The sequence below is a fragment of the Vicia villosa genome, linkage group LG6, assembly GCF_029867415.1.
Source record: "Vicia villosa cultivar HV-30 ecotype Madison, WI linkage group LG6, Vvil1.0, whole genome shotgun sequence".
Classification (NCBI taxonomy): Eukaryota; Viridiplantae; Streptophyta; class Magnoliopsida; order Fabales; family Fabaceae; genus Vicia; species Vicia villosa.
The window spans coordinates 74,362,219-74,434,307 of record NC_081185.1 but is presented as its reverse complement, the minus strand read 5'-3'; the positions used below and the strand labels follow the sequence as shown (position 1 = coordinate 74,434,307).

General features: G+C 38.0%; 1 protein-coding gene across 1 annotated transcript; it reads right to left on the bottom strand.

Annotated features, from left to right (window-relative positions):
* Positions 1-46,436: 46,436 nt before the first annotated feature.
* On the bottom strand, positions 46,437-50,771 carry LOC131609230 (oleoyl-acyl carrier protein thioesterase 1, chloroplastic-like). The gene is made up of 7 exons (XM_058880905.1): positions 50,159-50,771; positions 48,712-48,845; positions 48,525-48,638; positions 47,447-47,542; positions 47,223-47,310; positions 47,059-47,127; positions 46,437-46,925 (listed from the first exon to the last, which is right to left on the bottom strand). Exons 1-7 carry the CDS (start codon positions 50,486-50,488, stop codon positions 46,656-46,658), a joined length of 1,101 nt encoding a protein of 366 aa, XP_058736888.1. The 5' UTR covers positions 50,489-50,771; the 3' UTR covers positions 46,437-46,655.
* Between the last annotated feature and the right edge of the window lie 21,318 nt (positions 50,772-72,089).

Below are 72,089 nucleotides of genomic sequence, written 5' to 3'. Positions count from 1 at the left end.
ACAACCAAGAGTACGCAAGGTCACATAAGATCATAGTTCAAAGGTTCGACGTCACGAGCATGGAGCCATGGGTCCAACCATCCCAAAAGGTATGATCTAAGGAATTTTGTACCTGCCGATCGGGTTCTACAAAGGTTCCCAGAGTTTTCAATCTTCTATCGGATATTACCGGCACGCACAATTGCTCATGGGCGCCAATAATATGCCTAAAAAGACCTCGTCTGAGCGTAGTATCGCATGACAACAAGCTCAAATTGGTACTTGATCTTGTTTCTGCACTACATCCTAAAAAGGCTTAGATGTGTTAAAAAGGTTCTAGGCCATTCAGCTTCTACGGACACTCACTATTGAAAGTAATAGCGTTATCACGATGGTTCGTAACAACCTCTACTACCTTCCATGAGGCCTCCACTGATTGGGGTTCCACCATATGACGCTCATGGTAAGGATTGCTCCTGACATGCGACTATTGGTCTTACCACCTCCTATCTCAAGTTACTCACCAAAGTTCGGGTTAGAACTTTATCTCATCACAAAGGAACCATCGAGCACCAAAAAGAAAAAAAAAAGAAGATAAACAAACAAAGCACACAACAATATATACAGGTAAAAACACACATATAAACAAAAATAGGCTTAACACACTTAAAACTGGATCCCCAGTGAAGTCGCCATTTTTCTGTAGCGGGGAAAATCTGATATCGAAGCCATGGGATTGACTCGAATCAATATTCCGTTTTGAAATCGCCACCGCGCTTTATTTTTTCAAAGGAAAAGGGAAAAGAACGTAAAACCCAAAGTTTTGTTTTAAAAAAAACAAGAAAGAGAACTCAGGTTCGGGTGTTGGTTATATGAGGGGAAGGTTTAAAGCACCCCTCATATCCGTGGTACTCCACGGGAACCTTTTTGAAAATCTGTGTGTGTGTGCTAAAAAAAGGTTTGTTTTATTTTCAAAATAAGCTCGGCAAAGCGTTAAGCTTTGGGCCTACATACCTCCTCGGTGCAATGGAGAAGTAAGAGCTAATGTAGTTCCGCTTTTGGGAAAAAACGTTTTTAAAACGAATAAACACTTTGTTGTCGTTAGAGAGAAATACTCAGCCATTGATCTTGAGCATGAGAACAAACAAGTTCTTTGCATCGCAAATGAAAGAAGGGCTCCAACTCGGATAAAAATCAACGAGTATGCCACTAGCTCTCTCACGCGGAAAAGATCTCGTTATTATCAATCAATTTCAAAATCGTGGGGTATAACCACTCGTTTCGACAATTAACGGTGTCTAAACTTTTGAAGAAAAGCCACTAAGGGCAAAAGATATTTTTAAGAAAAAAGGTTTTGAAAAGGTTTGCAAACATAAGAATGTTTTGGAAAAAGAGAGAAGATTTTGAAAATTTAAGAATGGGAGGAGATGAAGAGGCTATCCTATTGCGTAAAATAAAAGTTAAGGAAAAGAACGGTCTAACCGAAATAAGAAGCCAACACTTGACATTGTGAGTCAAGGTAGATTTCCCTTCCTTTGGATTTATCAATACCAACACATTAACACTTGGGGATCCAGATGAACTTATTGTCTTAGCACCATTTTTCATTAAGCACACTAAGATTCTGACAAAAATTGGGCAGAGTAACGGCTGTTTTTGGGTAAAATCCTTATCTCAATGCCTTGGAATTAACCATCAAGGGCTTTCAAGGAAATACCTGCACACATAAACATACAACAGAACAATGCCAGACAGACAGAACGATCACAGGATAGCAATGGAATGAGTCCAGAGGTACTAGGTCCATAAGTCCGAATCTCCAAATTGCTAGGGATAGTAACTGATAGTCCAAAGAGAGCCTTATGTATTTTTTAGATTTTTGATTATTTATTAGTGTTTTAGCGAAAAATAAAGTATGGTCCAAGTGGACAAAGAGAAAATGACAGAAAGTAAATATGATGAAATGATAAAGTAAAGCGATAAAGCGAGAAATATAAAGAGCGGTAATATAAAGAGCGGTAATGTAAAGAGCGGTATAGTAAAGGTGCGGAAATTAAAGTTAGTTGTTAAATGTTAAAGATAACCATCTTGAAACTTGTCAAGTATGTTATCAAAGTTAGTAGGAGATCGATGGTGAGTGAATGATGTACTCGGATTTAAATTCAATGGGGTTTATCAGAAGCTTGATAAAATCATAGCGACTACACGATAAAAACCTCCACAAGTCTTAAATCAACCGCATACAATTCTCTTCCATATTTGATCTTTTTTTATTCGGGACACGAAATATTGCGCTATGTTAAGAAGATCGCCAAGTGATTTATGTAGAAATCACCCTACAACGAGGCCGGTCAAAACTTTATGTGCTAATGCATGCGAGAAGAACGATATGTAGATCGTTTTCCGAAAGCAATACCGCACGAAAAGAAAAAAAGGTGAGTGATCTAGTCTTCACCAAGAATCCATAAGAATTCTCAAGGCATTAAGACTTTCATCGACCAAAATAAAAAGAAATAAAAGATGGAACCACATTAAAGCTCCTTTCATCTATAATTTCAATCACTTAATTTTGCGGATTTGGATTCTCATCCTATCGACGCCCTAAGTCCATTGAAATTAGAGAGAAATTAGGCCTCTAACTTGTGATTCAAAGCAAATATCAAAAGAATGGAGTAGAAGATGAGTTAGAACCAAAAACAAGTCAAAAGCCACAAAAATCAGCATTCTGCTCAGTGTAAATCGATTTGCACAGAGTGTAAATCGATTTGCATAACTCTGTTTTCAAAATCTGCGCAGTTTTCAGTTATGTAAATCGATTTGCACAAGATGTAAATCGATTTGCACAACACAGTTTTCAAAAAAACAGCAAATAAAGAGAAGAAACTTTGTTTAAACATAAAACCAAACACCTTGTGATCTTGGATCAATTTGTGCACGAAAATATATCAATTAAGCAAGCAAATCTCATCAATGTAGCACCAAAGGTGCATCAAGCATAACCAACAAAGGATCACATCTTGGATCATGAAAAGGATCTAGAATTTTACCAAATCTTCACAAACTTTGAGTCTTCTTCAAGAACACACAACCACAAGCCTTGATCTCTCACAATTGATGAAGAAACTAGTGTTTATGTTGAGGTTTAGCTCTAAATTAGTGATGTTCAAGATGTGACTCACTAATTTGTGTGGAAGAGAAAGAGCTTTGAGTGATGGGTTTGGAAGAGGTGAGGAGAGAATTTGCAATAAGTTTCTTGGCTATCAAAGCTTGAAAAAATGAAGAGGGAAATGCCTCAATTTATAGGAGCTAGGCTTGGGAATTTTTGTGGCTTGGAGTTAGGATTGGAAAATAGAATTAGGCTTGGAGAAAGGTTTTGGAGCCAAAAATGAAATCCAATGGTCTTGATGCAATCACATGAGGGCTCATGATAAAATGATGTAGGAAATCCAATGTGAGAACTAAGTCATGCTTCCCATGCTTGCAAATGATGTCAACACTTTCAAAAGCTGAATTTTGCCTTCATTTTTCCAAATTCGTGCTGGTGCAATCGATTTGCACATTATGCAAATCTATTTACATGGCTGAAAAAAGGCAAAATCTGGGGCAAAAACAGTTATGCAAATCGATTGCTGTCTTATGCAAATCGATTTGCACTGATGGCAGAAGCAAATCTGGTGCAGAAACAGTTGTGTAAATCGATTTACACCTTATGCAAATCGATTTGCACAGAGAAAATGTTGAAAAATGCTCCTTTGATGGGTATTTTGACTTGGTACCTACAAAACACAAACATACAAGAGCACAAGGCAATATTTTTGGTATTTTGGTTAGTAAAACAATATACACAAACTAAAACATGGGTGCTCGATGATTCCTTTGCAGATGAATTGAGCACAACATTGCAAGTAGAGATCTAGGTTAAAACTTCTTGATTGATGATTGGTATGCAAATGATGTGTGATCTTAGGGTCAAAAATTGGGGTATGACAGATGCCCCTATTTAAGTTTCTTCGATTTGGAGATACGATGATTGGAAATCTTCGTTTTGACAAAAATCGAAGAGACTTAAATATATAAAACACAATTTTTGATCCTAAGATGCAATGCAATGTTAATGAATGCATGTAATGATAATAAAGCATGACAACACTGGGGAGTAACAGGTAATCCACTGGGGAAAACAAATATCTTGCTATAACTCCGCTGGGGAAACAAACGTCTTGCGAGTAGAAACTTCACTGGGGAAGGCAAGACTTTGTTGGAGAGACGGAACTTTGGTGGGAAAAGAAACTTCTCTGGGGAAAACACTTCGCGTCAGAGAGGTTATAGCATCACCTTTCGCGCCTCAATGGTTAACGATAGGCTACCAACTCAATAGTTGAAGGTAGAAGATAATTGAATTACCGCCTCAATGGTTGACGATAGGCTACCAACTCAATAGTTGAAGGTAGAAGAGAATTGAATTACCGCCTCAATGGTTGACGATAGGCTACCAACTCAATAGTTGAAGGTAGAAGAAAATTGAATTACCGCCTCAATGGTTGACGATAAGCTGCTAAGAACAATGAGTTGCCGCTGAGAATAGGGATCAACTTCTTCTTTAATCAAGGACATGGCTTGAGAAAAGGAACTGGATGCAAACTGTCACTTACACTGAAGCGACTTGCCATTTGCTGACTTTGCTGAGGAATCTTTAAGCAAAACGAACTGTCTTCGTGAAGAAGGCTGCCATTCGTTATCTCAAAGGGAACAAACTGTCTTCTGTTGAAAGAGACTGCCATTTGCCGACCTTGTCGAGAAATCCTTAAGCGGGACGAACTGTCTTCTGCTGAAAGAGACTGCCATTCGTTGACCCATCTTAGGAAAAAGTGAGCAAACTGTCTTCTAATGGAGGAGACTGCCATTTGCTGACTTTGCTGAGGAATCTTTAAGCAAAACGAACTGTCTTCGTGATGAAGGCTGCCATTCGTTATCTCAAAGGGAACAAACTGTCTTCTGTTGAAAGAGACTGCCATTTGCCGACCCTGTCGAGAAATCCTTAAGCGGGACGAACTGTCTTCTGTTGAAAGAGACTGCCATTCGTTGACCCATCTTAGGAAAAAGTGAGCAAACTGTCTTCTAATGGAGGAGACTGCCATTTGCTGACTTTAAAATAAGAATTCTTAAACGAACTGTCTTCATGAAGAAGACTGCCATCCGTTATCTCAAAGGGAACAAACTGTCTTCTGCTGAGAGAGACTGCCATTTGCCGACCCTGTCGAGAAATCCTTAAGCGGAACGAACTGTCTTCTGCTGAAAGAGACTGCCATCCGTTGAGCTTCTTCCATTTGGAATCAATAAGTTCATAAAGTATGAGAGATTATCACTTGATTTGAAGATAAGATTGATATGTGGAGACGCACAAACTTGCTCAAATAAAGAGGCTTCAATTTGTTGTCAACCAAAACATGATGGGATAACACAAGTTGCTCAAAGTCAAAACCTGCCCCTTGCTTTCAAGCACAAATTCCAAGGGAGTGCAATAACATCACTGCTGGAAAATAAATCTTTCAATATCTGATAGGAACATCAATCACAAACAAGTTCTCCATTATAGAGGAAAGCATAATCCTCAAGAGGTGCAAAATAAATGCCTTCTCAATCTAGGTTTCCCAGCCTAGAGAGGTTCAAAATAGTATTGTAAGAGACCAAAGTTCAACTCCAAGAACAAGCTGGATAGAAACGGTCAAACAAAGCTTTGCCCCTTGAGGAATAAACTCCACCGGGGATTAATTCCATCCTGACAAATGAGCTGAGGAGGAACACTGAAGAAAAATTCTTCCACGAAGAACAAACTCAGTGGGGATTATCAATTTCTGCGAGGAATTTACAGATCGTCTTCTTCTTATCAAAAAGATTAGACAACACATCAAGCTCTATTATGGGGAATCAGAGAAAATTTCTTTGGAGAAAATCTCCATTCTGCACTTGCAGAGGAAATAAGAAGTTAACATCAAAGCAAACAAGTTAACATGCGGGGAATTTTAGTTCAAAACTCAACACAAGGTGAGAAAGAAAAACCAACAGTCAACCGTTGTCTCAAAGCTTCTTGGTAGAGAGTGACATACTCTGGATTGGTCATGGCAACGACCTTTGTACTTCAAGCTAATGAGGTGATCAAGGTAACTTCTGATTCACAACTTGCCCCAGACTACGTGGTCTATGAAAGGAAACTATCTCAAAAAGGTTCATAGAGATCCTTGGCATCATGAGGACTTGGAATAATCTGCCCCAGATCAACAGATTTTTGGAGATTTGTCAAATCTCGACGTAGCTGCCCCAGATTGACTGAAATTGGCACATTCCTTTGTTCGACAGAGTCTTCAAACTTTGCCCCATGATGGTAATCAAACTTGCAAAAGCATTATATTGGGAAAACAACATGCCCCTGGCAATGTTTTAGTTTTCTATTGATGATCAGATGTAAACTTCCTGGATGTCAAACAAATGTTTACAAGCAGAAAAATGTTTATTCTGAGAATGATAATGAAAATGCAACAATTATGTAAGTCTTGAAGTTTCATTAAAAAGATGTCACATAACTTTGTGAATGAATCACTAGTTAAGAGATGACATTGATTTTTTTATTTTTTTTTTGTATGCATATGATACCAACACAAGTTTTCAGCATAACTGATAGGAGTCAGGAACGCTTTCTTGTTTAAGTATGCTTTCGAAATAAACCCTGCTTCAATTAGGACTTTTGAGGGTTGTAACGTGGCCTGGTTCACGGTTTTCAGAAAAAAAAGATTTTTAGGCTCAAAGTTTATTTAGCCCACCCCATCTTCGTGATGTTCTCCAGTCCTATGTTCAGTTAACTTAACACGAGTATTCATCTCTCAAAAGGATTTTGTGCCATTAATGACCTGATGAAGCTTTCTTGGAGTAGCAGTCACCCTTTTGTCTTCATTTTTGTATTCACACAGATTTGTTCATTTTTGAGGACTTTTGCTTTGTAGTCCTTTCTTTTCACTTTTCGCTTTTTTTTTTTTTTTATTTTCCCTAACTTTTGCCTGGACTAATTCTTTTGAATTGGTCGTCCAGCGGGATGCTCTAACTTTTGCCTAAGTCACTTGTTTTCAAGTTTTTGACTTAGCGAGCTTTTTTCTTCTTTCTTTTTTTCTTTCCTTTTTATTCTTTTGATTTGAACAAATCGTGTGACATTGACTTTGTCTTGACTTGTTGAGAGGGTTGTGACTGCCTCATTCTTTGAACGAATATTTATTTTAAATGATATAAATAGATGAAATTATAGATAAATAAAATAAATTAAAATTAAAATTATTTTTATATGTATTTTTTAAAAAAAAGATAAACCTTCCCCCAAACCCTAAAAAATGGCAGGTTTGCCAAACCCTAAAATGCGCCAAACCTAAACCCTGCCAAAACCTATAGGAGCATAGTAATTCACCGTTATAGTTATCCCCAGCAGAGTCGCCAGCTGTAGCAACCTGCCTAAAAATTAGACTTAGAGAGTCGCCACCTATTCTGAAGGGCGAATAGGAAACCCTACGCAGTATAGAGATCAGGGTAAGATACTATATTCAGGTCGAGGGAAGGTGTTAGGCACCCTCAACCCTTTCCTATTGGCTTTGAATCTAAGGGTCAAGTTTTTATGGCTAAAAGTTAAGGTTTTATAACTAAAGAATTGAATAAGGGGAAAATTGATATTTTAGGGAAGGGGACTCGCCTTGTTGCCAAGTGCCTACGTATCTCCTTATGGAGAATCAGAGTCAACGTAGTTCGGGGCACAGGGTTGTACGCCTTAGAATTGAATTTGATTGTATTTGAAGTTGTTTTGAAATTGTTTTGAAATGCGAAGTTCGAAGGTATTTTGAATTACCTTATCGTAGTTGTGAACATCACAGTGTTGAAAAACTGTAGTATCGTGGTTTAGTGTGTTTTAAGTGTTTGGGCGTACAACCCTGATTTTAATTTGTACTATTAATCGCGATGATCAATAGGTTTGATCACCATAATTAACAGATTAATAAAAGCATTGCTAATTATTCTAATCGATTGATTCGATTATCATCGTTAGCAAATTGATGTGTTTTAATAATTAATTATTGACTTTATCGTTATCCCTCGTAATCGATAGATTCGATTACAAATAATAACGAGTTTTAAAAGGTATGCTAATCATCGTAACCAATAGATTTGGTTAAAACCATTTAGCAAAATAAATGTTATTTTTATTTATATTTAAGAATTAAATAATTATTTGATTATTACCCACCGCGATCAATTGATTTAATCGTAGCGAATAATAAATTAAATCTTACTATTATGGCTAAAAAGGCTAATGGGATTGGACAAACCCTAATATCTATAACCTTTCTAGGGATTTTTTGTGATTTTTATTAATTAAATTTAATTAAATAAATTAAATTGATAATCGAATAATCGGGGAAAATAATCGGGACAATCCTAATGTTAATTATACTACTAATCCTAATTTTAAAACCAAGTCATATGTACATAAAATATATATTAAGTTTTAATCAAATAACCTAATCAAATAATATAAAAAAAACAATGAAAATAATAAAAAAAAAAACCCAAAAAAACCTGGGCGCATGATTATGTATGGGTGCCTCCTGAGTGAGTATGATGTGCCTCCAAATCTGATGCGTTGGATCTGCTTCGATGATGATCCAGTGGTTGATAGCGAGGGTGCATGATGGTCCTGTTTTGATCATGAGCGCTGGATCCGCGAGTAACTTAGAACCAAATGTTTGCAAAAAATTATATGTCTCTCGCAGGGATCGAACTGGCGATTTGGAGTATGTGCACGCCTTCATCTTACCAACGGAGCTGGAGTGTTTAGTTGTGTTGTAATGAATCTAAGAGTAAATATAGAAACACAAAACGAATTTTAAATTGCAAGAATTGCCACGCCCAGCACTACTCGTCTTCCCCAAGAGATCTGTTTTTTTCTTGCTACTGCGAACCTCTCCCATGGCTGTTTCCTGCAAATTCGAACCTCACACCATACATAATATAAATCCCAAAAAAATTATATGTTTCAAGTGCAAATTTCATTCTAAACATGATAGAATCTATGATTTGTCCCAATTTTATCCCTTTCGAAAATCCCCAAATCAGAACCTTGAAACCCCAGCTATGGTAATTCCTTCAAACGGTGACCAAAATTAAATTAGTTATCCAGAACCCTTTAAAACATCCATCTAAACTCAAACCTGCAATCGAAATTCATTCATGATACGTAAATTGTAAATTGTTGTTTGATATGAAATTTTGAGGTTCTATGTGAAGAGAGTTGTTGTTGGACGGTTCTGTTCTACTTTCTGCAAAAAAATACCGCTACATAAATCGTAAAAATTATATTAGTATTATCAGTATGTTCTCATATGTTAGTGAAAAGTGAAAAGGATAAGTCAAACTTCCCTTCTTTATTCAAAAATTAAAAAAAAAGAAATGTTAATAGTTGCAAAAGAAGAATTAGTTTATAATATACAGATCTTGCAAGAGGTATTCATGACAAAAAACCGTGATTGTTAAACTGTGAAAGTATGTACAAAGTATAAAACTTGTTGGATCTCTCCCGACAGAACTTGTTAGTGCCTGCAAAAAAACTTGATATCACCAAAACGTGAAAAAGAGAATATGTCCAGTTAAAAAAGTCGGCCTCCTCTTTGTTAGAAAATATCTTTCTTTTATATTGGTCGATTTAGGGTTTTTCTATACCTAATGGGCCTATTGCCCAACTAACCTAATAATTATAAAAAGATTAAAAATAATCTTGATAATACTAATATTTACATTAATACTAATGATCCTAACAATATATAATTAATAAAAATCTAAAAAAATAGTAAACCCAATTAATTGAACCTGATACTAATCATAATATTAATAAAATTAATAATGCTAAAATATTAATAATTAGTCGTGATAAAAAAATAAAAAAATAAAAAATAAAAAATAAAAAAAATGATAATAATCAAGACAAATGTTAGTAAAATCCAAAATACCCCGAACAATGATAAAACTCTTGTAACAGTCGGGCCCAATGTTCGGGTCCTAAACATCTGTTACTTACGCCCTTGTGTTTACTCAACCTGATTTATAAGAGAGCGGGTTTGACAATAGAAATGTCAAACCCCATGACTCTTAATTTTGAACCTTGATGGATTAACGGACATAGATTTGATCGAGAAAATTTTAGGGTATGACAGCTGCCCCTGTTCAATCTTCTTAAACCTGAAGAGTCGGATAGGCACGTCTGCCTATCGCGATCTAAAGGTAGAAGATGATTGGACACTGAAAATGCCCTAAAATTTGCTTCTGTCGGGAAGAAGTTCTGTGAGGGATGGGCTTATAGATGCCACCCAAGGTAGATACCATTCTTCTAAGTGTGAAGCACACGCCTTTTGGAAGGAACCAAGTGATTTTTTTTTTTTTTAGCACGGCCTGAAAAGGCAATCTGAATTTTATGCAATGGTATGATGCATGCGATGCATGATGCAGTGAGCTTCTCAAAATAAATGAGAGCGATGTATGTATATGTACTATGTACGAATGAAGTATGTTAGTTGAATGATGTTTTGGAGAGTATCACTGCCGAGGGACTAACGTGGTAAACCCAATTGAGAAATTGTTTGAAAAATCTTGTATGCTTGGAAAAGCTCCTAGAAAGGATGGAATACGTCTTGAAGAAGACTTCCTGGAAAGGTTCCTGAAAAGGAATAGCGAGGACCTTCTGTTGGTTGTGTAATTGGCTTGCTATGGTCAGCAAGCTTCCGCAGTTTGTGAACCCCCACTTACTATAGTTCTAGTAAGTTTCCGTAGTTTGTGAACCCCCACTTACTGTAGTTCTAGTAAGTTTTCGCAGTTTGTGGACCCCAATAGGATTGCTTGCTATAGTTCTAGCAATTTCACCTGTACTGACAGGGTTATCTACGAATCTCATCGCAGAATTTACCTGTACCACCAATAGGGTTATTCACGAGTGTTATCGTGAAATTTACCTATATTATCAGGGTTATCTGCGAATGCTATCGCAGAATTTACCTGTACCACCAATAGGGTTATTCACGAATGTTATCGCGAAATTTACCTATATTATCAGGGTTATCTACGAATGCTATCGCAGAATTTACCTGTACCACCAATAGGGTTATTCACGAATGTTATCGCGAAATTTACCTATATTATCAGGGTTATCTACGAATGCTATCGCAGAATTTACCTGTACCACCAATAGGGTTATTCACGAGTGTTATCGTGAAATTTACCTATATTATCAGGGTTATCTGCGAATGCTATCGCAGAATTTACCTGTACCACCAATAGGGTTATTCACGAATGTTATCGCGAAATTTACCTATATTATCAGGGTTATCTACGAATGCTATCGCAGAATTTACCTGTACCACCAATAGGGTTATTCACGAGTGTCGTCGCGAAATTTACCTATATTATCAGGGTTATCTACGAATGCTATCGCAGAATTTACCTGTACCACCAATAGGGTTATTCACGAATGTTATCGCGAAATTTACCTATATAGAATTTTGTTTTGTAAATGCGCATGCATCATGCTTATGCGTTATGTACATGCCCCTGTTGTTTGTATAATGCGTATGTGTGAATGCTTACACATGTATATGTTGTATGTATACTGATGAAACGGTCAGACGAGGACTGACTACCAGACGGGAACCGGACTTTGTAATGGTTTGGATTGCCAATAAAAATTGGGCTTTTGTGATATGTATACGCTAATGCTAATGCGTATGCATGTATGCTAATGCTGATGCAATCTCATGGTTTTATCTCCTCAAACCCTTTGAACTTGTTTATTCCATGCTTGCACTTATACCCTGACTATGCTTATGCTGGCTTTGTAATGTTTATGTATGCTTATGCATATGCGTATGCTTGGTTGACGTAATGAGTGGAACGAAGTAATGTCTTCTGTAAGATTACCCGAAAAAGGTCTTTTGAATGGATGTGAATGTTTGTCTTGAAGAAGACCACATAAAGAGTTACGGTGTAATGTATCAACCAATGTATGTAATGCGTGGTTTGTATGAATTTGTGTGATGCTCCAATGATAGGTTATTAATAACCAAAGCGCATATAGTTTGCTGGAGTTGCGGGTTTGTTTGATAAGATGGGGTGTGGTGCTAGCGCGATTCCCCAATACCTGTTTTGTTTGAGCTCGGAAGATCGTAGTTAGGAGAAAGATTTGTTCGATGTTGTAAAGTGCGAGAACGCCTTTTTCCTTTTGTTGTGTGTCTTGCGGATTTGATATCCATTGCCCCAGTATTTTCATGGAGAAAGATGCTTATGAAGGAAGTGCCCCAGGGAATAGCCTTGTCATATGCTTCGATGTTTAGATCGAAGGGTGTGCCCCTGATCTCCAGGTCATGGAAAGTTATCCATAGTGTTCTATCCTTTGAATTTGAATTCTTCCCATGTCTGACATGCCCCTGTTTGAGATTGTTTCGAGATGTGACCCAGGTCGATTGAACCTTAGGAAGAATGCCCCTAGTAAATAGGATCTTTGATTGTATGCCCCTGCGATCCTTGAAAGTTTGTCCCTATTTAGGAGAACCCCCTAGATGTGGTTCCCCCGACTCCAGGGTTTTTATTAGAAATGATCACCTTTGATTAACCCATTTCGAGATTTCCTTGATGCTAAGTGTATACTCGTAGATGGTGTTGTACCTTTTGAGAAGTAGCTCCAATGGAATGTGTATGCAAGTTTTGAAATCGAAGTCCGTTATGAATTAGGACTGAATGGTTTTGGAAAGAATGCTTGAAGAAGCACATTGGTTAGAGATAGTTTTAACAAACATAGGAGTCAGTATAACAAATCCTGCTTAACATGCTTTCATGGTTAACCTTGCCTCAATTAGGACTTTTAAATGTTGTAACTTGGCCTGGTTCATGTTTTAAGAAACAATGGATATAAGGCTCAAAATTTATTTAACCCACCCCTTTCTCCTTGATGTTCTCCAGATCCTAAAAATTCGCCTAATCCAATGGATGTGCTTTGTTTGCAAGAGAATCGTTTCAGTTTCGATGTTGAGCAGAAGCCTTAGTAGAGATCCAAGCATTGATGAAAATGTTGTGAAGATCCGAGCATTGACGTGAAGCTTTGATGATTCAGCAGTCACAAGGTTATCCCTTGTATTACTCCTTTGTTTTTATCCCCTTATTTTGCATGAACCAAATCTTTTGAATTTGATCCATCGGGATGCCCTAATTTTTTTGCCTAAGTCATTTTTCTTTTATGAAATTTTTCCATTTTGACTTAGCGGGCGTTTTTTCTCCTTTTCGAATACTCCTTTTGAGATTTAATCCTTGGATTTTGGAATGTTGTGACTGCCATGACTTTGATTTGCAAGCTTCGACTTTGATACGTCCTCGATCTTAAATGATGCATTGAGGAAGAAGATGTTGTGAATGTTATCTCCATTGCTTCCTCAATCTTTGATGAATGCGAGGAAGAAAATATGCTTGAACCTTTGCTTTGCTTGATCCTTTGCTTGGATTGAGTGATTCTCTTGACAACCAAAATACACCATTGAATTAATTGAAATCTACCCTGCCCCTGGTTGAAATCAAGGTTTATTTTAAAAAGTAGAAGAAAACTCCAACTCCTGGCTCGAGGGGGTAACGAGGGATTAACATCCTTATTTCTCCACTGTTTGGGAATGGAAACAATGCCTGTACATCCTCGGCTTGGTCTTACCTTGAAAGCATATGTTTAGCGAGACTTAGTTATTTGTATTCGTCATTCTCCCTCAAGTTTGTTAATACTCTTAGATTTGAAATTTGAAATAGAATAGAAGTGTACGAGTGAAAACTCGTAGTAGTGAGTGAATGAAGCGGATGAATTGATTTCAAAACATGCATGATTATTTTATTGAATTACTATTTGAAAGATACAATGTTTATACACGGTAACACTTAGCGATTGTAGAGTTTACAATTTTGACATGATAATCATCTATTAATCCTAGGGACAATCTCCTTTGTTGATCCATTGACCTTGTTTTATTCCTTAGTTGATGAATTTGTAGATGTGAAGGGTAACCTCGAGTGCTCCTTGGGCATGTCAAACCTGGCGGGAATAAATCGTTAGCGGTGGGTTTTCGTCGTATCGGAACTTCATGAGTTTCCTTTGACTGAACCTCTTTTGCTTTTCCTAAGGATAGTATCACCTATGACCCTTTTTTTCTTGGTGTGGGGCTGATGTCGAATTCCCTCCATCGTAGTTATGCCTCTTTGTTCAGGATATTGCCCCAGTTGGACTAATCCTTGCCCCCAGGTTATCGTAGAGCGTCCTCGAAAGTTTGATATGTTCTAAGATGAACCCCTTTATAACTAGATACATCTTGAGTGTATCTACGAGGGAACTCTTTGTTGAACTAATCCTTGCTCGATGACAACCTTCATTGTATTCATAATCCTGTTATGACAAGGCATGGACATGCGGCTGGCATGGCGAAAGGCATCTTTTTTTTTCTTTAGCAAGCCTAAGATCTTTTATTCTCCTTATTCCATAGTCTACGATCCTTTGATTGATTTTTTTTTGAGTTTCGGGAAACCGGCTAGCACGGTTGGTATGGATGCGGGCGAAGATGCAAATGTAAATGCATGAATGCATGAAAATGCAAATGTACGCGTACGCGAGAGATTCCTTATATTGTAACTCCGTGTATGCAATGCAGACGTATAACATATGATCCTAGGAATAGCCTTAGAGGCGACATTAGACCCTCTTGGAATCTTTGCAGGGTAAATGTTATGACACGCTAAGGGAAACCCCTTGGATTCGAGAGTATGCAGAAGATAGCGGCTAGTGACCGTTCAAGACAGTCACTAAATCTCATGGCCATCGAGAGGTCAATCAACGCGTACCAAAGACTTTGTCCCTCGTGGGAAGGTTCTCTATGCGGAACACAACCTATCTAAGGACGATATGGACGAAGAGAAATCCCTACAGGCTAGGGATGTGATGTGTAAATGGGGATCCAAACCCTACAAGTTAGAGGGTGCGCGGGAATAAACATGGAGTGACCGTTCAGGACAGTCACTAGATTTCATAGCCATCGAGAGGCCAACCGAACGCATGCTAATGAAGTTGTCCTTCGGGGAAGGACGCGTCGTTGTGAAAACGCACGAGTGTGAAAGAAAATCCCTATAGGCTAGGGAGTACGTAGGAGTAAGCGTGGGGTGACCGTTCAAGACAGTCACTGAATCGCATGGCCATCGAGAGGCCAATTGACGTGCGTTAATGGAAATGTCCTTCGTGGGAAGGACGCGTAGTTGTAAGAATACAAGGATATAAAAATAGAATCCCCACAGGCTAGGGGATGCATAGATGGTGATGTCTTCCGTGGGAAAGACATGGTCTTTAGAAATTTGAGTCTCTACAGGCTAGGGACCACATGGGGATACCTGCAAAATCGAAACACATGGATATTCGAAGTATATAAATTGCAAACATATGAAGAGAACAACAGCACAAAAGTCCTAGGTTCATAGGTTCGACGTAGCGGCTCTAGGGAGCCTACCCTTTTTTTTGGGAGTGTTCTAGAAGGTCTCATGGGGTCGTTCGTAGCCTCCGAGACTTTTTCGTCTCTTCGGATTTTGGAACAACTCATTTTATCCATGAGGTTCGAATTTTTGGGGTAGGTTCCCGGAGAGATCAGCTAAGTATCCAGTCCAGCCCTCCACAAAGTCAAGCTTCGTTTCGGACCTTTCCAAATACCTAACCCACTCCGAGTGGAGTTATCAGTGAGACTCGTAAGGCGATTCATGTCCCCTTTTGATCTCAAAGTTAACTCCCACACTTAGGTTTAACAACGATTTATATAAATCCCAGAAAATGCAATAGAAATAAAAATATCCACTTAAATAAATATTTAATTCAATTGCAGTAATGAAATTGCAGAGGAAAATAAATAAAATTTAAATATTTACTAACCTCGAAATCCGGCTGCTTATGATTTTAAAAAAAAATGCAATACACAGCGAAGATTTAAATAAACAGACATTATTTAAATAACGAATATTTATTTTAAATGATATAAATAGATGAAATTATAGATAAATAAAATAAATTAAAATTAAAATTATTTTTATATGTATTTTTTAAAAAAAAGATAAACCTTCCCCCAAACCCTAAAAAATGGCAGGTTTGCCAAACCCTAAAATGCGCCAAACCTAAACCCTGCCAAAACCTATAGGAGCATAGTAATTCACCGTTATAGTTATCCCCAGCAGAGTCGCCAGCTGTAGCAACCTGCCTAAAAATTAGACTTAGAGAGTCGCCACCTATTCTGAAGGGCGAATAGGAAACCCTACGCAGTATAGAGATCAGGGTAAGATACTATATTCAGGTCGAGGGAAGGTGTTAGGCACCCTCAACCCTTTCCTATTGGCTTTGAATCTAAGGGTCAAGTTTTTATGGCTAAAAGTTAAGGTTTTATAACTAAAGAATTGAATAAGGGGAAAATTGATATTTTAGGGAAGGGGACTCGCCTTGTTGCCAAGTGCCTACGTATCTCCTTATGGAGAATCAGAGTCAACGTAGTTCGGGGCACAGGGTTGTACGCCTTAGAATTGAATTTGATTGTATTTGAAGTTGTTTTGAAATTGTTTTGAAATGCGAAGTTCGAAGGTATTTTGAATTACCTTATCGTAGTTGTGAACATCACAGTGTTGAAAAACTGTAGTATCGTGGTTTAGTGTGTTTTAAGTGTTTGGGCGTACAACCCTGATTTTAATTTGTACTATTAATCGCGATGATCAATAGGTTTGATCACCATAATTAACAGATTAATAAAAGCATTGCTAATTATTCTAATCGATTGATTCGATTATCATCGTTAGCAAATTGATGTGTTTTAATAATTAATTATTGACTTTATCGTTATCCCTCGTAATCGATAGATTCGATTACAAATAATAACGAGTTTTAAAAGGTATGCTAATCATCGTAACCAATAGATTTGGTTAAAACCATTTAGCAAAATAAATGTTATTTTTATTTATATTTAAGAATTAAATAATTATTTGATTATTACCCACCGCGATCAATTGATTTAATCGTAGCGAATAATAAATTAAATCTTACTATTATGGCTAAAAAGGCTAATGGGATTGGACAAACCCTAATATCTATAACCTTTCTAGGGATTTTTTGTGATTTTTATTAATTAAATTTAATTAAATAAATTAAATTGATAATCGAATAATCGGGGAAAATAATCGGGACAATCCTAATGTTAATTATACTACTAATCCTAATTTTAAAACCAAGTCATATGTACATAAAATATATATTAAGTTTTAATCAAATAACCTAATCAAATAATATAAAAAAAACAATGAAAATAATAAAAAAAAAAACCCAAAAAAACCTGGGCGCATGATTATGTATGGGTGCCTCCTGAGTGAGTATGATGTGCCTCCAAATCTGATGCGTTGGATCTGCTTCGATGATGATCCAGTGGTTGATAGCGAGGGTGCATGATGGTCCTGTTTTGATCATGAGCGCTGGATCCGCGAGTAACTTAGAACCAAATGTTTGCAAAAAATTATATGTCTCTCGCAGGGATCGAACTGGCGATTTGGAGTATGTGCACGCCTTCATCTTACCAACGGAGCTGGAGTGTTTAGTTGTGTTGTAATGAATCTAAGAGTAAATATAGAAACACAAAACGAATTTTAAATTGCAAGAATTGCCACGCCCAGCACTACTCGTCTTCCCCAAGAGATCTGTTTTTTTCTTGCTACTGCGAACCTCTCCCATGGCTGTTTCCTGCAAATTCGAACCTCACACCATACATAATATAAATCCCAAAAAAATTATATGTTTCAAGTGCAAATTTCATTCTAAACATGATAGAATCTATGATTTGTCCCAATTTTATCCCTTTCGAAAATCCCCAAATCAGAACCTTGAAACCCCAGCTATGGTAATTCCTTCAAACGGTGACCAAAATTAAATTAGTTATCCAGAACCCTTTAAAACATCCATCTAAACTCAAACCTGCAATCGAAATTCATTCATGATACGTAAATTGTAAATTGTTGTTTGATATGAAATTTTGAGGTTCTATGTGAAGAGAGTTGTTGTTGGACGGTTCTGTTCTACTTTCTGCAAAAAAATACCGCTACATAAATCGTAAAAATTATATTAGTATTATCAGTATGTTCTCATATGTTAGTGAAAAGTGAAAAGGATAAGTCAAACTTCCCTTCTTTATTCAAAAATTAAAAAAAAAGAAATGTTAATAGTTGCAAAAGAAGAATTAGTTTATAATATACAGATCTTGCAAGAGGTATTCATGACAAAAAACCGTGATTGTTAAACTGTGAAAGTATGTACAAAGTATAAAACTTGTTGGATCTCTCCCGACAGAACTTGTTAGTGCCTGCAAAAAAACTTGATATCACCAAAACGTGAAAAAGAGAATATGTCCAGTTAAAAAAGTCGGCCTCCTCTTTGTTAGAAAATATCTTTCTTTTATATTGGTCGATTTAGGGTTTTTCTATACCTAATGGGCCTATTGCCCAACTAACCTAATAATTATAAAAAGATTAAAAATAATCTTGATAATACTAATATTTACATTAATACTAATGATCCTAACAATATATAATTAATAAAAATCTAAAAAAATAGTAAACCCAATTAATTGAACCTGATACTAATCATAATATTAATAAAATTAATAATGCTAAAATATTAATAATTAGTCGTGATAAAAAAATAAAAAAATAAAAAATAAAAAATAAAAAAAATGATAATAATCAAGACAAATGTTAGTAAAATCCAAAATACCCCGAACAATGATAAAACTCTTGTAACAGTCGGGCCCAATGTTCGGGTCCTAAACATCTGTTACTTACGCCCTTGTGTTTACTCAACCTGATTTATAAGAGAGCGGGTTTGACAATAGAAATGTCAAACCCCATGACTCTTAATTTTGAACCTTGATGGATTAACGGACATAGATTTGATCGAGAAAATTTTAGGGTATGACAGCGGGGAATAACCATTGTGGTTTTCCATGATCCAACCATTGATGTGGATATGACATGCTTGACCTTTGGATGCACAATCCTTTTTGAAATATGAACACTCGGTCAAATTAACTGAAGACTACCCTGCCCCAGGTTAAAAATTAGGGTTTTTTTTTGTTTAGAAAAGAAAACTCCTACTTCAAGGCTCAAAGGGGTTAACAAGGGATTATCTTCCTTATATCTCCGGTGTTTGGGAATTTGAAACAATGCCTGTACATCATCAGCAGGGTCTTATTCAAAAGCATATAACCAGAAATTTTGCGTTTTCAGATCATCATCCTCCCTCCAATCTTTGCATAAGCAAGAGTTTGGCAAAAGCAATTGGTATCATAATGCATAAAAACAAATAAACATGAGTGAAACGAATGGATTACTTCAAGACAAACATTATCATTGTGTTAGCATTAACATTCAAAAATAAACAAGTTTCTACATGCAAACAATGCATTGAAAAACAAGAAATATTACAAATGGAAATCAATAAGAATACTAAAAACTGAGAAAAACTCTTTCCATCTGGGCATATGCTGAACGAAACATCTTTCGAGCTTCAGGCTACCATCAATAGTGATTTAATCATGCTTTGGCAAAGAATTGGCTTGAACATCATAACCAACATCTTGGAAAGTCAAAATACCAGCATGGATTAATCTTTGAACTTCATTTTTTAGAGGCCAACAATTATCTAAGTCATGTCCAGGAGCATTCTGATGAAAAGCACAAGTGACATTAGCATTGTACCACCAATGAATCTTCTCGGGAATTGGAGGTGGTGACCTTGTCTGAACCAAATTCTTATGAACTAGAGCAGGGAAAAATTCTGCGTAAGTCATGGGGATAGGATCAAAATTCCCCTTTTGAGGTTGATTTTGCTCGTTCGGTGGAGAATCTTGTTGACGAGTGCTCTGCTGATAATCAGGGATTGCATGAACTGAATTGGATACAGGAATGACATAGGAAACATTCTGATGTTGATGATGATTGTTTCCTCCCCTGATTATCTTCTTTGAAAAGTCATTACCAAACTTCTTCACACTACCAGCTGAGTTACCTTCTTCAAACAAACATTCCTTTCGGGCATCCTTTTCTAGAAGCGCTTTCATATCCACCTCTCTGTGGAAGTCAGCAGGTGTACTGACTACTGTCCCTTTGGGAAAGAACGAGTTCAGAGTTTCAAGAAAGACCTTTGCCATCCTTTCTTCCATCATAGGAGGATTGACTTGGGCAGCAACTAGAGCCTCAACCAGAGTAGTCAGATGCTCCATACCAGCCTTCAAAGTAACCACCTCTTCACGGAGCTCAAGAATCTCTTGTTTGATGCTTTCCATTTCTTCTTAGCACGAGCGTTGTACTGATGATACCAGGAGAAAGGAAATAAGGCTCTGGAAAACTTCTTTAGAAAGTAGGACCAAATGCAGAATGATGCATGAAATGCAATGATTTGTTTTTTTGTTTTTTATTTTTGAGTTTCAAGGAAATTAAGATATTAACTTGTAAACACTCAAACATTGGACTAAAGCTTTGATTAAGTTATCATCAAAATCAATCATCCATTTTGGTGGATTAGAGTTTTCACCCCATCAACACCCAAGATCCATTGAGTTTGATGAAACTTATGATGTTTACAAGAAAAGACCTCTAAGTTCCTTGAAAATCAAAAGAAAAAGAGTTTTCATGGATGCATGAATGCATGGTTTATGCACCAACCACAACCAAGAGTACGCAAGGTCACATAAGATCATAGTTCAAAGGTTCGACGTCACGAGCATGGAGCCATGGGTCCAACCATCCCAAAAGGTATGATCTAAGGAATTTTGTACCTGCCGATCGGGTTCTACAAAGGTTCCCAGAGTTTTCAATCTTCTATCGGATATTACCGGCACGCACAATTGCTCATGGGCGCCAATAATATGCCTAAAAAGACCTCGTCTGAGCGTAGTATCGCATGACAACAAGCTCAAATTGGTACTTGATCTTGTTTCTGCACTACATCCTAAAAAGGCTTAGATGTGTTAAAAAGGTTCTAGGCCATTCAGCTTCTACGGACACTCACTATTGAAAGTAATAGCGTTATCACGATGGTTCGTAACAACCTCTACTACCTTCCATGAGGCCTCCACTGATTGGGGTTCCACCATATGACGCTCATGGTAAGGATTGCTCCTGACATGCGACTATTGGTCTTACCACCTCCTATCTCAAGTTACTCACCAAAGTTCGGGTTAGAACTTTATCTCATCACAAAGGAACCATCGAGCACCAAAAAGAAAAAAAAAAGAAGATAAACAAACAAAGCACACAACAATATATACAGGTAAAAACACACATATAAACAAAAATAGGCTTAACACACTTAAAACTGGATCCCCAGTGAAGTCGCCATTTTTCTGTAGCGGGGAAAATCTGATATCGAAGCCATGGGATTGACTCGAATCAATATTCCGTTTTGAAATCGCCACCGCGCTTTATTTTTTCAAAGGAAAAGGGAAAAGAACGTAAAACCCAAAGTTTTGTTTTAAAAAAAACAAGAAAGAGAACTCAGGTTCGGGTGTTGGTTATATGAGGGGAAGGTTTAAAGCACCCCTCATATCCGTGGTACTCCACGGGAACCTTTTTGAAAATCTGTGTGTGTGTGCTAAAAAAAGGTTTGTTTTATTTTCAAAATAAGCTCGGCAAAGCGTTAAGCTTTGGGCCTACATACCTCCTCGGTGCAATGGAGAAGTCAGAGCTAATGTAGTTCCGCTTTTGGGAAAAAACGTTTTTAAAACGAATAAACACTTTGTTGTCGTTAGAGAGAAATACTCAGCCATTGATCTTGAGCATGAGAACAAACAAGTTCTTTGCATCGCAAATGAAAGAAGGGCTCCAACTCGGATAAAAATCAACGAGTATGCCACTAGCTCTCTCACGCGGAAAAGATCTCGTTATTATCAATCAATTTCAAAATCGTGGGGTATAACCACTCGTTTCGACAATTAACGGTGTCTAAACTTTTGAAGAAAAGCCACTAAGGGCAAAAGATATTTTTAAGAAAAAAGGTTTTGAAAAGGTTTGCAAACATAAGAATGTTTTGGAAAAAGAGAGAAGATTTTGAAAATTTAAGAATGGGAGGAGATGAAGAGGCTATCCTATTGCGTAAAATAAAAGTTAAGGAAAAGAACGGTCTAACCGAAATAAGAAGCCAACACTTGACATTGTGAGTCAAGGTAGATTTCCCTTCCTTTGGATTTATCAATACCAACACATTAACACTTGGGGATCCAGATGAACTTATTGTCTTAGCACCATTTTTCATTAAGCACACTAAGATTCTGACAAAAATTGGGCAGAGTAACGGCTGTTTTTGGGTAAAATCCTTATCTCAATGCCTTGGAATTAACCATCAAGGGCTTTCAAGGAAATACCTACACACATAAACATACAACAGAACAATGCCAGACAGACAGAACGATCACAGGATAGCAATGGAATGAGTCCAGAGGTACTAGGTCCATAAGTCCGAATCTCCAAATTGCTAGGGATAGTAACTGATAGTCCAAAGAGAGCCTTATGTATTTTTTAGATTTTTGATTATTTATTAGTGTTTTAGCGAAAAATAAAGTATGGTCCAAGTGGACAAAGAGAAAATGACAGAAAGTAAATATGATGAAATGATAAAGTAAAGCGATAAAGCGAGAAATATAAAGAGCGGTAATATAAAGAGCGGTAATGTAAAGAGCGGTATAGTAAAGGTGCGGAAATTAAAGTTAGTTGTTAAATGTTAAAGATAACCATCTTGAAACTTGTCAAGTATGTTATCAAAGTTAGTAGGAGATCGATGGTGAGTGAATGATGTACTCGGATTTAAATTCAATGGGGTTTATCAGAAGCTTGATAAAATCATAGCGACTACACGATAAAAACCTCCACAAGTCTTAAATCAACCGCATACAATTCTCTTCCATATTTGATCTTTTTTTATTCGGGACACGAAATATTGCGCTATGTTAAGAAGATCGCCAAGTGATTTATGTAGAAATCACCCTACAACGAGGCCGGTCAAAACTTTATGTGCTAATGCATGCGAGAAGAACGATATGTAGATCGTTTTCCGAAAGCAATACCGCACGAAAAGAAAAAAAGGTGAGTGATCTAGTCTTCACCAAGAATCCATAAGAATTCTCAAGGCATTAAGACTTTCATCGACCAAAATAAAAAGAAATAAAAGATGGAACCACATTAAAGCTCCTTTCATCTATAATTTCAATCACTTAATTTTGCGGATTTGGATTCTCATCCTATCGACGCCCTAAGTCCATTGAAATTAGAGAGAAATTAGGCCTCTAACTTGTGATTCAAAGCAAATATCAAAAGAATGGAGTAGAAGATGAGTTAGAACCAAAAACAAGTCAAAAGCCACAAAAATCAGCATTCTGCTCAGTGTAAATCGATTTGCACAGAGTGTAAATCGATTTGCATAACTCTGTTTTCAAAATCTGCGCAGTTTTCAGTTATGTAAATCGATTTGCACAAGATGTAAATCGATTTGCACAACACAGTTTTCAAAAAAACAGCAAATAAAGAGAAGAAACTTTGTTTAAACATAAAACCAAACACCTTGTGATCTTGGATCAATTTGTGCACGAAAATATATCAATTAAGCAAGCAAATCTCATCAATGTAGCACCAAAGGTGCATCAAGCATAACCAACAAAGGATCACATCTTGGATCATGAAAAGGATCTAGAATTTTACCAAATCTTCACAAACTTTGAGTCTTCTTCAAGAACACACAACCACAAGCCTTGATCTCTCACAATTGATGAAGAAACTAGTGTTTATGTTGAGGTTTAGCTCTAAATTAGTGATGTTCAAGATGTGACTCACTAATTTGTGTGGAAGAGAAAGAGCTTTGAGTGATGGGTTTGGAAGAGGTGAGGAGAGAATTTGCAATAAGTTTCTTGGCTATCAAAGCTTGAAAAAATGAAGAGGGAAATGCCTCAATTTATAGGAGCTAGGCTTGGGAATTTTTGTGGCTTGGAGTTAGGATTGGAAAATAGAATTAGGCTTGGAGAAAGGTTTTGGAGCCAAAAATGAAATCCAATGGTCTTGATGCAATCACATGAGGGCTCATGATAAAATGATGTAGGAAATCCAATGTGAGAACTAAGTCATGCTTCCCATGCTTGCAAATGATGTCAACACTTTCAAAAGCTGAATTTTGCCTTCATTTTTCCAAATTCGTGCTGGTGCAATCGATTTGCACATTATGCAAATCTATTTACATGGCTGAAAAAAGGCAAAATCTGGGGCAAAAACAGTTATGCAAATCGATTGCTGTCTTATGCAAATCGATTTGCACTGATGGCAGAAGCAAATCTGGTGCAGAAACAGTTGTGTAAATCGATTTACACCTTATGCAAATCGATTTGCACAGAGAAAATGTTGAAAAATGCTCCTTTGATGGGTATTTTGACTTGGTACCTACAAAACACAAACATACAAGAGCACAAGGCAATATTTTTGGTATTTTGGTTAGTAAAACAATATACACAAACTAAAACATGGGTGCTCGATGATTCCTTTGCAGATGAATTGAGCACAACATTGCAAGTAGAGATCTAGGTTAAAACTTCTTGATTGATGATTGGTATGCAAATGATGTGTGATCTTAGGGTCAAAAATTGGGGTATGACAGATGCCCCTATTTAAGTTTCTTCGATTTGGAGATACGATGATTGGAAATCTTCGTTTTGACAAAAATCGAAGAGACTTAAATATATAAAACACAATTTTTGATCCTAAGATGCAATGCAATGTTAATGAATGCATGTAATGATAATAAAGCATGACAACACTGGGGAGTAACAGGTAATCCACTGGGGAAAACAAATATCTTGCTATAACTCCGCTGGGGAAACAAACGTCTTGCGAGTAGAAACTTCACTGGGGAAGGCAAGACTTTGTTGGAGAGACGGAACTTTGGTGGGAAAAGAAACTTCTCTGGGGAAAACACTTCGCGTCAGAGAGGTTATAGCATCACCTTTCGCGCCTCAATGGTTAACGATAGGCTACCAACTCAATAGTTGAAGGTAGAAGATAATTGAATTACCGCCTCAATGGTTGACGATAGGCTACCAACTCAATAGTTGAAGGTAGAAGAGAATTGAATTACCGCCTCAATGGTTGACGATAGGCTACCAACTCAATAGTTGAAGGTAGAAGAAAATTGAATTACCGCCTCAATGGTTGACGATAAGCTGCTAAGAACAATGAGTTGCCGCTGAGAATAGGGATCAACTTCTTCTTTAATCAAGGACATGGCTTGAGAAAAGGAACTGGATGCAAACTGTCACTTACACTGAAGCGACTTGCCATTTGCTGACTTTGCTGAGGAATCTTTAAGCAAAACGAACTGTCTTCGTGAAGAAGGCTGCCATTCGTTATCTCAAAGGGAACAAACTGTCTTCTGTTGAAAGAGACTGCCATTTGCCGACCTTGTCGAGAAATCCTTAAGCGGGACGAACTGTCTTCTGCTGAAAGAGACTGCCATTCGTTGACCCATCTTAGGAAAAAGTGAGCAAACTGTCTTCTAATGGAGGAGACTGCCATTTGCTGACTTTGCTGAGGAATCTTTAAGCAAAACGAACTGTCTTCGTGATGAAGGCTGCCATTCGTTATCTCAAAGGGAACAAACTGTCTTCTGTTGAAAGAGACTGCCATTTGCCGACCCTGTCGAGAAATCCTTAAGCGGGACGAACTGTCTTCTGTTGAAAGAGACTGCCATTCGTTGACCCATCTTAGGAAAAAGTGAGCAAACTGTCTTCTAATGGAGGAGACTGCCATTTGCTGACTTTAAAATAAGAATTCTTAAACGAACTGTCTTCATGAAGAAGACTGCCATCCGTTATCTCAAAGGGAACAAACTGTCTTCTGCTGAGAGAGACTGCCATTTGCCGACCCTGTCGAGAAATCCTTAAGCGGAACGAACTGTCTTCTGCTGAAAGAGACTGCCATCCGTTGAGCTTCTTCCATTTGGAATCAATAAGTTCATAAAGTATGAGAGATTATCACTTGATTTGAAGATAAGATTGATATGTGGAGACGCACAAACTTGCTCAAATAAAGAGGCTTCAATTTGTTGTCAACCAAAACATGATGGGATAACACAAGTTGCTCAAAGTCAAAACCTGCCCCTTGCTTTCAAGCACAAATTCCAAGGGAGTGCAATAACATCACTGCTGGAAAATAAATCTTTCAATATCTGATAGGAACATCAATCACAAACAAGTTCTCCATTATAGAGGAAAGCATAATCCTCAAGAGGTGCAAAATAAATGCCTTCTCAATCTAGGTTTCCCAGCCTAGAGAGGTTCAAAATAGTATTGTAAGAGACCAAAGTTCAACTCCAAGAACAAGCTGGATAGAAACGGTCAAACAAAGCTTTGCCCCTTGAGGAATAAACTCCACCGGGGATTAATTCCATCCTGACAAATGAGCTGAGGAGGAACACTGAAGAAAAATTCTTCCACGAAGAACAAACTCAGTGGGGATTATCAATTTCTGCGAGGAATTTACAGATCGTCTTCTTCTTATCAAAAAGATTAGACAACACATCAAGCTCTATTATGGGGAATCAGAGAAAATTTCTTTGGAGAAAATCTCCATTCTGCACTTGCAGAGGAAATAAGAAGTTAACATCAAAGCAAACAAGTTAACATGCGGGGAATTTTAGTTCAAAACTCAACACAAGGTGAGAAAGAAAAACCAACAGTCAACCGTTGTCTCAAAGCTTCTTGGTAGAGAGTGACATACTCTGGATTGGTCATGGCAACGACCTTTGTACTTCAAGCTAATGAGGTGATCAAGGTAACTTCTGATTCACAACTTGCCCCAGACTACGTGGTCTATGAAAGGAAACTATCTCAAAAAGGTTCATAGAGATCCTTGGCATCATGAAGACTTGGAATAATCTGCCCCAGATCAACAGATTTTTGGAGATTTGTCAAATCTCGACGTAGCTGCCCCAGATTGACTGAAATTGGCACATTCCTTTGTTCGACAGAGTCTTCAAACTTTGCCCCATGATGGTAATCAAACTTGCAAAAGCATTATATTGGGAAAACAACATGCCCCTGGCAATGTTTTAGTTTTCTATTGATGATCAGATGTAAACTTCCTGGATGTCAAACAAATGTTTACAAGCAGAAAAATGTTTATTCTGAGAATGATAATGAAAATGCAACAATTATGTAAGTCTTGAAGTTTCATTAAAAAGATGTCACATAACTTTGTGAATGAATCACTAGTTAAGAGATGACATTGATTTTTTTTTTTTTTTGTATGCATATGATACCAACACAAGTTTTCAGCATAACTGATAGGAGTCAGGAACGCTTTCTTGTTTAAGTATGCTTTCGAAATAAACCCTGCTTCAATTAGGACTTTTGAGGGTTGTAACGTGGCCTGGTTCACGGTTTTCAGAAAAAAAAGATTTTTAGGCTCAAAGTTTATTTAGCCCACCCCATCTTCGTGATGTTCTCCAGTCCTATGTTCAGTTAACTTAACACGAGTATTCATCTCTCAAAAGGATTTTGTGCCATTAATGACCTGATGAAGCTTTCTTGGAGTAGCAGTCACCCTTTTGTCTTCATTTTTGTATTCACACAGATTTGTTCATTTTTGAGGACTTTTGCTTTGTAGTCCTTTCTTTTCACTTTTCGCTTTTTTTTTTTTTTTTATTTTCCCTAACTTTTGCCTGGACTAATTCTTTTGAATTGGTCGTCCAGCGGGATGCTCTAACTTTTGCCTAAGTCACTTGTTTTCAAGTTTTTGACTTAGCGAGCTTTTTTCTTCTTTCTTTTTTTCTTTCCTTTTTATTCTTTTGATTTGAACAAATCGTGTGACATTGACTTTGTCTTGACTTTTTGAGAGGGTTGTGACTGCCTCATTCTTTGGCGGATGGAGGATAACCATTGTGGTTTCACATTTTCCAGCCTTTTGATGCGCGGGGAATAACCATTGTGGTTTTCCATGATCCAACCATTGATGTGGATATGACATGCTTGACCTTTGGATGCACAATCCTTTTTGAAATATGAACACTCGGTCAAATTAACTGAAGACTACCCTGCCCCAGGTTAAAAATTAGGGTTTTTTTTTGTTTAGAAAAGAAAACTCCTACTTCAAGGCTCAAAGGGGTTAACAAGGGATTATCTTCCTTATATCTCCGGTGTTTGGGAATTTGAAACAATGCCTGTACATCATCAGCAGGGTCTTATTCAAAAGCATATAACCAGAAATTTTGCGTTTTCAGATCATCATCCTCCCTCCAATCTTTGCATAAGCAAGAGTTTGGCAAAAGCAATTGGTATCATAATGCATAAAAACAAATAAACATGAGTGAAACGAATGGATTACTTCAAGACAAACATTATCATTGTGTTAGCATTAACATTCAAAAATAAACAAGTTTCTACATGCAAACAATGCATTGAAAAACAAGAAATATTACAAATGGAAATCAATAAGAATACTAAAAACTGAGAAAAACTCTTTCCATCTGGGCATATGCTGAACGAAACATCTTTCGAGCTTCAGGCTACCATCAATAGTGATTTAATCATGCTTTGGCAAAGAATTGGCTTGAACATCATAACCAACATCTTGGAAAGTCAAAATACCAGCATGGATTAATCTTTGAACTTCATTTTTTAGAGGCCAACAATTATCTAAGTCATGTCCAGGAGCATTCTGATGAAAAGCACAAGTGACATTAGCATTGTACCACCAATGAATCTTCTCGGGAATTGGAGGTGGTGACCTTGTCTGAACCAAATTCTTATGAACTAGAGCAGGGAAAAATTCTGCGTAAGTCATGGGGATAGGATCAAAATTCCCCTTTTGAGGTTGATTTTGCTCGTTCGGTGGAGAATCTTGTTGACGAGTGCTCTGCTGATAATCAGGGATTGCATGAACTGAATTGGATACAGGAATGACATAGGAAACATTCTGATGTTGATGATGATTGTTTCCTCCCCTGATTATCTTCTTTGAAAAGTCATTACCAAACTTCTTCACACTACCAGCTGAGTTACCTTCTTCAAACAAACATTCCTTTCGGGCATCCTTTTCTAGAAGCGCTTTCATATCCACCTCTCTGTGGAAGTCAGCAGGTGTACTGACTACTGTCCCTTTGGGAAAGAACGAGTTCAGAGTTTCAAGAAAGACCTTTGCCATCCTTTCTTCCATCATAGGAGGATTGACTTGGGCAGCAACTAGAGCCTCAACCAGAGTAGTCAGATGCTCCATACCAGCCTTCAAAGTAACCACCTCTTCACTGAGCTCAAGAATCTCTTGTTTGATGCTTTCCATTTCTTCTTAGCACGAGCGTTGTACTGATGATACCAGGAGAAAGGAAATAAGGCTCTGGAAAACTTCTTTAGAAAGTAGGACCAAATGCAGAATGATGCATGAAATGCAATGATTTGTTTTTTTGTTTTTTATTTTTGAGTTTCAAGGAAATTAAGATATTAACTTGTAAACACTCAAACATTGGACTAAAGCTTTGATTAAGTTATCATCAAAATCAATCATCCATTTTGGTGGATTAGAGTTTTCACCCCATCAACACCCAAGATCCATTGAGTTTGATGAAACTTATGATGTTTACAAGAAAAGACCTCTAAGTTCCTTGAAAATCAAAAGAAAAAGAGTTTTCATGGATGCATGAATGCATGGTTTATGCACCAACCACAACCAAGAGTACGCAAGGTCACATAAGATCATAGTTCAAAGGTTCGACGTCACGAGCATGGAGCCATGGGTCCAACCATCCCAAAAGGTATGATCTAAGGAATTTTGTACCTGCCGATCGGGTTCTACAAAGGTTCCCAGAGTTTTCAATCTTCTATCGGATATTACCGGCACGCACAATTGCTCATGGGCGCCAATAATATGCCTAAAAAGACCTCGTCTGAGCGTAGTATCGCATGACAACAAGCTCAAATTGGTACTTGATCTTGTTTCTGCACTACATCCTAAAAAGGCTTAGATGTGTTAAAAAGGTTCTAGGCCATTCAGCTTCTACGGACACTCACTATTGAAAGTAATAGCGTTATCACGATGGTTCGTAACAACCTCTACTACCTTCCATGAGGCCTCCACTGATTGGGGTTCCACCATATGACGCTCATGGTAAGGATTGCTCCTGACATGCGACTATTGGTCTTACCACCTCCTATCTCAAGTTACTCACCAAAGTTCGGGTTAGAACTTTATCTCATCACAAAGGAACCATCGAGCACCAAAAAGAAAAAAAAAAGAAGATAAACAAACAAAGCACACAACAATATATACAGGTAAAAACACACATATAAACAAAAATAGGCTTAACACACTTAAAACTGGATCCCCAGTGAAGTCGCCATTTTTCTGTAGCGGGGAAAATCTGATATCGAAGCCATGGGATTGACTCGAATCAATATTCCGTTTTGAAATCGCCACCGCGCTTTATTTTTTCAAAGGAAAAGGGAAAAGAACGTAAAACCCAAAGTTTTGTTTTAAAAAAAACAAGAAAGAGAACTCAGGTTCGGGTGTTGGTTATATGAGGGGAAGGTTTAAAGCACCCCTCATATCCGTGGTACTCCACGGGAACCTTTTTGAAAATCTGTGTGTGTGTGCTAAAAAAAGGTTTGTTTTATTTTCAAAATAAGCTCGGCAAAGCGTTAAGCTTTGGGCCTACATACCTCCTCGGTGCAATGGAGAAGTCAGAGCTAATGTAGTTCCGCTTTTGGGAAAAAACGTTTTTAAAACGAATAAACACTTTGTTGTCGTTAGAGAGAAATACTCAGCCATTGATCTTGAGCATGAGAACAAACAAGTTCTTTGCATCGCAAATGAAAGAAGGGCTCCAACTCGGATAAAAATCAACGAGTATGCCACTAGCTCTCTCACGCGGAAAAGATCTCGTTATTATCAATCAATTTCAAAATCGTGGGGTATAACCACTCGTTTCGACAATTAACGGTGTCTAAACTTTTGAAGAAAAGCCACTAAGGGCAAAAGATATTTTTAAGAAAAAAGGTTTTGAAAAGGTTTGCAAACATAAGAATGTTTTGGAAAAAGAGAGAAGATTTTGAAAATTTAAGAATGGGAGGAGATGAAGAGGCTATCCTATTGCGTAAAATAAAAGTTAAGGAAAAGAACGGTCTAACCGAAATAAGAAGCCAACACTTGACATTGTGAGTCAAGGTAGATTTCCCTTCCTTTGGATTTATCAATACCAACACATTAACACTTGGGGATCCAGATGAACTTATTGTCTTAGCACCATTTTTCATTAAGCACACTAAGATTCTGACAAAAATTGGGCAGAGTAACGGCTGTTTTTGGGTAAAATCCTTATCTCAATGCCTTGGAATTAACCATCAAGGGCTTTCAAGGAAATACCTGCACACATAAACATACAACAGAACAATGCCAGACAGACAGAACGATCACAGGATAGCAATGGAATGAGTCCAGAGGTACTAGGTCCATAAGTCCGAATCTCCAAATTGCTAGGGATAGTAACTGATAGTCCAAAGAGAGCCTTATGTATTTTTTAGATTTTTGATTATTTATTAGTGTTTTAGCGAAAAATAAAGTATGGTCCAAGTGGACAAAGAGAAAATGACAGAAAGTAAATATGATGAAATGATAAAGTAAAGCGATAAAGCGAGAAATATAAAGAGCGGTAATATAAAGAGCGGTAATGTAAAGAGCGGTATAGTAAAGGTGCGGAAATTAAAGTTAGTTGTTAAATGTTAAAGATAACCATCTTGAAACTTGTCAAGTATGTTATCAAAGTTAGTAGGAGATCGATGGTGAGTGAATGATGTACTCGGATTTAAATTCAATGGGGTTTATCAGAAGCTTGATAAAATCATAGCGACTACACGATAAAAACCTCCACAAGTCTTAAATCAACCGCATACAATTCTCTTCCATATTTGATCTTTTTATATTCGAGACATGAAATATTGCGCTATGTTAAGCAGATCGCCAAGTGATTTATGTAGAAATCACCCTACAACGAGGCCGGTCAAAACTTTATGTGCTAATGCATGCGAGAAGAACGATATGTAGATCGTTTTCCGAAAGCAATACCGCACGAAAAGAAAAAAAGGTGAGTGATCTAGTCTTCACCAAGAATCCATAAGAATTCTCAAGGCATTAAGACTTTCATCGACCAAAATAAAAAGAAATAAAAGATGGAACCACATTAAAGCTCCTTTCATCTATAATTTCAATCACTTAATTTTGCGGATTTGGATTCTCATCCTATCGACGCCCTAAGTCCATTGAAATTAGAGAGAAATTAGGCCTCTAACTTGTGATTCAAAGCAAATATCAAAAGAATGGAGTAGAAGATGAGTTAGAACCAAAAACAAGTCAAAAACCACAAAAATCAGCATTCTGCTCAGTGTAAATCGATTTGCACAGAGTGTAAATCGATTTGCATAACTCTGTTTTCAAAATCTGCGCAGTTTTCAGTTATGTAAATCGATTTGCACAAGATGTAAATCGATTTGCACAACACAGTTTTCAAAAAAACAGCAAATAAAGAGAAGAAACTTTGTTTAAACATAAAACCAAACACCTTGTGATCTTGGATCAATTTGTGCACGAAAATGTATCAATTAAGCAAGCAAATCTCATCAATGTAGCACCAAAGGTGTAACACCCCGATATCCGCTGCACGCATCAACCGTGTCGGCCAACCGAGCATGTTACCGGCTTAATCAATAATCCCCCCTAGGTCCGCTTATCGGCTGCCCAGGAAATATTGTTTTTGCCTTCTGCAGGAATCGAACCATGTACCTAGGGGTTAAGTACATATTCATAGCAATTCCTGCTACCACTTGACCATATGGTCAATTGGTAGCAGGAATTGCTATGAATATGTACTTAACCCCTAGGTACATGGTTCGATTCCTGCGGAAGGCAAAAACAATATTTCCTGGGCAGCCGATAAGCGGACCTAGGGGGGATTATTGATTAAGCCGGTAACATGCTCGGTTGGCCGACACGGTTGATGCGTGCAGCAGATATCGGGGTGTTACATTGGTAGCAGGAATTGCTATGAATATGTACTTAACCCCTAGGCACATGGTTCGATTCCTGCGGAAGGCAAAAACAATATTTCCTGGGCAGCCGATAAGCGGACCTAGGGGGATTATTGATTAAGCCGGTAACATGCTCGGTTGGCCGACACGGTTGATGCGTGCAGCGGATATCGGGGTGTTACAAAAGGTGCATCAAGCATAACCAACAAAGGATCACATCTTGGATCATGAAAAGGATCTAGAATTTTACCAAATCTTCACAAACTTTGAGTCTTCTTCAAGAACACACAACCACAAGCCTTGATCTCTCACAATTGATGAAGAAACTAGTGTTTATGTTGAGGTTTAGCTCTAAATTAGTGAGGTTCAAGATGTGACTCACTAATTTGTGTGGAAGAGAAAGAGCTTTGAGTGATGGGTTTGGAAGAGGTGAGGAGAGAATTTGCAATAAGTTTCTTGGCTATCAAAGCTTGAAAAAATGAAGAGGGAAATGCCTCAATTTATAGGAGCTAGGCTTGGGAATTTTTGTGGCTTGGAGTTAGGATTGGAAAATAGAATTAGGCTTGGAGAAAGGTTTTGGAGCCAAAAATGAAATCCAATGGTCTTGATGCAATCACATGAGGGCTCATGATAAAATGATGTAGGAAATCCAATGTGAGAACTAAGTCATGCTTCCCATGCTTGCAAATGATGTCAACACTTTCAAAAGCTGAATTTTGCCTTCATTTTTCCAAATTCGTGCTGGTGCAATCGATTTGCACATTATGCAAATCTATTTACATGGCTGAAAAAAGGCAAAATCTGGGGCAAAAACAGTTATGCAAATCGATTGCTGTCTTATGCAAATCGATTTGCACTGATGGCAGAAGCAAATCTGGTGCAGAAACAGTTGTGTAAATCGATTTACACCTTATGCAAATCGATTTGCACAGAGAAAATGTTGAAAAATGCTCCTTTGATGGGTATTTTGACTTGGTACCTACAAAACACAAACATACAAGAGCACAAGGCAATATTTTTGGTATTTTGGTTAGTAAAACAATATACATAAACTAAAACATGGGTGCTCGATGATTCCTTTGCAGATGAATTGAGCACAGCATTGCAAGTAGAGATCTAGGTTAAAACTTCTTGATTGATGATTGGTATGCAAATGATGTGTGATCTTAGGGTCAAAAATTGGGGTATGACAGCTATGATTTTGTTAGGTGAGATAACTATTATTTGTTCAAACAACACCTTTTTGGTTCTAACTCTTTGTTTTGCAGGAAAAATGGCCGACTTGCACGACAAAGTTACGAAGATGCGGGCCAAGAACAAGGGGGCCGCCAAAGTGTCTGGGAAACGATCGCGGGTCGAGGAGGTCAAGGCGGCTGCCGCGAGTGTCCCTGACAGCGGCTCTCCTTCGTCAGTCGGGACGACCTTGCGTGGTTCTCCAGCCGGAAAGAAACAAAAGAATGACGGGACCGGGGAGCTTCGTCCTCTTATCATTGACAACCCCTCCGAGGAGGACATTGTGCTGCCTTCTTGTACTCTGCATAGGGGAATCTTCTCAAAGAAAAATGTTCTCCTCGAGCGCGAGGAGGTGAGGCACATCGTCAGGCGGGACAGGATGGCTCGAGACAAGGATTTGTCCGAGGACCTCGAAGGGATGATGAGGGTGGCCGCCTTGGCCTTGGCTCTTAACACTCAGAAAGTCTGTCCTCAGAAGGACTACGATGCTCTCCAGATCAAGTACGATGAGCTGGAGCACGAGTTCGAACAGTACAAGGACAAGTATGAGGTCCAGAGCGGCATAGTGGAGGATCTCGTTAAAGAGCGTAACAAGGTTGCGGACTTGGAGGCCGAGGGAAAAAGGCTCCGCGAGAGAATTGCTGAGTTGGAGAGGGCTCATCTCCCTGCTGCCGAGGAAGATGAGGACGAGAAAGCCTTGGTGACGCGTGCTCAGCTTCTGGGCAAGGTGAAGGAGCTGGAGATCGACTGCGTCGCTACCTTGGGGGTCGGTTTTAAAGCTGCGGTGGATCAGCTGAAAGTCCTCAACCCGTGTCTGGTGACGAAGGGCATTGGCCCATACCATAAGGTCGTGGACGGGCGAATTGAACCAAACCCGGAGTTCGAGGACTGGGAAGATGAGGAGGAACCCCAGGGTGAGGACGACGGTGCCGAGGACGAAGATGGCGATGTTTGACCAGTCTTTTATTATTGTGGCCTGCGTGCCGATGTTTTATGGCCTGTGTGCCAATATTTTGTGGCCTGCGTGCCAAGGTAGCTAGTTGGGCGATGCCCGGATAATTTTTGTAATATTTGGATATCTCCGGCCAATTTGGTCGGTTTTTAATATTCCGTTTTATGCTCCAATGTTTATTTGTGCTTATCTGATGTATGCTTTGTGTTTATGCTCGAATTGTGTTTGTGCTCGACCGAGGTTTTATGGCCCGGGCGTGTGGGGAACGGTCCGGGTGCGCAGAGCAGGTGTGCGCTATAAGCGAGCTCGAGGCCGCGGTCGGGGCCAGGTGCTCGCGGCGTGAACGATCCCATCGCGAGCTGGGGTTCTGCCGTGCAGGTACTTCCGCGGAGGGTCTGCGTGTAAGGCCCGCCGCGTAGTCGGCTTTGCCTCCTGGTAGGGTTATCCGACTGAAGCTGTTGTGGAGCATACGCGCTTGTACCATGGCGCGAGTCCTCGCCCAGCTTTCCTCGTGTTCGTCACGAGCGGCCGGGTAACGTTAGGTTGTTTCTAACTGTAGTAGCGTCTGAGTTTTTCAGCATTCCAAGGTCGAGCTAGTTTTTCGCCGAGAAGGTTCTCGAGGTAATACGCACCGTTTTCGGTTTTATCGTACACTCGGTACGGACCTTCCCAGTTTGGGGCTAGTTTGCCTTCGCGTGAATCTTTCATGTTCCTACGGAGCACTAAGTCTCCGACTTCGAAGGAGCGCTTGATAACTTTGGTGTCATGTCTTAACGCTATTTGTTGTTTCAATTTCGCTTCTCGCAGGGAGGATCCTGTTCGGATCTCCTCGACCATGTCGAGCTCTTCTCTCATGGCTTCGTCGTTGAGTTCTTCCTCGAGAGGTGACTCAGTCCGACGAGATGGTTCTCGGATCTCCACGGGGATCACGGCTTCGGTGCCATAGGTTAGCCTGAATGGTGTTTCGCCCGTGGTTGAATGTGGGGTCGTCCTGTATGCCCAGAGGACGCTGTGTAGCTCTTCGACCCAAGCTTTTTTCGCTTCGCCCAGCCTTCTCTTCAATCCACGGAGAATGACCCGGTTGGCGGCTTCAGCCTGTCCGTTGGTTTGGGGGTGCTCGACCGAAGTGAAGTGCTGCTTTGTCCCGAGTTTGGCCACGAATTCCTGGAATTTTCTGTCCGTGAACTGGGTGCCGTTGTCGGTTATTATCGCCTGTGGTACCCCGAATCGAGCGAGTATGTTCCTCTTGTAAAATCGGAGTACGTTTTGGGATGTGATTTTAGCGAGCGCTTCAGCTTCTATCCATTTTGTGAAGTAATCTACAGCGACCACCAGGTATTTATTTTGGTAGGAGCCGACCGGGAAAGGTCCGAGGAGGTCCATTCCCCACGTAGAGAAAGGCCAAGGTGAGGAGAGAGATTTGAGTTCGTTTGGTGGTGCCAGGTGCATGTTAGCGTGACGCTGGCATTTGTCGCATTTCTTGACGTACTCTTTGGCGTCCTGCTGCATGGTCGGCCAATAATAGCCGGCTCTGAGGGCTTTCCTAGCTAGTGACCGTCCACCGAGGTGCTGGCCGTTGATTCCATCATGGAGTTCCTGGAGTACCTCTAGTGCTTGCGAGGCATCGATGCATTTAAGGAGGGGGATGGAGAAACCTCGTCGGTACAGCTTGTTTTCGAGGATAGTGTATGAGCACGCTCGTCTCTTAATTGTTGAGGCTTCTTTCGCGTCGGCGGGGAGCTCGTCTTTTGTGAGGAAGTTGTACACTGGGGTCATCCAGCATTGGTCGTCCCCGATGGCGAATATCTGTAGAGCTCGCGCGTTTTCGCCTATACTTGGCCTGGGCAGAGTTTCTTGGATAACCGATTTGTTTCCCCCTTTCTTTCTCGTGCTCGCAAGTTTGGACAGTATGTCGGCGCGCGAGTTGTGTTCTCGGGGGATATGCTCGACTTCCGCTTTGGCGAATTTTTTCATCTTATCTCTGACGAGCGCGAGATATTCGGCGAGTACGTCGTTTTTGGCTTGGTATTCGCCGCTGATATGAGATGCGACGAGTTGGGAATCAGTGTAGATCTTGACCTCTCGTGCCCCTATCTCCTTGGCGAGTCTCAATCCCGCGAGGAGGGCTTCATACTCGGCCTGGTTGTTCGACGTGTTGAAGGAGAGGACTAAAGATACTTCTATGATAAGACCTTCGCCGTTTTCCAAGATAATGCCTGCCCCGCTGCCCGAGCTGCTTGAGGCGCCATCTACGTAGATGGTCCACTTGTCTTTAGTTGCGTTGGGTGAGTCGGCGATAGAGGTCATTTCGGCTACGAAGTCCGCCAGCGCCTGGGCTTTTAACGCCTTCCTGCTCTCATACTGTACGTCGAATTCCGAAAGCTCGAGGGACCATCTTAACATTCTGTCGGCCATGTCTGGTCGGCTGAGGAGTTGTTTGATGGGTTGATCAGTCCGAACGAAGATTGTGTGAGCGAGGAAGTAGTATCGTAGCCTCCTGGCCGCTATTACTAGGGCCATGGCGACTTTCTCGATCTGTTGGTATAGTACCTCGGGTCCCTGTAGGGCTTTGCTGGTAAAATACACGGGTTTTTGCCCGTCTACGGTTTCTCGGATCAAAGCCGCGCTGACTGCCTCGTTTGAGACGGCCAGGTAAAGGTACAGAGGCTCGTTGTCGTCGGGTCGAGAAAGGACGGGCGGCGAGGAAAGTACTTGTTTGAGGTGTGCTAGTGCTTGCTCGCACTCCTCGGACCACTCAAAGGTTGCTTCTTTGCGTAGCAGTTTAAAGAAAGGGAGGGCGTGCTGGGCGGATTTCGCGACGAAACGTGATAGCGCAGTGAGCATCCCGTTTAATACTTGGATGGATTTTTTATTGTTGGGAGTAGGGAGCTCGGAGAACGCTCGGCATTTATCCGGGTTGGCTTCTATTCCCCGTTCGGTCAGATAGAAACCGAGGAATTTTCCTGCTCGGACGCCGAAGGTGCATTTCTCCGGATTGAAGCGCATCTTGCAGGATCTGGCCCGCTCGAATACGCGCTCGAGATGGGAGGTGTGGTCGGTGTCCCCTCGAGACTTGACGATCATATCGTCCATGTACACCTCGAGGGTGTCGCCGATCTCCCCTCGGAACACTTTGTTCATCATCCGTTGATACGTGGAGCCCGCGTTTTTGAGGCCGAAGGGCATTACGTTGTAGTAGTAATTGCCCGACTCGGTCATGAACGCCGTGTACTGCTTGTCGCTCCTCGCCATCGGGATCTGGTTGTAACCTGAATAAGCATCCATAAAAGATAACAATTTATAGGCGTCTTTTGGACATGCCCGGTTAACATCAGTATAATCAACACACATTCTCCATTTTCCATTAGATTTCTTAACAAGTACAACGTTTGAGAGCCAAGTTGAATACTTGGCCTCGGAAATAAAATTTGCCTCTAAGAGGTCTTTTACAGCTTTCTCGGCAGCCTCCGCTTTCTCGGGAGACTGCCGACGCCTACGTTGAACTACGGCCTTTGCGGCTGGATTGATGGAGAGGTGGTGGCAGGCGACCTCAGGGTCGAGTCCGGGCATTTCCGCGGCGCTCCAGGCGAAAAGATCAGCATTGGCTCGAAGGCAGGCTATGAGCTGCTTCCTCGGAAGGTCTGGGATCCCTTTACCGATTTTCACTGCTTTGTCAGGGTTTTCGCCCAAGGGGACCAGCTCGAAATCTCCGTCCGGGACTGGTCGGAAGGGGTGAGGTGACTTCGACCTCGACTCTTCCCCAGTCTTTTGTTCTTCTTCTGCAAACCGGGCGTCCAGGTCGACCGAGCTGACGTTGGTTGTCTGATGCTGGTCTCCTCGAGGATGCTTGTCTTCGGCCCTTGGCTTTTTGTTGGAGCTGGTCGGCGGAGCGATCAGTTCTAATCCTTTGACGGAGGCGTCGAAGATTCTTCTGGCTGCTTCAATATCGGCGTTGATGGTGGCCACTCGTCCGGTCCTCGTGTAGAACTTCATCTTCAGGTGGACAGTGGAGGGTACGGCGGTCAGTTCGGCCAGAGTGGGGCGTCCGATGATGCAGTTGTACAGGGTTTTGCAGTCGATCACCAAGAACCTAGTTTTGACTTGCCTAGAAGCCTCCCCTTCTCCGAAGGTGACAATCAGCTCGACGTAACCCCATGGTTTAGTGGTAGCTCCGTTGAAGCCCTGAAGGTCTGAACCCACGTAGGGAGTGAGGTGTGAGTCGTCCAGCTGAAGTGTCCGGAAGAGATGGGAGTACATGATGTCGACCGAGCTGCCTTCATCGACTAGGACCCGTCGAACATCGAAGTTCGCCATTCTTGCTCGGACGAGCAGAGGAATTGTGGCGTTTGGAGCTCCGCCGGGTAGTTCTTCCAGGTAGAAGGTGATTGGTTCAGATTTCCCTCGGAACTTTCTCAGTGTGGGGCCGAGGTCTGCGTTGGCGCTGAGCAGCTCATCGAACTTTCTCTTCACTGAACTGATGGTGAGAGAGCCCGGATCTCCGCCGTTGGAGACGACCATGGCGAATGGGAATCCTTCCCATTTGCTGAGTGCGGCAGGTGCCCCGACCGATGGTATGAAATCTTCAGGTCGGGTCACTGACAGGGCTACTTGTAGGGGCCTGTTGTCCGGCGAATTCCCTTCGTCAGAGTTTCTGTGGTCGTCCCTTCGGGAAGGTTCCCCTTTCTGTGTGTATTTTGAAAGGCGACCTTCCTTGATCAGTGTTTCAATAGCGTCCTTGAGGTGAATGCAATCCTCGGTCATATGTCCATGGCTCCTGTGGTATTTGCAGTACTTGGACTTGTCGGTTCCTGGCCTCGCGGGGTTTGACTTCGGGGGTCTGATGTTCGACTTTTTGAAGTCAGTGTTTTGGCATTCGGCTAGGATCCTTTCCCGTGAGGCGTTCAGCGGGGTATATTCGTTGAAACGACCAGAAGGTCCCCGGCGTTCTTTGATGTCGAGAGACCTGTCGTCTTTCCTTCTCTCGTGCCCGCGCCTCGAAGTTGAGGGCTCATGGTTTGAACTGCGAGCGGCGTCGTTGTCCCGTGACGCTCTCGTGGTAGCAGCCTCTGCTTCCTCATATCTGATGAAGGCCTGAGCCTTGCGAAGGAGGGCGTTCATGGAGTGGACCTCCTCAATCTTGATGGCCTTTTTGAAGTCGCTTCCGGGGAGGAGCCCTCGTTCGAGTAGGTACCTCTTCATGTAGTCCGCGGTCTGCACTTGGACAACTTCTTTATTGGACCTGTCGAGGTAGTCTCTCAAAGATTCGTTGGTACCTTGGATTACTGCCTCAAGATTTGCTTCTGATTTCGGTTGCCGACGAGACGCGGTGAAGTGGCTTAGGAAAAGATCCTTCAGTTCAGTCCAGGAGTGGATGGAGTTAGGGGGAAGATTCCTGTACCAATTCATCGCGCCTTTCCTTAGTGTGGTCGGAAAGATGCGGCATTTGATGGATCCTCGTACCACATGGTAGTCCATGACAGCTTCGATGCTCCTTATGTGGTCATCGGGGTCGGTGGTCCCGTCATAGTGGTCCAAGGCTGGTGGTTTTTCCATCCCCCGGGGAAGACGAACACGCCGTATTTGCTCGGACAAGGGACTGCGGAAATCCTCTTCGTCGCTAGGTTCAGGGGAGTTTGAATGTCTGCCCCGCTGGGACTTAGTGCGTGCTTTGCCCGAGATTTTGCGGTTGTCTTTTGGAGAATGCTCGCGGACTTTCTGCACGGCTTTGGAGGGGCCTCGGTGCTCCTTCTCGGGTGAGAGACTCTTGGCTTCAGTGGTTTCAGGTTTCTGATTCTTCCGAGTCTTTCGAGGTGGAGAGCGGGAATAAGACCGCTGGCGCCGGTTTCTTCTCGAGGGGGAGCGAGACCTAGATGGACTGCGCTTGCGACTTCTCCTCGGGGGAGACCGCGAAGAGGAATGGGAACGTGACCGATGGCGTCTCCGTTGGGGGAGCAATATCATCGCTTCCTTTCCAGGTCGTGGATGCGGTCGCCCTGTTGGCGGATGAGGCGGTTGGTCTTCTGCAGCTCTTTGAGTAGGAGAATGGCAGTCGGATCAGCGCCCTCGGGAATGTTGATCTGTTCCTCCTTGTCCGGGCTACGGCTTCTTCGTCTGCCAGAGGTGTGGGTGAACGAGGAAGCGGGTTGCCCGTCTCGGGTATCAGTTTCATTCACCACTTGGAGCTGGTCTGGTTCAGTCTGGGGTCGGGTCTGCCCGTCTTCCCCGTTCTGAACTTGTCCTTCAGGATGGGTTTGCTCGACGTTCTGGACTTGTTGAAGGCCGTGCACATGTTGAATGTGCTGAATCTGTTGCCTCTGTCCGGCAAAAGCACGTTCCTGCCGATGGCGGTTCGTCAGTTCGCGGCTGGAATCTTCAATCAGTTGTTCCAGGACAAAGGGATCAGGACTAGGTGTGTTGTTGTTGGCCATGACGATGGTGAAAGGTTATGCTTTGATCTTTGTTAAAGAAGGGGGAGCAAGGTTCCCACAGACGGCGCCACTGATCGTACCTGATCAGAAGAATCGTCAAGGCGCAATGTCTGGCTTGAAGAGCAAGATGGGGGGGGTACCTGCAAGGTTCTCCGATGCTTAAGTCAGTAGCTATCAGAGAATGAGGTTTAGAGTTAAGAATAGAATACCTGACCCTCTAGTGAAAGAGGGTATTTATTGCCCCCAGCGCTGGGCCAAGGTTCCCTAATTGGGCCAAATCCAACTGGAGGCCCACGTGCTAGGGAACTGCCAGAACGTCCCATGCTAGGGCTGAGTCAGCAGGAGACTCACGTTCTAGGTGCACATAGCGTAGGGTTCGGAGATGGTTGACCGAATCCTTCGCTGAGACGTGACGCGTGGTCTTCGTGCGTGGATAACTCCTTGACGGTTATCTAGTAAGTGGGCCCAAAGGTTTGGGTCTGCTCGGCCAGGGTCGTCGCGACGGGCAGCCCCTATCTGTTGTCCAGTAATTGGGCCCAAGGGAAGTGGGCCTGCTCGGCTGGTAATCAAGGGTCGGGCCTGCTCGGCCCAGACCAGAACAATTTTTATTTTAAAAATTATAACATTGCAATTATATCATTAATGGATTCAAATTTCATCTCTTTTTTTTTTTGCTTATCACCACCGATATAGTCCGGTTCGGGGAGTTAGTTCTGGCATCAAGTGGCTTATTGTTTAGTTTGATCTTTTGCATCTTATTTTGTAGGTTTCCTTGCATTGATGAAGCATTGGGCACTAAAAGGCATAAGAAAAGCTTCAAGATGCATTTTTTTGAAGGAAACCAAATGCCGCGGTTTGTGGCTATTTGGTGTGTTCGAAGTGAGAGCGCGCTAAGCGCGCTCTAATGGGGCTAAGTGCGGTCTACTATTTTCTGTTTTCTATAAATAGACTTCAGCTGAGATTTTAAAAAAAAAATACATTTTAGAGAGAGAGAGAGAGAGAGAGAGAGAGAGAGAAGCTTAGAAAACAACAAGAGAGGGTGCATCTTGAAGATCATGAGTTGGGTTCGCATCAATCATTGGGAAATCACGATTGCTGCACGTTCATCTTCATTCTTCTCTTTGTATCAAGCTACCATAAGTAGCTAAATCCATTTTTTGTTGGGATTAGATGTAAGTTCACTATAAAAGTACGTATTTTTATTGAACATGGTGTTGTATACAGTCTATTTATGAATCTGTATAGATGTTATCATTGTTTTAATGTTAATCTTATGGGTTTGAATTACTATTGACAAATATCTTTCAAATCTTGACCTAAGATCATCATCTTTTAAAGACCAAACTCTAGAGATAGATTTTGGTTTGAGATTCACAATAGTATTAATTCTTAATGCTTCCTTAATATTTAATGAGTTAAGACATCATCGATTAAACAATAAGGTCAAAACCTCATCAGAAGTTTAGACATAAACTCGGTTCTAAGCGATACCTGATGATATTGATGAATGTTTAGATTGTGTATAAATGATTGGTAAATTACATATTCTATCAGTGGATGAAATTCAATCCTGACAATCTCTCATCTCTCTCAAACTTTATTTATCATGCATCAGTTTTACCTTCTGTAACTTTCCATAATCAAACATCTTGCAAACTTCATCTTAAAATCATAGTAACTATTGAACGGCATTGATATCACACTAGTTCATGTGGTACGATAAAACAAATACTTACACTTTTGATTGCATCTACTGCAACATCAAAATGGCGTCGTTGCCGGGGATTAGTGTTTAGATATTAAAAGCATCACAATAGTTTCTATCTTTTTAAGCTTTGTACATTTGTCTATATTGTATATATACTTATTTTGCATAACATTCGCTCAAGTGTTGATTGGGAGTAACTTCAGGTGAATGAGCGACTAGCCAAGAAAAAGGAAGCCCAAGAAGGACCGTTTACTTGAAAAAGGCGTCGAGCTAACAACGTATAATAAGCGTTTGTTGGGAGGCAACCCATTTTTTAAAATTTTTAAGAGCTTTGCATTCATGTAGTATAGGTAGTGTTGGTGAAAGTGGATGAAAAGCATGAAATTTTGACGCATTTTTGAGTTTCAGTACAGACATGCACTTGCTGAGTGCGGTCTGTGAGTGGTAAGCACACCCTAAATCTATGTGCGCGTTATGCTTTTATGCTTTCAATATGAGTTTTTTGGAAGAATGCATAATTTAATCAGAATGTTAGCAAGATTGTTGGGTGTGAGTCAAGTCTCTCATATTTTTGTTCTTCATTAATTGATGAAGTTGCGTGCTAGGTGCGATTCATGTTTGAGTCAGTATTGTCTTAGAATGTCTGACATGTGTTTTGTGCTTAGAATTTGTTTCATGCTCATGGTGTTGTTATAGTATAGTGGTAAGCATTACTTTGTTTGTACTTTTGAATTTGAACAATGTATTTGTTTTCGTTTTTCCAAACTTTTTTATTCATGATTTCTTGGAGGTTGCTTTTGTTTCGTTAAGTTTGAGCGACTCTTGTTTGAGGACAAAGTTCTAAGTTGGAAGAGTTTACTTTCAAGCTCCAAATTCAAAATTACTTTCTAGAAGATATGAACAAAATTTTCATGTAAAGATTCATGAACCCTAAAATTGGTTTGTCTCAAATTTCTCACAAGAATCATAACACTATGAGCATAAAAATTTCGTGAACACAAAAATCTTGTACATATCACGCTCGTGAGAGAGATAAAAGAAAAGAATTTGCAGATATAGATAAAAAGATATTTTTGTGAGAAAGGGAGATGATTATGGATTCACAGAGAGAGGTGAACACGGATTTTCAAAGAAGCAAAGTTGTTATACATCTGTGTCATTTTGTTTTTGTAAAAGTAAAGAATTTGAAAAGCTGAAAAAAAAAGGAATTAAAGGATTTAGTACATATTGTAAACACATACGCATTCGTAGAATTTTGATACCCTTTGTACAAAGCAACGGCAACAAATTGGGAAAAAACCTTAATAGTGTGTTTGCAGGGAGAAACTGATTAAGAATGTTAAACACTAAAAAATGTTAGTAATAGTTTTCACCATTTAAACCCAAAATCGTTAAAAGAAAGAAGTCAAGAGTATTTTTTTACTATGGTCAATGATTTATTTAATAATAAAGAAATAAATTAGCATCAAAGACTATAGAACTATTCTTTCTCTTCCTAGGGCTCCCCGTCCTCTTTAGTCTCCTCTTGGTCACTCACGATTTCTCCATCAATAATATTCTTCAGCGGGTTCATCTTTTCTCGATGAATGCAAATTTTCGGACAAAGTATCTCAGCTTGATAGTAGGCATTCCATAAGGCATCGAAGACTCTCTTGAAACCTTCGTCAATGACGTCATCATATTCCTTCTTCAGCTCTTTCACTTGTTCCTTATGAGATTCCCTCCCTTTCTCCAAAGCCTCCACGGCTGCAGTAATCCGAGAAGAAAACTCCTAATTGGCGGACTTTTCCTTCTCTAAGGAACTCTCTTTATCATTCAAAGACTTTTGTAGGCTAGTCACCTTGGCAGCTAAGTCAGACAAGGCGTCATAGGCATCCACTTCTTTTTTTAGACTAGCCAATAGGCTTAATTGGTTGTTTTTCAGGTAGTCGAAGAAGGATAATAGATACAACAGACATATTTGGTACAGTAACAGAACTCTAAATCTAATCACGAATGGCAGAGTATTTCTGAGACAAACCATGCAAATCAATAAGCATGAGGAGGGTGCCACGTAGTTCACATGACTTCTCTTGTTCAACTGAGGTGCATATTTAACAGGAGGTAGGTGCTCAGGTAGGTGCTCAGGTAGGTGCTCGTTGATATCATGGAGTGCGCTATAAACTTGACCAATATATGTTGACATAGATCCCTAAATCTTTTTCGAAGCAATAATATTCAACAATTTGTGACACAGTCCATAAAAACATTGAATGTCATTCGTGTACGGTTGTTTCATCTGCATTGAAATTGATTCACATGTGATATGGGGACGAAATATCGGTTGATATCATGATGATGGGTGGACTTGATTACGCTACATAGTAGAGCATCGATTTGTTCCCATTTCGACTTTTCAGTGGCAGCCATTGTGTCAGATTTTGTGGTCAGGTAATCCTTGTAGCCTTGACCATGGACGCATAATTCTATATCACCGGCCAAACTATCATAATTGGATCCAGTGAGCTTTTCTGTTGAGATTGGAGAGGAGATATAGTTGGTGAAAATTTCTTCAATCCAGATGAGTCACCAGAACCAACCATGATTATCCAAGGAAAAAGTTGCACGAACAAGTTGAAACAGGGGTTGTTTGAACAGAAAAATGCACTTCTGTAAATGGTGAATAAAAACTGAGTGCAGAGCTGAAACTATGACAGAAAATTGAACACAACGGCGAAACCGACGGTGAGATTGGAGACCAGACGCATGATTCGGGGGTGGTTTCGCCGTTGAGATTGGAGACCAGACGCGTGATTTGGGGGTGCAATGGTACAGATATACAAATATTAGCAGTTTTAGTGTATTGATATAATTTAGACTAGTTTCAAACTTAAGACAGAATTTCTTAGTTGAAGTTTATAATTCTTCACCTAAGAGAAAATCATTACAAGCTATTAGATGTTTAAAAATAAATTAATGAAAATCAAATGTAAACACTAATCTCAAGTAACACAAGAAACACTATTGTTTAAACAACAAACAGAAGAAGCTCATAACTATTACAATACTCTTTTAATTTTGATTTATTTATAAATACTAGTTGAGAAATCTATTCAAACTGATTCAATGTTTAAGAAAACTTCACTCAAGAAATAAAATTGGCAGATCCTTCCTTATCTTGGAGCTTTTTTTCTCCATTCTGTTCTTCCTCGGTTTATTTCAAGTCCGTCGGTGGACAATCTAAGAAGATGAAGAAACTGTTGGTGTTCTTGTTTGTCATCATTTGCTTTGGCAGATCCATTTGTACCTTTGAGTTCCGGAACATCCTCGGTTGTTTCTGCACTTGTTAGCGAATCAACAATGTCGTTTCGTTGGCATTCTCGTCTGTAGTCCAACGTAATACTCTGCAACTCATGAGTATCGATGATTTCTTGAGGCACACTCTGTCAAAGTTAACACACTTTGTTAGCTATATTCACAAATATCATATCCGATCATTATTATAAGAAAAAGTTTATTTTTTTAGATTCATCGAATAATCAAATTTCTAATATGTTAAAGAGAGAATCTAACAACCTCAAGCACCCATCCAATATAGGTCACGTTGTTAACGTGCTGATTCATGTCGAGATCGGCTCTTCTAGGCTGCAATATTGAAAAACAATGTGAGTAGGCCAGACTCTAAAATGTGCTGAATAGAAAAAGGAAGAAGATTCTTCGAGCCAGTGCAGTGATCATACCACAAGACCGAGACTGGAACTCTGAGCAGGATCTACCAATTTCGGAATTTTCTTTAAACAATTACTATCCGGTTCAGGAATTGCCAACCTAAAATCACAGAAAAGAATGAAGAAAAGAGGGACAATAGTTACAATATTTTCTTTGAAGCCTAACTTCCCAACAACACATACATTCCTATAATTCATTGTCAACAAGCAGAAAAATGGTAAAGGAAAGTACACACCTTAGTTCCCGAGGACAAAAAACCAAATACTCGTCTCGAAGTTCGTCAGAAATTTTTTGAAGTCGCCTGGTATCCTGATTCATCATTAGCCACTTGCTGAAACAATTAAAAGTAGATAGTCAGTCATCTTCATGAAAGTGTCTAAAAGAAAAGACTGCATCAGAGAGCACAGCATACAACACAATTTACTCATATCAAAATTTAAAAATGCACCAATTAATTAATATAACTTACTCATATCAAAACTATGTGAATCAATTAATTGTTAATGCATCTTGATTTGTAAAATCATGAAAAGTAAGTTTCTTGGAAAGCAAAAGGTTATCAGATATCATTCAACACAAAGAAGGGATATTCTACCAATTGTTAACAATTAATATCTGTTGGAATTTCCGCCTTCATTGCGGTTTCCCCCTAGTCGCCTAAATTGCGGATTTTTGCCTTGCCTTCATTGCAGCCTCCAACACCTTCATGGTGTTAGGTTCGAAGAGGTGAATTTAGTCCCACATTGCTTAGCAATATGACACGTTGGGCTTCACGCATCGTCCACGCTTCGGACTCATTGAGGCCTGAGCGTGAGGGCATCCTTCAACACCTTCAGGTGTTGGGTTTGAATTGGTGGATTTAGCCCCACGCTGTTTAGACATATGTTAGAGATATGGCTAGTGTTGTATTTATAAGTGGGACAATCCTCGGCTTACAAGTCACAAGTCAGTATTATAGGGACGAGTTAGCCCCAACCCACACATTCTAAGAATATCAATAATTATGCCATCATTGAACTCAAAGGTGCCATACCAGAAAAGCTCAACAGTAACACCCTTTAGTACAATTCTTCGGTCTCATATTTGTGTCACATTTTAGATTAACGGTGAAGGATTAACTTATTTTTTCCCCCACTAATTTAGTAATATACCCTTATTTATGTATCTCAATTCACCTAACAGCTGCACCAATTACTATCATTTAGGATACTTTAGTAAACGATCCAGAAGAAGTACTAATGTTGACCATCTAATTATTACAACAACAACAAACTTGTACAATGGCTATCCTAATTTGAAAGCTAAAAGTATACCTTGTTGCTCTTCCAATGACTTGATTGGTTGTGTAGTCTTTAATAATAAAATCACGCCTTGTTCCAGCCCGCCCTTCCGCTTGACACCATGTCTCTATCTCAACAACATCACTCCTGTAGGAATCATGCAAGTTAGATTTTTCAACTCAGAGTCGATCAATTGAGTATTGTAAAGAACAAAACTCACCAAGCAGGGTATTTGTAGACTTCAATGTGCATGCGGGCAGTGACCCATATAAGATGCAATTTTCTCATGGTAGGGGTTGTTGCAAAACCATCGGTTGAAAATCCAACACTCTGAGCATGATTACATCCAACCTCCTGCAACAAAAAATGTTACCATACATCTCAAAATTGAAATTTTGTAGAATACGATAACACATAAATAGAATTTGGCCCAGCATGTTCCATTTGAATTTCTCTGGTTTCGCCTTTTAAACCAAAATGTACCGTCTTTTTTTTCCTATAATATGCACCAAAAATAAAACAAAACTTGTTTGTTCTGTTTTTTCGGGTGTTCAACATGTTTTTGTCAAGTTCTAACGTGTCTATCAAGACTACCATACTCAGTCCAGAAAGGAATAGATAGGTCTGCAATATATAGCTCGATACAGAGCAGACATTATTCGATAATTGACCTTACATATATATTTATATTTATCTTATGATGACTTGATTAATACTCCTACGTACAAGGAAATAAACACTTCATAAAAACAATAAAGTTAACTCTATTTCTTTGTATATGGTCGGTTGGTTTAAATGAATTGAAGAAATAGTTGTGAAACTTCCAAGAAATCGGGAAAGAAGAAAGATAAAAGCACAATTTTCCAATATTTCATCCTGCAAGCATGAAGATCAGTGCCAAGAAAATCTGCACAAATACAATTGGCAGAAAATAGCATAGAAAACCACAACTATATAAAACAAGATTAATCTCTATGCAGCAAAAAAATATTTACACATGTATTCAATCAAATCATAGCATATCACGATGCCACATTGTTCCTAAACTATCTCCACTGCATGGTGTTTGAATACCATAACATAAACGGAGCAGAATGGAAATGAGCTGAGCAGAGTGGAATGTAGCAGAATGGAGCATAGCGGAATGAAGATTCCATTTCATCGTTTGGAAATTTTATGACAGGACAAATTTAACCGAAATTAGAGGGAAAGAAATATAACGGTAAGTGATGGAATGAAATCCATACCACTCAACTCCATCCGACTTTAAATGATCCAAACAATGGAACACCACTCCATTCCATCTCATAACGTTCCGCTCCATCCAATTTCATTGATCCAAACAATGGATAACCACTCCATTCCATCTCCTACCACTCCGCTCCATCCAATTCCATCAATCCAAAGATAGTCCAAATGCCAAACATGTTCAATTTTTGCACTTTGATGAAAAAAAATTGAAAAAATAAAAAAATCCAATTTGTAATCAAACACTGCCACAAATTGAACATGGATCAGAATTCAGAAAACCCAGAAGCCTAAAACCCCACCCCAATCAAAAAAGTCTCAAACTTTCACCTACCACTCACAATTAATCAGATCAATAACTCAGATCAAGAAACAAAATTTACAATTTCAAAATCAAATTTCAAAAAAAAAAAAAAAACCTGCAAGAGATTAGCAATGGTTTCAACAGTAGCGGTCTTATTGATTCCAACTTCATAGCTCCTAACAATAAACTTCTCTTTATACGAGAACCCATCCTCAGTCAAGCTCCCAAGCCTCAACCTATCCTCTAAACTCCCATTTTCCGGTTCAACCCGGTTCACCACCGCACCGTCCTTGGCCGTCGCCACAGCATAAACCGGACACGCCTTCGTTGACCGGAACCCCGCAACTGAAACCCGGCCGGAGAAAAACGAAGTGGGCCGACCCATGAACCCGCATTGAGCCGTGAGCTGAACCCGGTCCACCCCATTACACGAAAGCTTCAACATTTTTTATCAATTAAAAAAATGAAGAAAAAATTGAAATCTGGGTCGGTGTTAACTAGTTAATGGGAATGAAGAAGAAGATGAAATTTGAATAGAAGCAAAGTCCAACGAGTGGGTTCGAATTTAACGAGGATGTTGTGTTGTGTGTGTGTGTTTGGTTGAATTGAAATAGATAGGGATGGGAAAGGAACAGTGAAAGAAGGATGGTGGCACGTGTTCAACACTCTGGGTTATTTTTTAATTACGATTTTGCCCTTTTCGTTTCAACGTTTGCATACATGTTTTCTGAATTTTTAGTTCTTTTCGTTATGCTCGAGGAAGATTTATTATTTGTAGTACGTTTTTAATGCACCTACCGCTCTTATAATCAAATCAACTCAACCAAGTGTTGTTGTCAATGTTGACAATTTTAATTTTTAATATATTGAATATAGAAATTTAAAGTAATATTTTAGAGTTTTCTTTAGTACGCCAGAGAAAATATTAAAGTAAGAAGAAATTCTAATAAGTTTAAGCAATGAAATCCTAGAGATATTATCAGTTAATAAAAGTTTAAATTCTTTAGTAGTTTTGAAAGAATGAAAAATTCATAAATTGTTAGTTAATTTACACGTTGATTGATTTTCTTCACCTTAAAAATGTAAGTATTATCATAATTGAGCTTACTTCAATTGATATTTGGGCGATATTATAGGTATTAGATGCAATTTAAGAGGTGGTGAATTAGGTTGTTAGATTTTTTTGAGTTTATGCGCTAATTTCTAAAATTATAATTTTGTCGGAACCAAGTTTATGATTGTTGAACTTGTTCATAAATTATACTAAGTTACGTGCGGGAAAATAAAGTGTTAAATGTAAAATGACACAGATATTTAACCTGGTTCTCCTTGTCAACTTAAGGGTACATCTAGCTCCTCTATCTCCTTAGAAGATTTTTCACAATGATCAAATGCTATTTACAAGTCTTACATCAAGCACTCTAAAGAACATATATCTCCAACCAAGAAAGCACACAATCTCCTTGTTTACACAACAAACACCAAATAATATGGTAGACTTTGAATCATCACAACTCAAAGAACTTTTTTTCACAACCACCAAACACTAAGACGATCTTCACCAAACATTATGGTGAAACAAGTAACACTCCATTTGTAGAGAAATGAAGAACTTATGTAGGTTGTACAATAATCATATTCATACTATGATCGTTGATTCTTATCAATGTCCATTTTCAATTGTATATCACTTAAATGCTCAAAAAGTGTTAATGTTTAGAAACTTATTTTGGTTTTTGAAAAAATTAGTTTTAAACCGGTTATTTATAATTTGGATTAAAAAAAAATTGTTTTAAAATCTGGTTTTTTTTTTTGTTGACAAAATCTGAATTTTTTTTAAAAACTTGATAAAAATCGCTTATTTTTTAAAATTGATTTTTAAGGCCTAATTTTTACGACAAAAAAAATCATATTTTAAAATCGTTTATATTAATAATGATATCTTCAATTATGACATATTTTGGCGATATTTTGATTAAGAATCTCTTGTGTCTTGCAGTATCACATCTTGAAATGTATCTTATGATTCCATCTATTGCTCCTCCTTTCACTAAACTCTCTTTGTTTGATTACAATGAACATAATGCTGATAAGGCCTTAACTGCAGCCTCAGAAAGATTATCAGAACTCTTGTTAACAACAACTTGAACAATTTCATGATCTAGTTTATGTGAGTTTCCTAGTATTTCACAAACCTCTTCTGTCTGTGATGCTATTGTTGAGTAATCTATAACAAGACACAAACTAGTCTTCATTGAAATAGTTCCTTTTTCAAACAAAAATATGAACTTTTTCAACTTTGATTCATCTTTGATGATATTTAAGGGTTCCAAATTTACAATAGGCAACAGTTTAACAATGCAAGAAAGTGCTAACTCAACAAACTCCATGTAACAATTTTCTGAGAGATGTGAATCTCATAAACCAAAAACAAGATCTGCAACACATATTATGAAATGTGAAAGTGGTCACTATTTCAAAATTTGAGGCACTTCTACAATTTATTAACCAGGGGCGGATCCAAGGGGGTATAGGGTATTCCATGGAATACCTTAAATGTATACAAATTTGCCCACATGGTAAAAGCTTTTGGTAGTTTTATACAAGAGGTTCTGAGTTCGAAACTTGTAACAGACAGATTATGCATATTCTGTTCTTTTTTTATTACACTTTAATTTTTTACCTTCACCTCTTTACTTTGTCTGAGTATTTATTATTCTTCTCCTACTCAAATAAATCCTTAATTTTTTTCCTTCATATTTATTAGGAATTTTAATGTCAGGTGTTACTAAGTGCTAGTCTATTTCATTATAAATTTTTTTTCTTATATCTCAATAAAAAAACTTAAATTAATTATCATTTTCTTATCTTTTAATCTCATTTTTCAACTAAAACTTTAACTATAAATAAAATGAAATAATTTGTTTTTAATCGGCACAAATGAAAACACAGAATGAACTTTTTTCTTCTAACCACTTCAACCTTTTTTGCATAAACTTTATTTTTTGTATAAATTTAATTTGTATGAACTAACCATATAATTAATATTTATAATATTGTCAATCAATCGTGAACTCTAAATCATCATTAATTATTAGATTTTAATTATAACCACACACACTTATCAAACTAGTTTTGTCCTTACCGGTGGTCACTGCAAGTGTTGAGCAAGTATTCTCGGGGATGAAATATGTTAAGAATTAGTTGAGAAGTAGAATGGCTAATCCATGACTAAATGATTGCTTAGTGATATTTGTGGAGAAAGAGGTGTTTAATACAATTAATGATATGGATATCATCAAGTGTTTTCAAGAAATGAACAAGAGAAGAATGCATTTACGATTAGACTAGAATTTTTTTGTACTTTTTTTTATATATTTTATTTTCATTTTCGGAAAACCCTAGATTTTAATCCTGGCTCCGCCCCTGTATTAACAATGACCTTTCTCTTTGGTGATAACTTAATAGCAAATGAATATGAACAATGCATAGCTAATTAAATCAATCATCTACAGAATCACGTTAATGAATTTTTCCTCTTAACAATAAAAACAATATCTCTTCAACCATGTTTAGAATTTTGAAAGAAGCGGTCATCCAAGTTGATGCATTCTAAAAGAGAAGTTTGTAATGATTCCAAGTATCCTGACACAAATGAATTTGAGAAGGTGGATGCATCTTTGCAGCCTCTCGTCAGCCACAAGCCTTTCTCTACTGAAAATTTCCTAAGTCAGAGAGAAAACACAGTCCATCATAATCTAATTCAAAACAAAAGAAAACAACTTCATAATCTATGGTTGCTCCAAGCACATTATTACATTCCTAACAACTAAAATAAAGTACAACTTCACCAAATCAATAGTGTTTGTTATAACAACTAAATTGAGAGTATATTTTAAGACAGTAACATGCTTGAGTTTGTCATACCCCAAAATTTGCCCTCTCATTTTTAAAGACAAAAATATTCAAGTGCGAAAATAATTGAAGAGGACATCCTAAGCTTCCCCACAAATTCAAAATTATTCTCAAATAATAAAAATTGAGAAAATTATGGCTGGTGAAAGTTGGGAAATTTTGAGTCGGTGCATAAAGTCCAAATTGAGCAAATTCATTATTGGGCCACAGTTTTAATCCAATCACGCCTTAAATTATTTTATTTCAATTGTTTTGATTTATTCATTTAAATAATTCATAATAAGGAAAATAAAATAAATTAAGCTCTTAGTGAGGTCCAAGCCCATTTTCCTTTTAACCTAATATTTTCTTATAAATAACTAACAACCCTTATTTTTAACCATTCACCAACCATTCACCTCTACCAAATTCTCTGTTCCCATACACTAACAATCAACAACTCTCATAATTTTACACCCATCCACAAAAAACTTTTACCTTCGTTTTTTACCGTTACGAATAATCTTCTATCACTCTAATTTCGGTTGCAACAGAGTGGTAAATTTTCCAGCCTATCAGCCGAATTCTGAAACTATTGTTTCGATTTGATCCGAATTTTTTCAAGAAGTTCAGAAAAAAATCGAGGAACAATACACCCTTAGAATAGAATTCTAAAAAATTTTGACGCTCAAAATCGTAAATTCCTCGTTTTTCTATTTTTTTTGATTTAATTTCTATTTTCATATTTTCAAAAAAATATCAAAAAATTTGTAGCTTCGTTATCTTATTTTATTTGATTTATAATCAGGTTTTTATATTTTTTTGATTTTATTTAGATCACTTTTCTATTTTTCCATTTGTTTTCTTAATTGTAACATTGCATTGGTTTATGAACAGGTTTCCTATGGATTGACCAACTAGAAAGAGCTTTATCCCTTGACCTCAAGGAGTATCCAAGTGTTTTTCTGGCCAAAAACCTTTTTGGCTTTTGGCCAAATCAAGGTTATTCGTATTTGACCAAAAACCTTTTGGTTTTGGCCAAATCAAGGTTATAAGTAATTTTGGCCATAATTTAATTTTCTAAACCCCAATTCTTTTTTTATCTTATACTATTATTATAATTATACTATTAATATTATTATTCTTATTATTAACATTATTATTACTACCTTTTTTGCAGGTACTTCCTTTGGCCATTAACTCTGTTTTGGCCAAACACTTTGTTGGCCACTTTCCCATAATGCACCCTTGCCACATCAAATCTCAGCCTCTTCCTTTTGGTTCTATTTTCTTCCTTTTTTTCTTTTCCTTTAATTAACCATCTTTTATTATTAATATTTAATTACAAATTAAAACCTTAAATTTTCTCCCTTAGGGAGATGTTGTCCATTTTCATGAATTAGGGTTAGGGTTTTATTTTTAGACTAATAATTATTTTTAGGCTAATTAATTTATTTTTAGGCTAATAATTATTTTTAGGCTAATAATTATTTTAGGATAATTAAGTTATTTTTAGGCTAATAATTATTTTTAGGCTAATAATTATTTTAGGCTAATTAATTTATTTTTAGGCTAATTAATTTAATTTTAGGTTTGTTAGCCTTGTTTTCAAAAAAACCTTTTTGTTGCCTTTTCGCTCTCCTTTTAATTTTATCCTGCTTTTATTTTCGCACCCAATTCTTCCTCTATATTGTAACTGTCCCAAAGCCTTGTAATAGCTAGGGGTTTCTATTATTTTGCCTCTATTCATCTGCAGGTGTTTATTGTAATAGATTTAGGTTTTTAATTTCCGCCTTTACTTTCTTGCCTTTATTTTTCTGCCCTACAGGTGTTTATTGTAATAGCGTAGGAACTTTTAATTCTGCCTTTATTTTAATTGGGTGGTTAGTAATCTTAGGGAGTGCAAGCCTTGTTAAAATGAATTAGACCACTAATTATAAGATAAATATTCGAATTGAACCACATGATTGTGCCACACACACACATTTAGGGTAACCCTTCTTGTTGTCTGTTGTCTGTTGCCTTTTAATTACGATTCTAAAATAGTCAAGTCCCTCAAATACGAGGATACCTAAGCAAAACAAATGTTACTCTCAGTTCATCATCATAAGATCATAGTCCCTTCGAAGTTACCTTAACAGTAAATGATCTTGTCCCTCGATGTTGCCTCGATAATGATGATTGTCCCAATTGCTAAGGTATCCTCGTCGGTTGCCTAAAGATTAAATGACTATTTTATCCTTCCCCAAGACTACCTACCCTCTATATGGTAGGGATAGTTTTATGGCGAACGATAATTTCTCGTTGACCCTTAACATCCAATGAAAGGACTTCCTACCCTCTCATGGTATGGATAGCCTTTTCAAACCGAAAAGCTAAAAGAACAATTTTTCTAACTTAGGGTAGGTGCTCCTGATTGCTTACTGTTTTCAAATTCAAAACTCTTTTGCCCACTCATTTTCAAATACTTTCAAAAACAAGGCTACACTTATTTACAAGCTAAAGTCCTTAACAAAGTTTTTACTATTCACACACTACACTTCAAACATTTTGAAAAATAAAAGTGAGTTAAGCAATTAAGAGCACATGGATAACCATGGATACAAAGGGTGCTTACACCTTCCCTTTGTATAACTTACCCCCCGAACTCAAAGTCTTTTAAAAAGGTTTTTTTCTGTTCTTTTAGCCTTTCTATATATTGGATAAAATAAAAGTTGGTGGCGACTCTTGGTATCCGCAACATTTTTAAAAGTCAATTCTCCCACCATATTACAGAGTTACAGAAATGCTTGAGTCACTAGAAACATAATGCAAAAGCAGAATTACTTTGTTGCCAATTAAATTACTCATTTTGATTTCTCAAACAAAGAAATGAACCAAGTAAATGCCACTGTCTCAAAAACCATATCTAACAAATTGCAACAACATTTATCATTAAATCATATATTGAATTTCATATTGTTATCAATCTTCATCGAAAACAACGGGAGCCGGAAAAGTATTACCTCCTTTTGTAGAAGATATTTCTGAAAGAAAAAAAAAGAAACAAGAATTATAACTTATAATTAATCAAGTTATAATCTAATAAATGGTTATTTATTTTAAAACATGTATGATTATTTTACCTTCCTCTAATTTCTCAAGATCCTTGTAATTCTCAACTAAAAGTTAATCAATGATATAGGATTTACGCGCTTCTTTAAGGCAACTGTAACTACAAACAAGGGCTTCCATTGTTTGAGGTGTGAGGCAACTGCGATATTCATCCATCACTCGTCCTCCAAGACTAACTGTAGACTTAGATGCTACAGTGGAGATAAGTATGGCAAACAAGTCTTTTTCCATCTTTGCAAGGACTGGAAAGCGATTAGAATTTTCCCTCCACCATTTAAAAATATCAAAGTCAATGGTAAACTGACTCTCTATAGACTCTTCCAGATACTTTTCCAAATCATTCTTACCCGTAGAAGAAGAATCAGTGCACTGTAAAAAATGATTGTAACTATAAAGGTCTTCCTTACCACCTAAGTCAAATCGATTCAACTGTGAATCACTTTGGGACCCATGCCTCACATGACTATACTCCATGAATAGTTCATTCAAGCGGGTATCCAACAAATCTCTTAACTTTTTTGCCTCTAATGAATCAAAATTTTGATTGATCAACCAAGTGACAAATTTTAATTTGTACCTAGGATCTAAGACAAAAGTGACAAATTTGAATTTGTACCGAGTCTAACATTAGATAAGTTGAATTCCACCTTGTTTCTACATCAAGGCACGCAAGACCTTTGTACTCGGTGTTTGAGTGTTTTACACATTCTTTGAATTTTGCAAACCTTTGGGCAGAAGACTTGGCATATTTGATTGAACCTCGGATCCTCAAAAGTGACTTGTCAAGATCTTTGAACCCTTCTGTAACACCCCTTTCTAAACCCCGCGGCAATTAATAAGTTTATTCAGAGTACATGAAAATAAGGGTGCCACAATTCAAAGATTAATTAAACATCGTTCAGTTATGTCATTCATTCACTGAGGCATTCATCATCAATTAAAAACATTTCATGTTAACACAACGGAAATCAAATCATACGGATTAATTTTAACATCTATAAAACTTATCCTTCAAAACATCAAAACATAACCAGAGTTATAAACCATAAACTCTAAACATCGCGTCCCCAGTGTTACAAATATTAGAGCATGACACCAGAGACTAGCTAAATAACTGACTCATGAGCTAATCCTCACCGAGTCGAACAGCCGCTATCCTCAATCTAAAAATGACAACATGTAAGGGTGAGTCTCATCATAATTAACAAATGTTATAAGGCTATAAAGCAATAACACATCATAGCTGCATCGTTCACCCAATTGTTTCATAAGCAGACATTTAGACAAGTTTTATCATCACAAAACAATCAACCAACACATCATTAATAATTATAACACTGGAATACATCCAATCATGTTATAAAAGTATGCTTATGTATGAACTGACACTATGCATGTGGTACCAACATCATCAAATGGGAATAACCCATGACCGATCCAGCATCATCAATATACGGCCCTGCCAGCACAGATTCCACACAATGGGAATCATGCCCTTTACTGATCCAACACATCATCATGGATACAACATCATCAATGAACATGAATGAATACAAACATACATGAACATACTTATACCATCGTCAAGTCTAATGAGTAACATCATCAAATACTCATTTCATCATAATCATCATCATCATCATCATCAACCATGTATATATATATATATATATATATATATATATGCATCATTCAATCACAAATCACATCATTAATCATCAAATAGATTATTTTATAAGGTTCGTTTAGCTCGAAACAGCACACCAAACGGACCAACGGTTTGAAAGTTATACATCTTTAAACTTTTCAAAAATGATCTGTCACTAACAGCACGCGGCACCAACATAGGTTCGCGGCGCCAACATAGGTTCGTGGCGTGAACTGAGCGTCTCAAAACTCCTTAGCTCTCTGCCAAGCACTTCGCGGCGCTAACCCTGGGACGCGGCGCGAATTGGCGATATTCAGAAACCCCCAATCATAGAAAACAGCATTATACACATTCCAAACTCACTCAATTCATACCAGTACGAACTTAAGGAAATGGAATGCACATACAACATGAAATACACATCATAATACACCAATTACGCATCAATTGAGACCATAACAACACAAACATCATGGATTCAAACAAAGGGGTCAAACATCATACAATTTGACTCAATCCCTAAATCTATCATATGACTTAATCGACCCGAATTCTACATCTATTCAGTATTATCAACCCCTAACCCGATAATAGATGCTAATCAAATAAGTCCCCCCTTACCTTAGCCAAATTATTGAATGGGTCTTCTTCCTCTTTGGTTCTCTTTCACGTTCTTCAGTTCTCCCTCTCACAGCTTCTCTTTTTACGTTCTAATTCTCTTTCTCTTATTTCCCTTATTTTATGAAACATAAAATAAATTAGTAATGGGCTCCTTCACATTAACACCCCCCACATTACTAACTTCACCAATGGCCCAACAACTAACATCTTATAATTTTTCCACATAATTCGATAAAATGCTAATTTCCAATAATTAGTTTAAAACTTAATTAAATTAATTAAATAAGAATTTTCGGATGTTACATCTTCCTTAACAATGAGGTTTAGTATATGAGCACAACATCTCATATGTATGTACTCTCCATTCAATACTAAACGATTACATGAAAATAGCTTCTTTGTCAAATGTTTAATTGCAAGATCATTTGAGGCTGCATTATCAAGTGTGACAATTAAGATTTGATTAAGTCCCCAATCAGTCAAACACACATCAATAGTGTTTGCTATAATATCTGTCGTGTGGCCTATGACTTGGACAAAACATAGAACCCTATTTTGCAAGGTCCAGTTATTGTCAATGAAGTGGGCAGTGATACACATATATGTGAGATTTTGAATAGACGCCCATGTATCGGAAGTGAGACAAACTCTTTGACAATGAAGGGCTAGAAAGTTTTTCAATTTTTCCTTTTCTACATCCCATAGTGTTGATGCTCTGTCTGTCCTGTATTATTGTCTAATGTTTGGCTAAAACATATAATAGCAGCAAAATAGGTACAAGCAAGATGTTAGATGAAATTTCATGACATCAACTCATGACATCGCGCCTGCAGAACTGGAAGGAAGATTCGGTTTGTACTTAACAGATACAGAATATTCTATGTGAATATTATGTAATCTTATGTGGCGCATATTTAAACTCAAAAGAATAATTGAAGAATCAGATCATAAGATTGAAGATTCAGGAAGAATCAGATCAAAAGATTGAAGATTCAGCAGTTTCTAATTTAGGAAACTTAGGATTAAAAGACCTTATTTGTAGCAGAATATTTTCTGCTTATTTGTAACAGCAAAGTGCTGCGATTTGTAAGCCCATGTCAATTTGGGATCAGGTTATAAATATGAAACTTTTGTAACCTAGTTTAAGATAGAAAAACTGGTTTTAACGATGTAGTCATTAGGGTTTCTATAGGTAGACCACCCAGGTTCTGGGATGGCTGCCTTGTCCTTCTCGAAACCTGTAGGTTAGAGAAGTGATTGTCCTCACTCGAAACCTGTAGGTAAGAGTTAAGTATTGTAAGCTTGATTGAAGTTGTGAAGCAGGTCAAGTATGTGTTCATTGTTAATTGTGTAAATAGTTTTTGCAGGGTTGTAACAGTTAGGTATCACCAGGGAGTGAACAGAGGTTTTCTTATCTTGGATGGAGTTCTGAGATAGAGATTGCATTGGGTAGTGACTAGGTAAACCAGAGGTTGTTTATCTGTAAACCAGAGGTTGTTTATATAAAATAGTACTATTGATAGTGGAATCTTCTTCCTAGCTTGATAGCCCCCAGAGTAGGTTAGTTAGAACCGAACTGGGTTAACAATTAACTGTGTTATTTATCTTCTGCATTGTTTGTTTAGTTATGAATGTTATGACTTTGTGTATAACATTAGGTTCAAAAGTGTTAGTTGTTGCTGTACAGAACCATGTAAAAATTATAATATGGTTATGTATCCTGAACATGTGTGATCCCAGGTCTCATTGACTCTTTCCTAAGAGTAACTAAATAATTAGGGATCCTTGTATTCTGCTGGTGCTACATTAATAACAGATCAGATGTCTTGACATCAAGATTGACATCCGAGTCTGTCATACCAGAATTTTCAATTGGTATCAGAGCAGGCATCCTGTCTGTTTCTAGATGAGATCCATAAGGGATAAATTCTGGTTGTGGTAAAATCAGAAGAGTGTTTGAACAAAGAATGTTCATATTGTATGGTCCCTTGAAGTGGAGGATGGACCTATATGATTAGACAACCTGACCTAAGAGCTGTGATGCTGGAACGAAGAGTGCTAAGTCCAAGGACTTCATGCGGGAGTGAAGAACTTGAATTTAAATACAAATTCAACTTGTATCTATGAATAGAGAAGAAGCTGATCAAAACCTTCATGCAGGAGTGAAGATATTGATAAGGTAACCTCTGTTGTCTGTGAGTTCATCAAGTCAGGATTTTGGTTTGGTCTAATCAGTTGCTTGGTGCAGAAGCAAGCATTGTGCAAGGTTGACTAACAATAAATCTGTAGTTGTCATGCTTACTACAAAAACTTAAAGTAAGCATTGTGTGAATTCTGTTGATATATGACTATTTTTCCGCTGCATAGTCTCTGAGAAACCCTAGGGTTATGAAGGTTCAACAGAATGTATGGCAAGTATTGACAGCTATAATTAAAGTGTCAAAGATACTTGAGTAATCTCTCAAGTCCACTCATACTGATATGGTTTATTAGAGGTGATGAGTTTCAACTGATCAATGATATTCATAATTATCTGCAAGTGTGTACCTTGAAATCTTCAAGGTTGAAGTGTTCCTAGAAGGAGGAACAAATGTCCTATCTGATGTTGGGACATTAAGAACTGGTATGCAGCTACCAGCTGAAGAACAGATGTTCTAGTGCTAAACTATTGTAGTGTGAGAACATTGGTTTAGAACCTACTCCTGGTCTAGAAGAGGAGACATCTGGCTAAGTTAATCGGGACACGATTAACATGTGCTCAGTTCCACTAAGAAAAACTCATAAAGGTATTCCTTTCTAATCCTTTATGTTGTACTTTTGAAGAGCCTATATCTGCAAGTTTCCTCTGATCAATGAAACCAGATAAGTATTCATAACCATATAGCAATTGTTGGAGCTGAATATTGTGTCTCTATCACAGTGAAATATGGTTAAGAATGTTTACTGCCCTAGTTGTTATCCAGAAAGGTTAGTATGATTTGAAATCAAGGAAGTCAGATGGATCTGACTAATTCAGTGTTATGCTATGACTGAGTCTGTTCTAGAAACCTGGCTGAGGGAATCTCCTCTATAGGCACAGACCATGGCATCCTTCATCTCAAAATCAGAATTAAAGTCTGAAGAAAAGGTTATTGAGATGCTGGCTGTTTTATCCCTTGATGTGTCTGGATATTGCTGACTATTGGATTATTCTGTTACTAACCTGAGTATTGTCAATTTGACATTAAAGATGTTAACCAAGAACCATGAAGGATGATGTCACATCTAATGTTACAACATCTCAAGATCTTCAGTTATTTTATGTATTTGCCAAGAACAGAAAGTATAAATGTGAAGAGGTAATCAGTCAGAATGCCTAGTGTGAGCAGCAAATTCTAACTAAAAAGCTGGTAAGTACTTTGACAGGAGACTTAGTACCTATTAGGTTTAGAACCGCGATGCTGAGAAGAAGTTCTTACAACCATGAATTCTCAATTATCTTCACACATCAAAGAAGAAGGCAAGAGTCTCTGATGTGGGATACTGATTCTGTTATATATCTTGATGGGAGCTGGATATTTACAAAGTCTGTATAAAACAACTCAGACATGTATATTGAAGATCAATTTATGGTTATACAATCATAGTTTCTTCTATTCCAAGTTATATAATGTGGAAATCTGGATCTTGTATAGCAAGCAAACTGAGGTTTCTAAACTTGGAATCTGTGGCAAATTCCAAATAAAGGGAACTTCAAGGACGAACATCAAAGATGTCCTAAAGTTGTATATCTCAGGGGGAGTAAAAGAGTATGAAGATCAACAAAGACAATTTTTTTCTACTTATTTTCATTTGAAAAGTATTTTAAAGACTAATCTTGAAGAAAGAAGAACAAAGTCACACAAAATCCTCATAACATAACTCAAGTCATGAGTATTCTCAAAGACCAGCAAAGAATATTCTTTGCATTATCATCTGACGACATGAATTGATGGTGTGTATCACTTGTTCTGATTTAAGTGAATGATCCAACCTATGCACAAGTCCACCTGGTGCAGTTTGTTCTCAAATAACATTTCTTGATTAAGACTTTGGGTGAAGTCTAGGTATGTTGTTTAAATTGCTCAGGATTATAGAGTCTTTTCATTTTGTTTGAGTCTTGTTTGAGTCCCTCATGTTCTTCTTTCGAATATGAGAAGTGTTTAGAGTCTATGTTATGATTGTCTATTTGAGTCAATCATAGGGTTTAAGGGTAGTGCTCATGCATTGTTAAGTCTGAGGTCATTCTTTACAACTGTTTGGCAAAGAATAAAGAGTCTTATTTTGAGTCGTGAACACAATTCGTTTCTTGTGTTCCAAGTCCTCTATAGAGATGCGTTATCTCTATGGATAGTCAAGAGTTTGTTTGAGTTCAGATGAACTTGTGTCTTAGGTATCAACATCACAAAGCACATATTCCCTGGTAGAAGGATCGGGAATATATAGAAGTTTGAAAAAGCAACATTGTTGTCTAGAGTGGCTCAAGTTAACCATGTGAAATTGGTAACCACTATTCCTTCTCTACACTAATGAGGTATGTGTGTGCTAACAGTCTCAAGGTGTCCAAAAACCAACAGAAGTCTATGTCTATGACTAGTGAGTAAGTAGGGAGTCTGTTAATTGGTCCAAATGATGCTTTGTCTTAATCTTTTACAGAATCTTGGGCTATGTGCCTGAAGGAAAGAAAAGTGACAATGTCTGACATAATGTCAGGACATGTTTAAAGACATTGAATCTTCACAGTCAAACAAGGAAATCTGAATTGAAGCTAATCTACACATCAGCGGTCAGTGTAAAGTTCATTCAATGACTATGCATGCACTGATAATTCAAGATAACTCCTATCAGAAAAACACTCAAAAACTGCTTTGGAAAGAGTAATAGCTTTTGGAACTGTTTCCTAATTAACCGTTTGACCATTGAACAAGACCAAAGACCTTCGTTATTTCCTATAATCTCCATTTTCTATATAATAGCATCTCCGCGAATTGCAGAAATCAAACTCTCTCGAAATGTCGTTCGTGTGCGTTCCTGTGAGTTGAGTCTGGGTTTGGTATTGTGATGGGTTGCGGTACCAAAACCATCTCAAAAAAAGAAAAACACGGGCTGGGGATGTTGATGGTCTCTACCATGGGTTTTTCTCCAATAACAACAAAGATGTTCCACTATATACAACCTTCGGTATAGGAATCATTTTTGTTGTGATTTGTGATCTGAGTTATGAACACAAATTGTGATTTGTGTTCTGAGTTACAAGGAATAACGGCAAGAATCCAGTCTTGGTTCTCTTGAGAACTCGATCTAGGAGTGTATTTCTAGACACAGACAACAAGTATCTCCCAGGATTAATCGTTATATCCAATTGCAATATATGACGAATTGTTGGTCTTTGTCATATTATGGCTAAAAAGGGGGAGAGATACATATGCTGATTTTGCTACTGAAAGCAAACATGACCAAGTTCTTATTGTCTAAATTGCTGCTGACTGTTACAAGAATAGTTTTATCCAAAACAAGCCAAAGGGAGAGATTGTTGATGCTCTGTCTGTCCTGTATTATTGTCTAATGTTTGGCTAAAACATATAATAGCAGCAAATGGTCAAAATGTGAATCTTGCAAGTTTATAAAGAACAAAACAAGTACAAGCAAGATGTTAGATGGAATGTCATGACATCAACTCATGACATCGCGTCTGCAGAATTGGAAGGAAGATTCAGTTTGTACTTAACAAATATAGAATATTCTATGTGAATATTATGTAATCCTATGTGGCGCATATTTAAAGGTCAAAAGAATAATTGAAGAATCAGATCAGAAGATTGAAGATTCAGGAAGAATCAGATCAGAAGATTGAAGATTCAACAGTTTCGAATTTAGGAAACTCAGGATTAAAAGACCTTATTTGTAGCAGAATATGTTCTGCTTATTTGTAACAGCAAAGTGTTGCGATTTGTAAGCCCAAGTCCAATTGGGATCAGGTTATAAATAGGAAACTTTTGTAACCTAGTTTGAGATAGAAAACCTGGTTTTAACGATGTAGTCATTAGGGTTTCTATTGGTAGACTGCCCAGGTTGTGGGATGGTTGCCTTGTCCTTCTCGAAACCTGTAGGTTAGAGAAGTGACTGTCCTCACTCAAAACCTGTAGGTAAGAGTTGAGTATTGTAAGCTTGATTGAAGCTGTGAAGCATATCAAGTATGCGTTCATTGTTAATTGTGTAAATAGTTGTTGCAGGGTTGTAACAGTTAGGTATCACCAGGGAGTGGGCAGAGGTTTTCTTATCTTGGATGGAGTTCTGAGATAGAGATTGCATTGGGTAGTGACTAGGTAGACTAGAGGTTGTTTATCTGTAAACCAGAGGTTGTTTATATAAAATAATATTACTGATAGTGGAAACTTCTTCCTGGCTTGGTAGCCCCCAGAGTAGGTTAGTTAGAACCGAACTGGGTTAACAATTAACTGTGTTATTTATCTTCTGCATTGTTTGTTCAATTATGAATGTTATGACTTTGTCTATAACATCAGGTTCAGAAGTGTTAATTGTTACTGTATAGAACCATGTAAAAATTATAATCTGGTTATGTATGCTGAACATGTGTGATCCCAGGTCTCATTGACTCTTTCCTAAGAGTAATTAAATAACGAGGGATCCTTGTTGTTATACCCCAAAATTTGCCCGCATCTTTTTCAAAAAAAGAAGGCAACAGACTTTTGTCTAAAAATTGGGAGTTTCATATAATCTTGGATTTTATTTCATAAATATCCTGATTTTATGAATACTCGGTTTTTAGAATTTTTATTATACGGTATTTTGGCTCGCTGTTGAATTTATTCTTACACAAACGCCAATTACTGTTTATCACTTCAAACACTGTTTATTTGAGATTTATTTGCAGATAAATAGTACTGACGCAATTGGTACAGAATTAAATATTTTTTTTTGCAGGTGCAAAGTCCGGGGATTCAGACTGTACTGGTAACAAGTAAATTATTATTAGTTTTTGTTTCCCACTAATTTTTGTACTATATTCTATTATTTTAAAAATCTTTTCCTTTCTTTTCAACTTTTGTAAATACTCCATGGAATCATGCCTTTAGCTGATTTCCATCCTATTGAACAAATTTGAGCCTTGTGCCCATTTGTTTGCAATCTCTAATTTCTTTTAGCTTGCAAAATGACGCTTTAATTGTGTTAATCGTTTTTGAAATAAAAAAAGAAAAAAAAGTTTTAAATGAATTTACTTCTCTTTTTCAAAATAAAAGCGAAACTTTCCTTTAAGTTGTGAACAACAGAAGGAACATCAACAGCTATCTCCATGGGATGAATCAAAGATTATGATAGGAAAAGCTCTTCTATCCCCAGTGAAGAAGGTCTTTTATCCCCAGTGACGAAGATTTTCCATCTCCAGTAAAAAGGTTCTTCCATCTCAATAAGAAAAGATGATCATCTTCCCCAGAGAAGTTGAAAGCATGAAGTACCATTTATCATCACCTGTGTTATCTACACCGTGTTGGAAAGAACATTTGCCAAGTATCTGGTTGTATTGCGACGTTGGTCCCTCTCCAGTATATGCTCTTTTGTCTGTCGGTATCGTCAGCATGCATGCTACATTCATGACATTCATCATTCATACATATTTGCATCATTTATGCACTCGTTCATTTTTCAATATTCACTTGTTCAGGATATATCTATCCCAAGCAAAAAAGAGAGAAAAAGAGCAAAAAAAAAAGAAGAAAAAAAGAAGCAGGTATGGGCGTGTCATCTCTCCAAATAGATTGTCACCCATAAGCAGAAAGAACATCTTCTTTCTCCAGTTCCCCACTGAGATCATTCCTTGTGGAAGAAGGTTGCTTTAGCTTCTCCTCTCAAAACAAAGGAGAAAATCCCCAGTTGAGTTCATTCCTTATGGGTACGAAGTCTTGTTTGACTGTTTCTTTCCAATTCATTCATGGTTAGAACTTTGTCTTTACCAAAAATTCAAATTCCGATTCCACCAAAAAGAGTCGAGAAAAACAGACCATAAACAATAGCCTCATCATCTGAGCAGTTTATGTTTCTTTCAAAAGATTTTTCCTCTCTAGGAAATCAATCATGAAGACCATTTGACAATCAGGGTCTTATTACTGTTCACAAGGCTGAATATCCAGTAATTTCCCTAACAAAGTCTCCAGGATCATTTTATCACTCGACTGATAATTGATCAAGTCTTCAAAACCACTATCACGAGGCTGGTAGTCGGTAACCTCTTGTTCTGGTTATATTATTAACAAGTCTATCACCATGCTGATAGTCGGTAATACAGTTTCATACCTTTCACCGTCACATTATTAACAAGTCTATCCCTGTGCTGATAGTCGGTAATGTTGATAGGTAAGTTTTTCTTACAAAGCTATCATTCCCCGGTGAAGCATACACTTGCTTTCCCAAAAAGAAAAAAACGGATTCTCTTCCTAAAACGGATTGAGACATCCTTCCCAATCTCTTGTCCCTAGTGGAGTCAGTTCTTGATATCCCCTCGGTAAAGATATCCTTGCATCATTCGCAATTTTGGTATCTTAGGTCCAAAATTCGCGTCTTCTGATATTTAAGTCTCTTCCACCCTATCAAAACGAAGATTTTCAATCTTCATGTCTCAGGTTGAAGAAACTTAAATAGGGGCATCTGTCATACCCCAATTGTTGACCTAAGATACCACCTCATATCATTTGCATATGCATCATTTGCATCTCTAACAAATTGCATAGCTTGTGTTTGTTACTTGTGCTCAGCAGGGTTTAATCAAGAGATCACTCATCAGTGCAAGAAACAGTCAATTAGGGTTTTGTTCTCCCTTCATCTCAAATGAATCATCTTCATCTACAATCAATATTTGGTCCTCAGAGATTCATTTCAACAAGCTCAAAGGCTCTGAATCAATCAGATTAGGGTTTTGACTGAAGACAACATACTCTTGACTTTTACTCAGAATTTGACATAATGACTTGGGACATGATATCAAGACCCCAAGTGCATCATTTTGACCTAATCCATTGGCTCAGAACATCTCTTACACAAGGATTGATCAACAGCGAAATTTCAAATCATCAGATTAGGGTTTTTGAACTATCAGGGACTAAAATCAGGGATCACATTTGGGAAACCCTAAAAACCCCCAGGAAGTCAATCAAAGGTTTCAATCATCTTCAAATAATCCCTATGACAACATCCAATGGAAATTGCATCTCAATTCAAGACCTACAGTCATCAATTTCATCAGGTCGACAATTAGGGTTTTTTGACCTAATTCACTGAACAACTGACTTTTTAATCAGGACATGATGCTACAACTTAAACCATGGCTCAAGGTCCTCCAATAACTCAATGTGATCCATTCATTCACTCGTTCATTGCAAGATAATTTTGTGTTCATTTGAAGTGTGCCATTTTCAATTTGTGCGATTCAAGAGATTAGTTTGGAATTTGTTCAAGGAATTGGCATATGGATTTGTCATTGATGAAAGAAAGTGTTTCACATGGATTGCTTGGAATTTAGAACAGGTTCAAAATCATCCATAAGGATTTCTTCAAGGTTTGCAAAAAAAAAGAGAAGACATTATCCATTTTGAGTTTATTTTGAAAGAATTGCTTCAAGTATAATTCTAAAACCATAAATTCAAGAATCCAAAAGTTCAATACTTCAAGGATATTCCACCATTTCCTTTTGAAAAAGGACCATTCAAATTTTCAACATTTCAAAGGAATTCAAATTCAAACTTCATTCAAGAATTCTAAAGAGAAATTCAAGCATTTACAAATGGAGTTCTTCACATGAAAAAGTTCCAATTTTCAAATGAATTACAAAAGGGACTTTATCCAAAATTCAAGAATTACATCATTTCAAAATTCCATTCATTTTCAATAATACAAAGATCATACAATTGAAAGTGGGAATGAATTGGAATTACAAGAAAAAGAAAAATAAAGCTTCAAAGACTTTCTTGAATTCTTCAATCTTCAAAGTCTTCATTCTTCAAATTCAATTTTCTTCATGCTTTCCTCAATGATGCTCATGTCACATGAAAAAAGAAAACAAAAAGGGGTGAGATTAGCAAAAGTTCAATAATTCAAAAAAAAAAAGATTAAAGAACAATTCAAGAGAAAAAGGGATCAAAGAGAGATTTTTCCCACTTGCATAAGAAATAATGTCATAAAGAATATTCTTATTCTTATGAGATTCTTGCAATGATTACAATCAAGTTTACCAAATGCCAAACACTCCCTTTACTTTGCCTATAAATAGGAAGTTCTCTCATTGAAGAAAAACACACCAAAGCTACTATACTACTAGCTTTCTCACTTCTCTCTTTTTTTCCAAGTTACAAAGTTCCATAGTTACAAAGAAGGGAGAGGTAGTTCTTCATACCTCACTTGAAGATCTTCATCTTCAAGCTTCCAACTTGAAGTCCATCTTCAAGTCTCCCTAATATCCAAAGAGGTGTTGTGGCATCACCTTCATCAAAAAGCCTACAACAAGCAAGGTTGTTAGAGAAATTGTTAGTAACAATTTAAGATTGTTAGTAACAATAGAGGAGTCAACACATACCTCAACGATAATCCGGCGAAACTCTCCTCGCCGTAGGTTCAAAACGCAGCAATCATGGCTATTTCCAGAAAACAGAATTGATGTACCTCAACAAATCCGGCAAAGACCTCCTTGCCGTAGGTAAGTCCGACTACACTTTCATCCTTAAATTTATCCTTAAATTTGCTGTTAGTTGTTGTTGTTAGCTTTTGTTGTTCTTGTGTATCATCTGAAAACCGAAAATACAGAGGACATAAACACTTGTTGCTAACTTGTAAAAAGAGAAAAAATTGAAATTGGAACATACCTGTGAAATCAGAATAAGGTTTGAACCTCTGAAAGCTCTTCCCCATACTCTGCCGTGAGAAAACCGAGAGGGAAGTTTTTGCTGTAACTGTTGTTATTCGTGGCGAGAGTGAGCAATCGAAATAGAACTTGAGCGAGAATCGCGAGTGAGAGAGAGTAACTGTGTTGTTGCTGTTCAAACCGCGAATTAAAGGAAAAAGCTTGTTGCCGTTGATTCTAAGAGTGAGAGGCGAGTACCGATTGAGAGAGACAACAAGTTGCTTTTGTTGTTACTGCAAGTGAGAGAAATCGAGAGTCTCAAAATACCCCTCCATGGCCGCCGCGAGCAAGAGGGAACGAAAGCATAGAGAGAATCGAAAGAGAGAGGATGAGCTGTTGTTGTTGTTTGTTCGGTGAGAGCAAAAGAATAAGAGAAAGGAGCTGCCGAATTATTGTTGTTCACCATCATGAGCAATCGCGAGTGAGAGCAAACCGAGAGAGAGTGATTGAGTTATGGTTTTTGTTCCATGAGCGAAGTCGAGAAAGAGGAGAGAATTCGTTACTTACTGATGTTTTTTTCTTCTTTGCTTTGCGTTGAGATTGAGAGAGGAAAAGAATAGAGTCTGCCTCTGTTAGTTTAGGGTTCTCTTCAAACCCAGCTTGCATCAAGAACATGGGCGGATCCGGGTTCCTCATGAACCGACCCGGTCCGGTCCACACAGCCCTTTTTTTTTAATTCAGTTTTATATCACTTTGGGCCTGCACCTCCAATCTGACTTTGGTACCTCCTGGCCCAATCTTCTCTTTTTCTTATTCCTATTTTAATTTCCTTTTAGTTTCTTTTTATTTTCATAGAAAAACTAAATATTTTATTTTAATATAGGATTTATTTTTATTTTCTAATCCTTATTAAAAATGACAAAAAATATGTTTTTAATATTTTCATATGTTTATAAGTGTGTTTTTTTTTCTAATTCTTATTAAAAATGCCAAAAAAATATATTAGATGCATACATAGTTTTATGTTTTCTAATTATTTTCTTCTTTCATGAAAAAACCACAAAAATATCTTCTTTTAGAATTAATTTTTTTTGAATTTGATATTCTCATATAATTTTAGTGTAATTAATCATTTAAATTGTCTAATTTATCTTTGGTTATTTTGCACATTTTACTTGAATTTTTTAACTTCATCCGAGACTTCGAGATTATTTCTCTGTTGTCTTTTGGATTTGTCTGTTTTGTTTGGTCTTTCATTTGTTGTAGAATTCCATAAACAATTACTGGATGATCAAAGAATGTTGTAAGCTGTGAACTTATCTGACGTTCTTTTCTGCTGGTGTGGATGCCTAACATCTGAGGATCACGGTAACACCTCAAACTCAGAAATCCAATTTTCTCATTCTTCGAGGTAAGCCTAAAACTCAATCAACTGTTTTCACAAATCAATTCACTTTTAAATCATTCAACTCATTTTCAAAACGATGGGGGCCTCTCGAATATTAGAGAGTATAAGTCCCTTTCCTCTTTCTTTTTACAGTTTTTCTTTGTACAGAAAACTCTTTCAAAACAACTTTCAAACAGTTTTTCAAACGACGCGTTTGTAAATAAAACAATCAACCATGTTTTATAAAATAAAACATGGGCCTCCACGTAGGTATAAGTCCCATTCGTGTACATGAAATTAGGTATTTCATCGTACATCCTTTTTGTACATACACTTTTTTGTACATATCTCGATCAATTTGTTTTTTAACTTTGAATAACTAATCAAAAATGAAGGTTTTCTTTAAATCTTCCCAAAAATACCATGGGCCTCCATGTAGGTATAAGTCCCAAGCCCCTTTGTAAATACCTGTTTACATAGCTTTTGAATAAATTCAAAGGGCCTCTCCCCGAGTA

What these genes read in the sequence shown, in the direction of transcription:
- LOC131609230 (XM_058880905.1), bottom strand. Translation starts at nt 50,488, where the DNA reads ATGTTGAAGCTTTCGTGTAATGGGGTGGACCGGGTTCAGCTCACGGCT. An exon ending in TTTTGTCCTCGGGAACTAAG is followed by an intron (nt 47,311 to 47,446) that starts GTGTGTACTTTC and finishes CTGTGATTTTAG; the next exon opens with GTTGGCAATTCCTGAACCGG. An exon ending in ATATTGGATGGGTGCTTGAG is followed by an intron (nt 46,926 to 47,058) that starts GTTGTTAGATTC and finishes TAACTTTGACAG; the next exon opens with AGTGTGCCTCAAGAAATCAT.